Source organism: Indicator indicator, chromosome Z, assembly GCF_027791375.1.
Source record: "Indicator indicator isolate 239-I01 chromosome Z, UM_Iind_1.1, whole genome shotgun sequence".
Taxonomy (NCBI): Eukaryota; Metazoa; Chordata; class Aves; order Piciformes; family Indicatoridae; genus Indicator; species Indicator indicator.
The window spans coordinates 26,746,355-26,818,443 of NC_072053.1; the positions used below are offsets into that span (position 1 = coordinate 26,746,355).

General features: G+C 41.7%; 1 protein-coding gene across 1 annotated transcript; it reads left to right on the forward strand.

The window, feature by feature from the left end:
• Positions 1 to 2,268: 2,268 nt before the first annotated feature.
• Positions 2,269 to 22,046, forward strand: SNX18 (sorting nexin 18). The gene is made up of 2 exons (XM_054398002.1): positions 2,269 to 3,832; positions 21,793 to 22,046. Exons 1-2 carry the CDS (start codon positions 2,269 to 2,271, stop codon positions 22,044 to 22,046), a joined length of 1,818 nt encoding a protein of 605 aa, XP_054253977.1.
• Positions 22,047 to 72,089: the final 50,043 nt, after the last annotated feature.

Consider the following 72,089-nt stretch of genomic DNA (forward strand, 5'->3'; position numbering starts at 1 on the left):
TGAAAGAAAGCAATGAGTCTTGTAGCATTCCCCCTCTACTCAGCTCTGGTGAGACCCCACCTGGAGTACTGCGTCCAGTTCTGGAGCCCCTATTACAAGAGGGATATGGACATGCTGGAACGTGTCCAGAGAAGGGCCACCAGGATGATCAGAGGGCTGGAGCACCTCTCCTATGAGGACAGACTGAAAGAGTTGGGGCTGTTCAGTCTGGAGGAGAGAAGGCTCTGAGGTGATCTTATGGTGGCTTTCCAGTATCTGAAGGGGGCCTACAAGAAAGCTGGGGAGGGACTTTTTAGAATATCAGGTAGTGATAGGACTGGGGGGAATGGAATAAAGCTGGAAGTGGGGAGATTCAGGCTGGACATGAGGAAGAAGTTCTTCCCCATGAGAGTGGTGAGAGCTTGGAATGGGTTGTCCAGGGAGGTGGTTGAGGCCCCATCCCTGGAGGTGTTTAAGGCCAGGCTGGATGAGGCTCTGGCCAGCCTGATGTAGTGCGAGGTGTCCCTGCCCATGGCAGGGGGGTTGGAACTAGATGATCCTTGTGGTCCCTTCCAACCCTGACTGATTCTATGATTCTATTATTCCAGCGAATAGCCCCCAGATATAGAAAAATTATTTGAAACAAAGACCTTTGAGAAGTAGCAGATACTTTGAACTACATCTGAGAAATTAGCAAGAATTGTGTACCTGGCAGGATGATGATAGGAAAGTATGAAGAACTGGGGACAAACCAGACACATCTCCTCTAGTGAATTCTTTCTAATTGCTTGTAAACAGGTGAAAATCTTTGAAAGAAACTTGTATTCAGGGATCCAAAGAGACCTGAGAAATTATTAATAGGATGTGATTAGACACCACAGGACCAAGAGGAGGACCACTAGAAACTGTGCCACTCATTCATAGCATGTGTGACACAGCTCCTCCAGAGATGTTGAAACACTGACACTATCAGTTCACCCTGCTCACCATGCAGGAGCCCTGGGAAGAAAACCAAGCACCTGAGAAAATGTACAAGTTCTTGGCCAAATTCTGGAGAATCATAGGATTGCAAAATTATATAATGCCTGGGGTTGGAAAGGGCCTTTAAAGGTCATCTAGTCAAACCCCCAGCATTGAGCAGGGACATATTGGCCTAGATTAGGTTGCTCAGAGCCGTGTCCAACCTAACCTCAAATGCTTCCATACGGCATCCACCCTCTGCCTGGCTAAACCTGTTCCAGTGTTTCACCACTTTCATTGTAAAAAAATTGTTCCTTATATCTTGTCTTAATCTCCCTTCTTTTATTTTAAAACCATCACCTCTTGTCCTGTTGATACAGGCACTACTAAGATTGTCCCCATCATTTTATAGGCACCCTTCAATTATTGAAAGGTCTCCCCACAGCCTTCTCTTGGCAGAACAAACACAATTCTCTCAGCCTTTCCTCACAGCAGAAGTATTCCAGCCGTCTACTCATTTTAGTGGCCTTCCTCTGGACCCACTCCAACAGGTCCATGTGTTTTACTGCACTGAGGACTCCAAAGCTGGACACAGTACCCTAGGTGGGGTCTCACTGGAATGGAGTAGAGACTTGCTGGCCACACTTCTTTTGATGCAATGGGACTTGATGAGATGTATTCCAGAGTCCTGATGGAACTGGATGATCTAAATTTCCAAGCTACTCTCCACAATATTTGAAAAGTCATGGCAGCCAGGCCAAGTCCCCGATGACTGGAAAAAAAGGGAAATACTGCATCCGCTTTAAAAAAGTGTAGAAAGGAGGAACCCGAGTACTACCAGCTTCATCTCTTTGCTTGGGAAACATCCTGTAAAACCTCGTCTAGAGTACTCGGGATGAAGATCGGAACAACCCCCAGAGGGCCCTCCCGCGGTTGGTCGGACACCAGGGGGCGGGCGAGAAAGGGGGCGGGCGAGAGAGGGGCGGGCTGGGCCCATCGATGGGGGCGGCCGCTCTGCGCTCGGCTCCTCCGCCCTGCCTCTCGGCTCTGGATTAGTGAAACTGGCGACGTGGGACGGTCGCCGGGCCGGCCCCCGCGCCCTGCCTCGCCCGCCGGGGTGAAGCCGGGACTCGGAGCCGGCCGCGCCGCAGCGGAGGGGAGCATAGGGAGCCAGCTGCCGCAGTATCCCCGCTGGTGGGACGTGAAGGCAAAAGGTCAGCCGCGGCGCTCTTTTGCCGGAACCCCGCCGGCGCTGCGTGGTGAGAGGCGGCGGCACGCGGCGGCGGGGAGCAGCCCCTGGGGTCGGTCGGGCTGTCGGGCGGCGGGACCATGGCGCTGCGGGCCCGGGCGCTGTACGACTTCAGGTCGGAGAACCCGGGAGAGATCTCGCTGCGGGAGCACGAGGTGCTGAGCCTCTGCAGTGAGCAAGACATTGAGGGCTGGCTGGAGGGCGTCAACAGCCGCGGCGACCGCGGCCTCTTCCCAGCCTCCTATGTGCAGGTGATCCGCGCGCCCGCCGCCGAGCCGCCGCCGCCTGCCCGTTACGCCAACCTCCCCGCCGGTGGCTTTGAGCCGCTGCCGCCACCCGCCGCCTTCAAGCCTGCGGCGCAGCAGCCTCCGCCCGCGGCGGCGCCGGAGCCCTCCTCGCTCCCCCCTGCCGCCGGGTACCCCTTCCCGCCCGCGCCCTACGGCGGCACCTACCAGCCTAGCCAGGGCAGTGATGACGACTGGGACGATGACTGGGACGACAGCTCCACCGTGGCCGACGAACCGGGTGCTCTTGGTAGCTCCTACCCCGACTATGAGGCAGCGAGCGGTGGAGCGTCCAGCCGCTACCGCATGTCCACCCGGTCCGAGCTCTTCCTGGGCTCCCGCGGCGGCGGTCATCCGGCGAGCCACCCGCACCCGCCCGGCGGTAGCGGCGCCAAGAGCTCGGCCACGGTGAGCCGCAACCTCAACCGCTTCTCCACTTTCGTCAAGTCTGGCGGGGAGGCCTTCGTGTTAGGTGAGGCATCGGGCTTTGTGAAGGACGGGGACAAGCTGTGCGTAGTGCTGGGCCCCCGTGGCCCCGAGTGGCAGGAGAACCCCTATCCCTTCCAGTGCTCCATTGAGGACCCTACCAAGCAGACCAAGTTCAAGGGGATGAAGAGCTACATCGCCTACAAGCTAGTGCCCAGCCACACTGGGCAGCAAGTGCACCGCCGCTACAAGCACTTTGACTGGCTCTACGGGCGTCTGGCCGAGAAATTCCCTGTCATATCTGTGCCCCATTTGCCAGAGAAGCAGGCCACTGGCCGCTTTGAGGAGGACTTCATCTCCAAACGTCGCAAAGGCCTGGCCTGGTGGATGGACCACATGTGCAGTCACCCTGTGCTGGCTCAGTGTGATGCCTTTCAGCACTTCCTCACCTGTCCCAGCACAGATGAGAAGGCCTGGAAACAAGGCAAGCGCAAGGCTGAGAAGGATGAGATGGTGGGTGCCAACTTTTTCCTGACCATCAGCGTCCCCACAGGCACTGGAGCCAGCCTGGACTTGCAAGAGGTGGAAAGCCAGGTGGATGGCTTCAAAGCCTTCACAAAGAAGATGGATGAGAGTGCCCTGCAGCTTAATCACACAGCCAACGAGTTTGCCCGCAAACAAGTCACAGGTTTCAAGAAGGAATACCAGAAGGTGGGGCACTCCTTTAAGTGCCTCAGTCAGGCATTTGAGCTGGACCAGCAGGCATTTTCAGCTGGCCTGAACCAAGCGATAGCCTTCACAGCAGAAGCCTATGATGCCATCGGGGACCTCTTTGCAGATCAGCCCCGGCAGGACCTAGATCCTGTGATGGATTTGTTAGCTCTGTATCAGGGGCATTTGGCCAACTTTCCCGATATCATCCACGTTCAGAAAGGTAACACCTTTTGGTTTTTTTTTAAAGTTTCATGTACCAGTGGTGTGTGCAGAGATGTAGGGACCAGGGGCAGAATTTACCCTGTGTCTGGTTTCTTGGCCTTGAGTTAACTCTTTCAGTGGTTACTCAGGTAAGCTGTTGCTAAAAATACAGAACAGTGACAATATTCTTTCGGTGCTGAAGGCCTAGACTTAGTTGGAAATTTTACTAGTCCAAGAGTGCTCTGTGTTTGTCAGTGTGTCTCTGAAAGAAACCCCATCCACCTATACTGCTGATACATCAAAGATTAATGGCTTGTTTACAGACCCTGGAATTCAAGTGGTGTGAAAGTATCTATTAGTCTTTGATGTATGCTAGTTGTCTTGAGCCTCTGATATAGTAGATAATAAATACGAAGGCATGTGAAGATGCAGGCAGTCCTCAGATTGACCAATTGTTTGAGGCACCCTTGGTTGTGCGTGCATTTTTTGCAACATCAGACAATCAAATGGGATGTTGAAAGCTGCTGGAGTTTCTTTCTTCAGCTATGCTCTTGGTGCCTTTGGAAAAATAATGGCCTGCCATAGTGTTCCTAGTTGGAGTTGTTCATCCTTTGCTCTTATTGAGAAAAGGTGTTGCTCACCTGTTAACCATTCAGTACCCTTGTAGCTAAATACACTTCTGAGGTTCAAATTGCTATTTGTATGGTGATCTATTAGAGAGAAGGAAACTGCAAACATGGAAGAATCATCTGCTACGTAACTAGTGACAGTTCAGTTAAATAGAAGTTTTTGTGTGTGTATATATGTGTGTGTGTGTGTGTGGTTGTATAGTACCACTACATATGTATAGATTTCCTTGCTCTGAAATGAATGATATTCACGTATTCTGTGCCACAGTGAGAAGTGAAGTCCATTATGCATTCTTTTTGCTGTTGTATCACTTACCAGTGGTTTTCAGGGGTGAATGGAGATTAGAGCTGTGAAAGAGAGCAAGAAAGCATCATGTATGTTCTGCAGAAAGGGGGGTGTCTGAAAGTTACCTGAGAAAGTGCACGAGCTTTGTTGAAAACTATTTTGGAGATTAGTAAGTGGCATTCTACATCCCAAGAGACACGGTGAATCAGTCTTTTGTGCCTTTACTTGATGTTTCCAGAGTTTTTGCATCTGGAACCGTACCTTGAGTTTGGTGACATTAGTTGAAAGAGTTTGGTTTTTCAACAGATCAAAACAGCAGGCTTCTAGGAGGTATGAATTATTACTGATAGAATCTAGGGAAACAGAGTTGGTACAAAGTACACAGTTTGTTTTTATTTAATAAAGTAAGCTTTTCATAAAAATTGCATGTATCAGATTTTCATTATCCTTGAAAATTGTGAGTGGAAACTTACACTATCTTAGTACTGTTTTCAAGAGAAAAGGGAATTGTGCAGTTTAACCTCTAAGGGTTGTTCTGCTGGCTGTTGTGGCATTGTGTTCTGTTAACAACTTCAAACTATTTTAGATGTGGAGAGAAGGGTGGCCTTAGCAATGCCTCATGTTTGGAAGTTGAGCATTTTAAAGTGAGTTTTAAATTACAACAGGATTATTGATAAGGTTCTGGAAAAAATAAAGGGTAATTTTTTTTATTAGGTGGGAAACCTCATCAGATTATATGTACTATTTAAATAGTATGTCTTCAAGCTTTAAGGCTACATAGAGTTCTTCACTACAGTATATTTGGAGATGAAACTTTGAGGACAGAATTTGGAGTAATAAGGTATGCACCTGGCTCAGTCCCATTTCTTTTATAGTTCTGTTTGAATTTACACATACCGGTTAGGTTCACCTGGCTGAACTTGGGAAAGTTCGCCTAAATGTGCTTCCACAAAGAGCAGTGCAAGAGCATGACCAATGTAGAGTGGAATTTTGTGCCAGAGCACTATTCTGGAGCTGGCTGGAGAAATGCACAGCCAGTCTGGGTGGAGGTGTTCATGCTCCAGCACCTCTGGGCTAGCAGCACAATATTATCCCTGCCACATGTTTACCCTAAGAAATAGGCATGGGCTTGAGAGGTTTGTGTTTTAAGTGTCCACATTCATACTGTGAACAGAGATAGAACTGGGTTGTGTTTGTTGTTTTCCTTTCTGTTACAAAACAGACAAACTGAAGGAAAACTGAGAGGAAGAGGGTTTTTTACATCCGGTATATTGCAGTTGTATTACTCCTAAGAGTAATTTGAAGCAAGGTATAAATTCTCAATTCTGAATTGTAAATTTCAGATAAAAAGGTGAACTGTTTGGTGTTCTTACACCATAAGTGCTTTATTTTAAATTTGCAGTCTTGGATAGCTGCTTATGAGAATTACTGTTATCTGTGTAGGTTAAACAAATATCTATTGGTGATAATACATTATCTGGAAAATAGGCTCATCTTTCTTCAAGTATTTTGTTTTCTAGTGTACAACTTCTTCATGTGGTAAAACGACTCCATGTTGCCCATGGAAGGGATAGAAATAAGCCCCCTAATGATGCATTGTTTACATGGCTATGCCTTTCAAAGGATGAACTCTGAAGTTAGAAGTAGTTTTCATTGGTTTTTCTTCATAGTGCAATGATATTCTCTGCTTGTCATAAAAAAAATAAGGCCTTTTATAGACTCCCTTATCTGTAGTCTTCTTGACCTGGGAAGAAACAGAAAATAAGGGCAGATGTGCCTATATCTGTGGGTAGAATACTCAGCTGCATTATTCTGTTACGATTTTGTTGTACTGCAGATAGCAGAACAGCCTCTGAATGTGATTTGGAAGTGTGTTTTGTGGTATGGACTGAGAACTCTGCATGTCTGGGTTTTTTTTAATAATTTCTGCAACTTCTGCAAAAAAGGACAGCGAATTTGTAAGTCAGAGACTAAAATTTCCCTCTGTTTGGGCTTTGTCTTTTCTCCCACAATTATGAACCAAAGCCATGTAAGCCCCACTGTTTTGTTGTCTGCACATCAGCAGGAAAATGTGTTAACTGTTGTGCTTTTTATTGCTCTGGGATCCAGATCTTTCTGTCTTCTGTGCTGAGGACATCATACGTGATCTGAAGTATGCAGAAAGGGATTGTCATTTTGATCACTTGCGTCAAACATGAACCAGTGGACTGTGAGGTTATTTCCAAACTGTTTATTATCTTACTAATATTGTAAGTACTTAATTAAATGTCAATAACTTCAATAGCAGTGTTTAAAGAATTGTCTGCGAGAGAAGGAATAATTAAAACTTCCTTTCTGTAAGAGACAGAGGAAGGATTTAAACTTTTCTGTCCCACATGCCAGTTGAGGGTCAATGTGTCAGTGCTTTGTGAGAGACCTTACCTGGTTTTGTGTGCACTCCTGTCCAGGCTTGAAGGTTCAGTGGACTGAGCCCTACAGCAAAGAATGTGCTGAATTGGAAACTCTACGTTTCCAACAGGATATACCTGGTTTGAGTGTCCCACTGAGGCTGGCACAGATCATATTGGCCCTAAGGCACACATACTCTACAAACGACTTGTTGCTTTATAGAGTTTTATATGTAAAAATAAGCAATTAGGACAAAACTGGCACAGGCAGGTGTAGGTGATGGCAGAGTGGTGCCTCAACATCTAAGCACCCAAATACTTGTGTGAATGTAGCCCTCGACCTCCCATAGATAAATGCCTCTGAAGTGCTTTCATGAAAATATGTGTATACCTGTGTGTTTTGGAGTGGAAGGTCTGAATATGTTAGATATACTTGTATTTGGTTTTCTTTAGCCTCTGGGAAGACTTCTGTAGAAGAGGAATGTTAAGTTCAACAGGCTTAAAAACTACCCTGCGCTTTTGTGATTTTCTTCTGCAGAACTGGGGTATCTTTTCAAGAAAATGCTAGGCTCAGTTGCTTTGTTTTTGAGAAGAAAAAGAGCTTCTAAATTTAATTTGTGATGGTTGATACCTTTTTTTCAGCGTTTTTAAAGTCTGCTTGTAGAAATTCCCTAGGCATTCTTGGTGAAATAATTCCTGAATATTAATTGCTAGAGTTTCACTCAACTGACAAGATCTTCCAACTTCAACAGTGCTCAACGTAAATGCTCACTGCAGGCCCATACAAGTTCAATTTCAGAAAATTCATGCATGTGTGAGAATTTGAGATAGTGTATGTTAGTACTCTGGCTCATGCTTGTCTGGCTATCTTCATATTGCTTAGTGAGAGTAGAGAAGTCATAGGTTTTCTGCTTTCTTCAAGTGTTGTTTGAGGAATTACTAAAATTAGTCTTCTGTGATTCCTGAAAATGTAAGCAATATTGACAAATCTGCTGTTTTCTGTCTGCTTTCCAGATTTTTCCTTTCTCTTAACATTACAGTGTTAACATTGAACACATTTTTGGTTACGATTTTTGCAAAACAGATTTGAGAATGTAATCTCAAGTGGTTTCTAAGATACAGGCAGCAATTCTGTTTCTCCTACATGCCCATAGTTAAGATAGTTATTAAAAAGAATCCAATTGCCTTTTGTTTCTTGATCAGTATTTCTGAAATAAAAATAAAGTAAGGCAAAAGTTCTTATTTACCTGAAATAAACTTAATTCTAGATGTTGGCTTTAAAGAATATACTGGGTATGTTTTTAGAATATCTTACAAAATTATAGGTTAAAAAAAATCCATCTGGAAATTCATTGAAACTTAGAATTCTCTATAACATTTTCATAATTTATTTTTTTAATTTTTTTTCCAAAGGAAGAAGGTGGGGTGTATATGTTCACCAATAAATAAGACAGGTCAAATTCACACCTAAAATTTTTTATCACAGTGGAATAGCAGTGCTTTTCTCTCGTGTACTTTCTAACTTTCTAAGGTTTTCCAATCCTTTTTTTTTTTTTCTCTTTTAGACACTTTTTTTTTTTCTTCCCTCCCTGTCCCTCAGATACCTCCACTTTGCATGGATTTTAACTCAGGTAACTACTGGCTAGGAGCTAAGCATGTAATCCTAGCCAGATGACCCTTACAAGAGTAAAAAGAGATGGGTACCTACATTTCATCTGTTTAAAGACTTTGATGAGAAGGGATGGATTGCTGCAGGATGACTCGTATTTTTCACCTTGTCAGCCTCCCTAGCAATTCTCTTACAGTGATGATGTAGCATTGTCTGCTTGCTGATGAACGACCCAGTGTTACCTCTCAGTATTTGAAGGTAACCTAAGGGAGATTGAGATTTTTAGATGGATAAAATGTGAAAGAATATTCATGTTTGAAAGCTGGCTGAAAGTATTCTTTCCTTGGTGTGTGCAAGATCTGAAGACAACAATAAACAATACTAAAATTGATCAATAGTCTCACTTGAAAAAGATTAAACAGGGAAAAATAAAACACCATTTTTATGCCCCATCTGTCTAAAGATGCATGGGTCTTTTTAAATTATTATTTTTTTTTCTTATCCACTTCCCCCACAAACTCTTCTTACTTTTCCTTTCTAAAGGAGAAATATTCATAATATTAATGCAGTCATGATGTCTTTCCTTTTGAGACCTGCTAGCCTGATACCAATATGACAAGAAGCACTTCATAGCTGATAAAACCCCACTGATTTTTTTTTCAAAAAACGGCTAGTAGTAGAGTAAGAGTACTACCGTTTCTCATGTGGAAGAGACTACATGTACACCAGAAAATACATCCAGACTTCCCACTTATTCCCAGCAAGCTGGAGGACTTTCATCAGAACTCACACCTGCAGGTTTTGCTGCAGGCAGTGCACTATCACCTCCCTACTTGCTGACCATAGGCAGTAAGGCCCTGTCTATTGAGAAAACCTTGTGCACAGCTAGGGAGTAGCAGGACACTGTAGACTTTGAAGAATTTAAAATTCTATTGTAGAAAGAGAAAGTAATTTTATTTTGAAAAACTATGTAATAACTTTTCATGTTGAAGTTTATGAAGATTCTAGAGAGCAAGATGGTTCTCTTGCAACTGAGAGCTCCAGCTTGTGTTAAAAGAGCTTCCATCCAAACAAGGTAGACCAGAATTTGTGAACTGAAAATGGAAAGTAGCTCCTAGAGCTCCTCCAAATCTTTGTAAGCATTGTCAAAAACAAACAAGCTGGGCAATATTTTTTTGTTATTGTGTTGCAAGTCACCTTTGAAACAAGGACATGTTTCAGCCTTTCCACCATCCTTCTGTGATTTCATTGTTAGACTTTGTTTGCATAGTTAGCATGCCAGGTTAATGTGTGCAGACTGTATAAATTCATCTAGCTGGTACCTTATGTATTTCAAAGGGCCTGGTTCAAGTAGAAGAGAATTTGAAAATTCTAATTAAAAAATTAAAATCACATTTGACTTAGCCCCCCAAATATGAGTCTTATCAGCAGACTAGAGCAAACAAATGGTAAACTCTTTCTACACAGTATTGTTTATAGCTTTCATGAAGACCATGAGGATTTAAATAAAATAAATTTTAAAAAAGGCAAGTGAAAAGTTTGTTTTAAATTTTGGAGTGGAATCTCATTAAATCAGTGATAGAGTATACTTAAACAATCAGTTCAATTATTGTCAATGACTTTGGGTTGTTACTGTAGGAGAGCAGGAAGCAGTGTCATGGTTTCAGCCTTTGTTTTAGGTGGTGGACAACTTCTGTAATCAGAATGAACTAAACTACTTTTTGTATGCCTGCATGCAACTCTTTCATAACAACATGAAAAGCAAGTTCATGCTATGACTGGGAGTTCACATTGCTTTTGTGACCCACAGTAAAAAGCAGCCTGCTATTCTATTTTTTTCAGGCTTACAATTTTGAGTCTTTGTTTGCGTAAATATATATGCTAGCTGTGGCAGTATAATGGAGAAAGATATATTTTACCAAATACCACAATAATAAAACTGTATTTTCACCCTACTTACAGTTTTTGTAAGTCCAAACTGAAAGCAGATCTGTTCCTCTTAAAAAAAGGCAGACAATTGTCTTCTATCTTTGTAAAACTGCTGTATTCTCTCTGTATTTTAATACAACTATAATAATATATTAATTTAATATATATTTACAAATTAACATAATTTGACAATAAATAACGTATAGAATGCCTTTTATGTAATATGAATACAGCATTATATTATTAGAAAGTTCATATGTTCTGCTTTTGTATTGTATAATCTATTTTATTTGGTTATGTTAATAATGATTTACCTTGCATATTTTTTGTAACAGTCTGCTTCTTGTTGTCCTTACACAGATAGTACAGCATTCAGATTTCTGAGAGAGTATTTAAAGGTTAATGGGCAAAAGATGGAACTGTATCTGAATTTCATTTGGATGTTGGCTTTTTTTCATACAAATTTATGTTGAACTGCCTATCGCATGTTGTGTTTGCTCATCTTAGGACAGTCGTGGATCTAAGCAGATGATGATGGACAAACAAATACTGTAAACTGTGCTCTGTCTTTGCTTCCCTCAGCCTTTATGTCCAAAAGCAGGTCTTTCATAGTGTCCCAGTAAGGAAGGGATACAGGAGGTGGTGGAATCTGTGCTTATACTTGATTCCTTTGATAATGGTATATGGATGTCAATATGCAGTGTTTCCTGTCTTCTCCTTCTCTTGAATCTTAAGAAAATTTTGAACAAATTACTATTTAATATTTAGTATCTGCTTTTAGTGTGACTTATATTCATCTTCTATAGATCCAGAGGAGCCATTTCTGCTCATATACTGTTTAGCAGGTTGCCTGAAAATCGATTTACGTCATGCATGTGCAGCATCGTTTCTGATTTTTAGTTGTTGACTTTAAACTGGCATTATGAACAGGGTGTTTACAGAAACTGTTAAGAGACTGTAGCATGTTCTAGCAAAAAAATACCTTTTCTTAGCATCCTAATTGGGAGAAACTGGTGTTTAGAACCTATGACAACTGAACTGTAGTAGACCAGTTGTAGTAGGCTTTTATCTTAAAAGCCTGTTTGATGCCCCATTTGGATGTAAGCTAGTCAGCAGTAGTTAAAATTGCTGAAATGTTTCATCATAGCACTTCTGTAAGTTTGTAGTTGCTTATACTTTCAAGTGTGTCCATTGTGAAAAACATGATTGTCTTTCTAACGTGGTAGATCCACTGCGTTTATAGTGACCAGCCTAGTTTAAGTTTTACTTTGTTTGGTGCCCCTAGTCTGCAGAGCTGGCTGGAGCCATAGCAAAGAAAATTCCTTAAATAGTGCACGTGCATGCCTAAAGTTTTAGAACTGGGCAAAGGCAGAATTACCTAGTGTTTGCTTCTCACTGTGGTGCAAAAGACTGTGTTTGGGATAATGGACAGCAATTTACACAATCTAGTCAGGTTTCAAGATCAAATTTTTTGTGACAGGCAATCTTTCTCACATCAGTGTAGGTACCTGTAAAGTCAGAATTACTCATGAAAACAAATGTGCTTTAGGGGCTGAAATAATGAAATTTATTTGTGTAAAACACTGTTTGTGTACAATATATCTAAAGATACCTTAGTTTTAAAGGCCCTACTTCATTCAAGATTTGAATGGAAAATTTCCATTCAATTTTGCACAGTTTTTACATGTGGTTACCTGACACTATGCACGGGTTTTGTTTTGGTAATGGGGTTATACAATAAAGCTATAATTCCATGATGTTTCTTTTATTTTACCGTCTTGCTCTCACTTTCTTTTATCAACTGTTTCAAGGGCAAACTATGGCTTGTTTCTTACATAACATCGTTGTGTAGCAGGGCCCAGCAAAGCATTCTCACTGGAGGTGCTGCACACCAAAGTTTGCAGATTCCTCTGGAGGAGTCTGGAGTTGAACTGCACATTGCCAATGTGATAATTTAATTACTTTACAGTAGCATGAGCGTTTTGGAGCCTTTGAGGATGCAGCGATATAATTACAGTCCTTATAGAGTTGGATAAATTAATTGGCCATGTATGCTCTTTCTGGGTGAGTGTACTCTATCTGGCAGGTATATGAGTTTAATCAGGTCTTAAGTAACTTTTTTTTTTCTTTTAAGATTAGTTAGATATGTTTAGTATGATTAGCTCTACTAGCTCTTTAAAATTTAATGACATCTGACACTGTGCATTCTAGCACCATCATTAATTGCTTAGATATTAATTAATTCATAATATATGTTGAAATTGTCAGGTATGAGGTTAGAGTTAATTAAGTTTTTGAAATCTGAAGGCAAAGACTGTTCTATTCATGTGTCATCTGAGAGTTGTATAAATTAGATGCTGATTTCGTTTTGAAATGAAGAATGCATCTTTCTGTGACTGCTTTTGGCAAAGTAAAGAACAAATGATTCTGTCTAACATTAATAATCCTACAAGCAGGCAGCGTTAACCCAAATGTTAGCACAATACTGTAATTTAATGTGCCTTGATTTATAGCATGCTATTACTTTATTCTGGAGTTTTTTTGAGCAATGGGCATAATAACAAATAAACCACGCTTTTGGAGTCTGCATCTTAAAAATAGTTTAAAAAGCATTATAGCCATTTTCATGTGTCTATACTGAAAACCCCTGTTACACTGTGGTGGTTGCAATATGATATCTTTTATTTTTATGTCAAACTTTCACTATGGAAAAGAGAACATTGTTAAAGGAGAATAATATTGTCTATGAATCAGAAAGACTGGTCTTGAAAATTGCGATGCTAATACTTTCAAAAAGAACAAGTGACTTCATTTTGCCTTTGATATAGTAGATCACTTCCTCTTTTTTTGTGTTTAAAACCCAGATTTTAAAGTAGCTAGTCATTCAGACATTCATTTCTGCAATGGTACTTTTCTTTTAAGCAGTTCAGTTGCTATTGGAGAAGTCTTCTGGGTTTAATTTCAAGCAAATTTCCATTGTGCTGCTTTTAAAATGGAAAGGTTTTTGCTAAGTCTTGGTCAGAAAATGTAAAGAATTTACAGAGTCTTAGTGTAGGCTTCTTTTGTTAACCTGTGTGTAGAGCATTTTAAAGCAGTAATTTGTCCATGTGGGAAAATCTCTATGCTGCTACACTAATTTCTTTGTTTCACATTGAATTGAGAGGGGGAAGTTTGGGTTTTTTTTTTGGAGTAGGGTTTCATGTTATGTGTAATCTCATGTGGTGCTTCTGCAATTTCCCTTGTGTTGGAGCTCATGATCGTGTAGCTCTGGGCTGAGCTGGATCATGTAACTAAGTCATTGATAAAACTAAGCCACTCTCTCTCTCCCCTCCAGTCCAAATGTAGTCTTTTATTGGATTTGTCACTTGAGTCATCCCATAAAAACATCTTTGATAGGTCTGTCTTAAGTGGGATGGCCATGTAGACAGGCTTGTTCTGGCAGCAATTTGCTGGGTTACAGATAATCTTTCCTCCATAGTTGTTTCTTTCAGGAGGAAGATGAATCAAAACTGTGCGACATGCACATAAGCCACACAGGGTTTGCCTTTGCAAGTCTTTAAGCAAAGAGGTGTAGTTAAATAATCTTATCATTAGGTAAGGAATAAAACATTTCTAGTTACATTTTTCTGCGTTTTTGTCCTTTGATGAAAGCAGCATCATGAATATATTACTTTCTCCCTTCCTTTAATATTGCTTTCTCCTGTCCTTTCTCAGAACAGTGTCTTGAAGTAAAGATAGAGCAAAGAGATGTTGGACTAGTTCAAAACTCCCCCTTCAATATTATGCTTTGAAGGACACTTCATGCCTACTGTTAGACAATTTAATATGATGGGTAGCTGAATGATGTGGAAATGTAAGTTGTTTTACTTTCTAGTAACAATGCACCAAATTTTATGTTGTAGCTTGCTGATAGTAGAAAAATGAAAATTTTTTATTGCATAGTTAATTTTACTTGCACTGAGATACAACTGCTGAGAGATTGTGTCAAAACTGTTTCTTTGAGGATCACAGTGTTTTCTGACCTTAGCTGTCCATCTTCATGAGGGAGCCATCTCTCCTAGGAATCTTTGGACTTCAGCATAAAGTCTTGATGTCATAGAATCATGGAATCAGTCAGGGTTGGAAGGGACCCCAAGGATCATCTAGTTCCAACCCCCCTGCCATGGGCAGGGACGCCTCACACTAGATCAGGCTGGCCAGAGCCTCATCCAGCCTGGCCTTAAACACTTCCAGGGATGGGGCCTCAACCACCTCCCTGGACAACCCATTCCAGGCTCTCACCACTCTCATGGGGAAGAACTTCTTCCTCGCATCCAGCCTGAATCTCCCCACTTCCAGCTTTATTCCATTCCCCCTAGTCCTGTCACTACCTGATATTCTAAAAAGTCCCTCCCCAGCTTTCTTGTAGGCCCCCTTCAGATACTGGAAAGCCACCATAAGATCACCTCAGAGCCTTCTCTCCTCCAGACTGAACAGCCCCAACTCTTTCAGTCTGTCCTCATAGGAGAGGTGCTCCAGCCCTCTGATCATCCTGGTGGCCCTTCTCTGGACACGTTCCAGCATGTCCATATCCCTCTTGTAATAGGGGCTCCAGAACTGGACGCAGTACTCCAGGTGGGGTCTCACCAGAGCTGAGTAGAGGGAGAATGTCGCACTGAAGCTTGTTGGCTGGGTGATGAAGAACACCACGCTTTGGTTTTGCCCCAGTTATCACTGATGACAAGGCCAGAATGATCGTCTTCCTCAAGGCTTTTTCCATTCTGCCATTTATATGGCTGTTGTCCATTTACAAATAGGATCTACAAACAACAAAATGAACATTTGGGATTGGAAGAGTTGGTGGCCAGGTGAATCATTTCTGTCCCTGTGAACAGTTACTGCTGCAGACCTGCTGCTCAACCAGCATCCTTGGTGGTGTGCCAGCCTGTGCTCACCTCCCTCCTGGCAGTGTTGGAGCTGGCCAGATAAAGGCAAAGAGCCATTATGTGAGAAGCAGTACATACTGCTGGGCTGGCATCCAGCTCATAGCTTCAGTCTCCCTCCCTCGCCAAGCTCCATTAAAAACCGATTTCAGAAAACGTTCTTTGTAAGGTATCAAGGAGAACCACAGGACCCTCAGTTCAAAAAGGACAGGGAACTGCTTTAGAGAGTCCAGCACAGAGCCACAGAAGTGATTAAGGGAGTGGCACTTCTCTCTTAGGGCTGAGGGAGCTGTGTCTCTTTAGGTTGGAGGAGACTTAGAGGTGACCTAATTCATGTTTATAAATACGTGAAGGGTGAGTGTCAGGAGGACAGGGCCAGGCCCTTCTCAGTGATGTCCGATGATAGGGTGCAAGCTGGAGCATCAGAGGTTCTAGATGAACAGAAGGAAAAACTTTTTCACTGTGAGGGTGACAGTGCATTGGAACAGGCTGCCCAGAGATTTTATGGGGTCTCCTTCTCTGGAGACATTCAAAACCTACCTGGATGCCTTCCTGTGTGACCCACTCAAGATGATCCTGCTGTGGCAGGGGGGTTGGACTTAGATGATCTTTTGAGGTCCCTTCCTAACGTGCTACAATTCTGTGACTAATGTTTTGTCCCCTGCGTCTTTCATTCCCTTGGAGTTGTTTTGCCATCATTCTTTAACTCAAGGTGTAGAGGAGCAAGAACATAGGTACTTGATGAAAAGAAAGAGGTTTCTAATCATAACTAACATCTATGTAAACTGTTACTACTAGTGCAGGAAATCTATTTACATTCATTTAGCTATGTTCTTTGCTGAAGTGAAAGAAATCTTTTAATATCTGCAGTGAAAAATAATAACTGGAGGATCTGAAAAATTAACTTTTTAGGTCCTATAAGGTGGTTGAGTTTTTAAGTTCATTATTCTGGAGAAAGATGCTGAAGATACTAGTATATTGGTGACTCAGTAGATAATACATGTTGCTGACAGTGCTGTGAATTGCAGACCTCCCCTGCTAAGTGCTGTTTTCTAGCAGTGTTGAGCCAGTGCTTCTTTTTGTCTCATCCCATGTGCAGTGTTGGTGCATGCAGTTAAATCACTGCTGCTGCAGCAGAGATTTTTTTTCAAAAACAGCAGGGACTTTTTCAAAAACAATCAATCAATCTCATCTGTGTTGTCCACCATACTAAACACTGTACAAAAACAGAGCCAAAAAGGCTCCTGCCTTGAAGAAGTTCCATTCCTAGGCATACCTTTATTTGGATTAGTAGCTTCAGACACAGCTGATGTTTCACCACTGACTCCTGTATGCAACACTCAAAGGTTTATGTCCACTTAATTTGTGTAGAGGTGGAAATGGGGCAATGGGAAGATGGTACACCCTTAGCAGTTACTGCTGTTCTTTAACTTTTGAGTGTGTATACTAGCAGGCAGACCTGGCTTCATGTGAGACGAAGGAGTTGAGTGAAGAGCAGTCGTGATTTCAGTCTTCATGAGCTGAGCCCCAAAACTTTTGTCTTCTGGTCGTGTTGCAAGATGTAATTTGGACTTGTGTCATTTAGACCAAATGTAGAGCTGGCTGCTGGGAGGCAAATCATACTTTGCAAGTGGAGAGCTTAGAGACACACATGCATCAGCCTGGGTCTATACATATATATGCAGGCTTACAATGAGGAGGGAGAATGAGTACAATTCCAAGTACAAATTCAAAAACACCCTTATCTGACTCTTCACACAGTCTCAAAGCATTTATTAGTGTAGTTAAACTGGAAGTGATGTGAAAACGCATTGATTGATCCGAATCTGAGTGCTTTCTGGTTCAGGAATTTTGTTTTTCTGTTTGCTTGATTTTTCTGAATGTATGACTCTTCCTGCCTCATTGCGACTTTATATTTGCATGTCCATCTTCCTGACTCAACACACATCTTTGTTCTTTTTTTCCCAGTATCTCCTCAGCACCTGTTTAAGTTACTGTTTGTATTGTGTGTTTGGCAGCTTGGAAGTATTTATTTCTGTCAGGAATTTGTCTCTGTGTTCTTGACTACTAGCACATTACTGTAAATGTCTCTTGTTAAGTGTGTTTATATTGTCTTGTGTTTAATCTCATAGTTCAGAACAAGTACTGAAACCTGCAAGTTTCTGTTAACTCTTAGCCTCATTCATTGGGCACCACTGTCTAATGTCAGGCTTTGGGCAATGAAAGACATCATTTTTTCCATATCTGCCTTTCCTGACCTTTAAGATCAGTAATAGATGTAGCACAGCTTCCTGCAGTGTCTTTGATCCACTTCCGCTTTGCTGTTTGAGAGCTAGTCCTGATTACTGGAACATGATCTCACAGAAGGTCTTTTCACTGGACCAGAAGCTTTAAATGCAAGGGCAAGACTTTACACAATGTGTAGAGCTGGAGCTAAAAAAACCACAAGAATTTATTTTTATGTATGCCATCCCTCTGGGAACAGGACAGATATTTATACCAGACATGAATTCAGCAGGAGGTTTTCTTCAGTTAATATGCTTTAGGAAGTGGCTCCTGTTTCCTTTGCCTAAAATGTGTGTCAGCCTTTACTGGGGCTTCCATAATTCTGCACCTGTTTTTTAAATACATCTTGCTTTTTTGGGGTTGTCCAAACCAATACTAGATGTTCACATCAAGGTGTCTGCAGGTGAACTTATAGTGTAGGGGGATTGCTCGGCCTCAACAGTTTGCAAGGACAGCAGCAGGAGCTGGCAGGTGCTGGATTAGGTGCTGAGGGTGATGGATAGATTAGTGAGGGAATTAATAGTTTACAGCCTGGGACGAGGTGCATTAGGAGTTGCAGGCTGAGAGGTGCTAGAGATTACCATGGGACCTGTCCTGTACTTGGTCATCTCTGCACAAGGCCTATATTTTCAAGCAGATCTGCACAGAAGGGACTTCTCTCTGCTCCCCAATTCCCTCAATCTGTCCTTCTTCCCCTTTTCACCATGAGAGTCATGCGTGGATGATTGCACCCTTGACATCAATGAATTGCTGCACTTGCTCAAAGTCTTGCTCAGGCAGATTAACATACAGGGCCTTTGGGCAGTGGAGAAGTGTCTGGAGAAAATTTGGGATGAAATGTGGTATGTTATTGTTCATAAAGCTGCTTACAAATGCATGTAAACTGACAACGCTTTTCCCCTAAGATTTACTAAGCTAAGTCTTGTAAATTGCAATAGATCCTTAACAAATTGAAAATGGACTTTTCATTCTGCATATTTGGGGAAGGTTTTTTGATTATCTTAAAATAAACTAAAATTTTCCTTCTTTTAACTTATTTTAGGAGCAGTTGTTTAACCAATAAATTATCATATCATCTAAAGGCACTCCAAAAAAAGTAGTAGTTTATTTTTAAGTTATGTATAAGCTTTTGTCATATATTGCTGACCTTCAGTTGTAATCTAAGTCTTAAAAGAAATTCCACCATAGGACTAGTGCAAATCTATATGCATTAAGAGGGCAGTATCAATGGCTGTAATTTCCCCCCTTGGATTCTTTTCCCCAATTACAAATCTTCCTTTTTTTTACCTTGAGAAAGGAAAAAAAAAAAAGGCATACTATGTCTAGTCTGGAAGACTTCAGTGTTTGGTAATGTATGTTTTTTACTGATGTAAAATAATATGAAGATTATATGTGCTTCAGAACTTATTTGTTCTTTTAGCTGCTGATGCTGTAAATTTTAGTGTTTTTCTTCCAGTTTGGTCATTCTAGAAATAACATATGAAGCTACTTCCCACATCACAGCTGAAGAGTTGTCATGTTTGTTTAGCCAGCTGCATCTGGCTTTCAGTAAGTCCCAAATTTCAGGTTTTCACAGTCGCGCATGGGTTGCTGCTATGCAGAGAAGGCTTTTTCTGAGCAAGCTTGTCTTGTTTGTTGAAAGAAGCATCCTTTTTGCAAAGAGGGCATTCAGTATCTTTCAGATCATGCTCTACCTTGCAGCTTCCTCACTCCTTAGTGCAGAAAATAGAGATCTTCTGGAACAATCTTACTGCTGGCACCACTGCATGTGGAAAAAGATTTTTCAGTGATGTTGTTTTTGGGCCAGGCTGGAGATGATGAGGTCAGTCTGCTGAAGCAGCCAATTGCCAAGCTTTTAGCCACCACACTATAATGCCATAGGGGCCCGGAAGGTGTGGAGCTCTGCCACTACCTTGCAGCCCCTGGGAGATCTGTGCCATTGGCATTTGGGTAGCTCTTTGGTGCACCAGGTTCAGAGCATGGCCTTTACCACTTGAATATCAGCCTCCTCGACCATGCAGCCTGCTCTCTCTGCTTACCTTACTAATAACCTCTCTGGCACAGTTTAGAAAAAGAAAAGGAAAATACTTGGTGTGGTCTTCCTGTAAATACATCACAGTGGAGGGAAATTCCTTATGCTTGTGACTGATAGCTCATACCAGGGCTGCAGAAAGGAGATGTCATATACAGCACAGCCTAAATGCAAAATAAGCAGAAAAAAAACAATTTTAAGAGTAGAGAAGTACTGATAACAGAGAAAGTATTTTATGAGTGTTTACAATTTAAAAAATCCCCTGCAGCAGCTAGAAAGTTGTTGTTAGAACTTGAATAGAGAAAAGTCATATGTGCTTCTTTGAGTTGAGAAATTCCTAGTTTATTTATAATGTAAGACACATGCCCCATTCCATTTCAAAAATGCAATGAAGTGGTTTTCCCTAAATCTTCCAAATCATCTGATATTTTAACTTACTTCTAGTAAGAGCATACCTCACCTCCTGTTAGACCTGACTACCTGGTGAGGGATTGGGGTGAGCAGGGGATGACCCACAGCAGGCAGGGGAACATGAGAAGCACCTGAACAAAATTCAGTGAGTAGTGGCCATGCTCCCCAGTTGGCTTCCAATCTGCTGTGTGTGCAGTGAACCTAGACAAGTCCATGCACAAGGTCATGGCCCAGATCTGAATTGCAGAGACTGGTCAGGGCAGTGGGAGGAGGCACATTTGAAATGGCTTGTGAAACAGGTAGAGGGAGGTCTGAAGGTGGTGAACCGCTGCTGGTGAACTGTTTTAGTGGTTAATGGTTTTTAGTACATGTGTAGATTCAGGCTGAGTACAAGACAAACTTGCTTCCCCAGCAGACAGAGTGGAGCTTGCTGGCTAGGATCCCTATAGTGAGTACAGAAAATCATTTTATCAAGGCAGGGTACATGAAGTCCTGTCATTGAACTGTAATCATGTGTATGGTAGGAAATGCCCTCTGAAAGGAAAGAGAATTAAGACACTGCAGATAGTTGAAGGAACAAGTAACTTATGCATGACCGTAAAGGATATGAAAAATGTCCTATCACTAACATCTTGTGAGAAGATAAAAGCTGTATTGGTCTGATTGGTTGTAGTTAAATAAATGAAATACATATGCAATATTTAAGGCAAAGAAATTGCCCTAAAGGAAGTAAGTCCAAGAAAATTAATGTCTTAAGACATAGCTAGGGGCTCTGCCATTATATGAGTCAGCTTTGGGTAGCTCTGTTCTGGGTGGTATTTAGTTTTTTGTGGGATGTGTGTGCTTCAGTTACCTGTTTAGAGGTAAGGTTTTTTTGCTCTGTTTTTCTTCTGTCTCTTACAAGACTGAGTTAGGTCTGCATGGACTTCAGAGACTTTAAAATATCTTTTTAGATTATCAATCAATAATTAATTTTGGGGCACTTGTAAAAGCAGAATGGTGTATTGACACAGTTTTGTGTGTTCATATTTTATTTGGTATTTCACGAGGACTGGGAAAAAGTGATGTTTTGAAAGTCCAGTTGTTTAATGTTGTTTTTCTGATGTTTGTGTAGACTTAAATTGATCTGATTAGTTTTCTAGTGCTTTATTTTTTTCCCAATATTGGTATGTTTATCAGTTAGTCTCTGAAGGACACAATCTGAATTTTAAGATTCTGAAATAGTCATGTTTCACTAACTTTTGCAAGCTAAAGCCTTCAAAAAGTGGGGTTTCAACAAGTTTTTACTGTTCAGTGATTTTTTTTTTTTAAATATATATATATGAAAAAGCTTTTTTAATTTGTTTTAATTAATTTTTAATTCATATCTATATGCATACAGATAGATACATTTAAAATGTGACTTTTTGTTCTATCACTTGATAAAGTACAGCAGTTGAGTCTACGTTTTCCTTACAGTTCAACTGTTTTGTTTTGTTCTTTATACAGGAGCCCTTACCAAAGTAAAGGAGAGTAAGCGGCATGTGGAAGAAGGGAAGATGGAGCTCCAAAAAGCTGAGGGCATTCAGGAACGCTGTAACATTATTTCTTTTGCGACCCTAGCGGAGATTAATCATTTCCACAAAATTCGTGTGAGGGACTTTAAATCACAGATGCAGCATTTCTTGCAACAGCAAATACTCTTTTTTCAAAAAGTTACACAAAAGCTAGAAGAAGCTCTTCACAAGTATGACAGTGTGTAATCTCTTGAGCTTTGGTTTGTGAACTTCCCTCAGCATGAGCATGACCCAGGCAGCAAAGCAAATGCTGCTGTTCCCGAGGAACTGTTGCCAGTGGTAGACGGTGGTACAAGTTTGGCTTTGTGTTCACCTGGAACCCCAGTTTAATCTCCGATTATATAGAAAGGAAACAGTTATAGGGCTATGTAGACGAAACAGTACCACGCATTATAACTAAGTTATACTGTGTATGCCTACACTACCATTGTAACTTTTTTGAAATAATGAGTATACTATTTGCCTTACTGCTTCTTGAAATACGGTATTTTAGTGCATACTTTTTAGACCTCAAAACTCTTTGGGTCTTTAAGGAAGCCGGTTAGATAAAAGCCTGCTTCAGATGCCTTTTACTTTCCTACATTTGGATTTCCTAAATTCAAATGATTCTCTGTTTACAGACTCCTACTAGAGCAGCTATGTGATTCTGTGCCTTTAGAATCTATTTTTCCTTTTCTAGTAAGTCACATTTTTATGATTGAATGAATGAAGGGTTGATGCCTGTAACAGGAACTGATTATGAAACCTCATGTTGACTGGAAAAAAATCAGCTGCCATCCAGTTTGCACAGCGAGTAACGTCTTACGACAGATGTTGGCTCAAAAAGGAGAACTTAAATCTCTTCATGCTTTCCCTGAAGTGGAAGCTACATGTTATGTGTTCGAGGATGTTAAGCACATATACAAAAATACACCACTTAATTCCTTTTCCAAAATCAGTCACAGAGTGAGGATTTTGTTTTTCAGTATATGGCATTTCTGTGACTGAAAATTTGGAGACCTAGCCTAATAAGAACTATGTATATCAAGGGGATATGAATACAAGCTGTGTGGCTTGGAATATTGTTTCAAATTTGAAATGATCTGCTCTTTTTTCAGTTACTGATTCAGTTTAAATTAGATTTGCTTCTACGTTGCCATTTCGTTGAGTTGAAACTCCACTGTGATTCATTAGTTTACTAAGTTGCACGTTTTCAGGGATGTTCAGTATTATAAGTGACCTGAAATAAGTCATGGCTGAACTGACTTGCAAAACAGGCAGCATTTTTATGTTTGTAACACTTTAAGAATTAACAATTGTCTTAATTTTTGTATAAATATTTTCGACAAGCAGGGTGCATTTATATATATGTAAACACTATCTTTTGAAGAGTTTTCTGGATTATTTCTCTTGAATTAAGTCTGAAGTTTGTGTTTCTTACCTATTAGTTTCCTTCTTAAGGTCAATATGAAAGGGGATTTATATTTATCCTATCTTTTTTTCTCTGAAATGAAAATAACAAAATCTTCCAAGTAAGCAAAACATTTACTTTTTTTTAGTTTTAATTAAATTAATCAAAGATAGCTTAAATAGATGAAAGCCTGGGAAATGGAGCTAAGCAGCTGTTACATTTAAGTACAAATCATTCCTTACCTATACAACAGAAATGTGCAATTCTTTCACTCAGTTGTGTGAGTTTCTGTAGCTTAACCCCACACCTCTGTTTTAAAGGAATAAATGTAAGAATGTAGTTTTGGCTTTAAGATTCATCCTAAAATGTTTGGAGATTACTGTTCTGTGTAAGTTGTGTTTGGCAATGCTTCTAGTACATATCTAAAGAAGTAAAATACAGAATAATGAACAGGAAAAAAACCCAGTACTCTTAAAATAAAGGGCAGACTGCAAACAACAAAGTTGGCCATAAATTAAGGACCATAGTCACAGGACTGACTTGGTCTTTATCTTCCTTCTGGAATCTCGTTCTACGTTTAAAACTCACCGCTTCCCCTGACAGCTCTTCCCAGCAGTATTCCAGCTTCCCATATGTCATTTAATTATATGAGATAGTAATAGCTAAGTTTCAACTAAGTTCCATGGCTTATGTTTGCTTAAGCCAAATACTGGGTTTTTTAAATGTCTTTGCAGTAATTAGGTCTGACTACAATTAAATAATTCTATGTTGAGGTATTAAGACTGTTCATAATTTGATTTTGGTCCAGCTGCAGTATTTCTGGGAGGTCAGTGTTAATGACATGTACGTGTCTGGGAGGAAATTAAGCTGTGATATGTATACATGCAAGTTTATCAGACAGGTACAGTTTTTCCCAAATAAACTGTCATGGCCTTCACCTTGTTTTCTCTTTTGTGAATTTTTGTGGTAGGGGAAGGTAGGGGTACTAACTGGTCAAAGTTGATCTACCAGAAAAGCTTGGCTGGAATCTGGAGTCTGAATTGTTGCAGAATTTAGAAAGGTTCAAATGTTCATCCTTACTAGCACCTTCTTCTTTTCCTCACTCAGTACAGAGTTGGAGTTAAACTCATGTAAGGAGCCTGAACTCAATACTCACTGCACTATGTGATAACTACGGTTTTAGTTTTACTTGGAAGTTTGACTTTGGCCACTCAAGACTGATGGACTACTGGATGGTGAGGTCAGAGATCCAAATGTACTCCACAGTAAAGTGAATGTATTTTGTGGGGGACTTTGGAAGCATCAAAAGAAATCTAACAGAATCCTTTTAAGTAAATAAATGTGGAGGAAAGAAAATTAGCTTTGTAGCATAATGTTAAACACCTGTATTTTATTCCAATCCTTTAATTTCTTTTTGATGCATCACAGTTTTTTTCATTGACAAGTTGTATACTTGTTAGGGGTCAGAAAGATTGAATTGAAAGCTGCAAGATTATTTTCCAATCAATCCAATGAAAACTTATGGAATGAACCCATCAGGAGAATATACCTACTTAGAATCACCAGCAAGTGGAGAATGAATAATTTTTCTATTCAAATTGTAGAATATATATAGAACAACTTGCTAAAATTATTACATCAGTTTGCGTCCATCCCTTTTTTTGTCTGACACTTGCTGAGGAGATAGTTGCCTCTGTTCATGAATCATGCATATTCTCTAGATTCTCTCTGTCAGTCTCAGGATTCAATGGCATGATACGCTTGATTGAGAAGTGTTGTCCAGATTAGAGAAAGCATTAGAAAAAATAGGAGGTGGTGAAATATTCAAGATAAGCACCAACAAAATGTGGAAAATAAAATAATTCTAAATAGGAAAAAATCTGTATGTTTTCATAAAATGTTAATCATCTGCCTGCATTGAAAATATTAATATTCTTTGATGAGGCACAGGCGGTTTTGGTGAAGTACAAGACTTTATTTGTGATTATTTTATTTATTTTGCCAAACCTTCACTGCTCCAGTTAACGTCTTCCACGCTGGTTGTCAACTCCAGCCTGAATTTTTCCTGGGAACTTAAAGTTGTTTAGCTATTTCTCATGAGGAGATCAGTTTGGAGGAAAATTTTAGTTTTTTCATACTTTGGAACAAGGATTTGAAATTTGGCAGATTTGTTACCTTTTGCATCCTTATATATGCCTTCTGCACTGCCTGCGAAAATTTGTCGAGGCAGCATCCTGGAATACGGATTTGAAGCTGGGTCTGGCAGCTAAAGCAAGGTGGAGGTTGGAGATGGTTGGGGTAGAACACACGGGAACAAAAATCAGAAAAGGTCAAGGACAGAAAGCCCTGTGACTACAAAAGCCTGTTCCTCCAGTCCTTGATTATAACTTGGACTTTCAAAGCACCCGTGTCCTTTTGCTGTTACCAAATAGCTGTAATGAGAAGGCACAAAATGGGTAACTTAAGTTCTTTCAGTGGTGAGGTGGCAATGTGTTGTTTCTCTCATTTGAGATTACTTTATTTGCTTGATGATCAAAAATCACATATGGCAATAATTCTGTTGATGAACAGTAGATTTCAGGGCTGAAGGAGATGCCTTAACAAAGGCTCTGTGAGGTGGTGCTCTGGGTGTTAGTATGGCTTTGTGTGTTCTGTTACCTGGGTTTTTGGGGGTAGGAAAGAGGGAATCAATTTATAAACTGCACAAACAGACAGAAAACCTGTACTAAATAATGCTAAAATTGATAACTAATTTTTAAAAGTTAGAAAATTTCTGAATTAAAAGTTGCCTGTCAATAATCTCTTTTGTAATTTTAATAAAAATCCACTCCTGTTTTGGGGAATATGACATTGTTTGAAATAAGAATCAGAAGGAATGTGGTTTTTTTACTGTTTATAGTTTTAAAAGGCATCTCCAAGGAGCCTAAAAACATTCTGATAAGACAAAATCAGGCATTTTGAATTCCAGTTTCTCTTTTGATCCCTGTAATATACAGTAACAGCTAAGTTTTTATTGGCAAAATGATGTGACACATGAGGAGCATAATACAAATACATGCAAAGAGCTAGACAAGGCAGTACAAAGTTTTGTTTGTAGTGAGTTAGGGTGGCTGGATTTCTTACAGCTGGTACTGATTTACCTTGTGATATTTTCAAAGATTTTCCTTATGAAAAAAAAAAAGAAAAAAAAAAAATCAGGAGTCAAATCTTTCACGTAAAGTTAAGGCAGTGAGAAAATAAGAGTGTACCCCACTCCATTTTCCCATTTATGATCACTAGCTCTCAGGTAAAAGTTGTAGGAGACATTCAGTTCCTTCTGTGACCATAATGGGTACTCAGCTGGCTCTGTCTTTCACGAGGGTCCTACATCCACCGACTCTACCCCACTGTGTCTTAAGATGAAGTTCAGGAGTGTTGGGAATGCAAATGATGGTTGTTTGCATTCTTGTTCCAAGACCTGTGAATCAAGCTGTATCAGAAGGAGTGTGCCCACTGTCAGTGTTGTACCAGTTCTGTGGTGTGCCTATGTGTAGGCAGAGTGTTGAAACATTGTCCAGTAGATTAGTGCAAACACAACTGCTGACGTTTAATGTACTAATGAAGGATTGTAAGACAGTAAATAATTGCAATGAAAAAACCCCAGTGTATACTTCAAAAAGAATCAACAAGTTAAGGGGCTCTGAGGTACCCACCCACCAGCCAGCCAGAATCACAAGAGGTATGCTGCCTTCTGGGAGCTAAGGTCTGAGACTTAGCTGAGAGGGTGCTACAGCTTGTCCCAAGCACAGACTGCTGTCCGTTGCTGCTTTTCACATGGGTATGAATGGCACCACAAACCAGACTAAAGGGCAGTCACAGGGTCATGATCTTGTCGCAAATAGAGAGACTGGGTGGGGTGGCTTGCATGACTGGAGTGCTGTCAGGGACGGCTACATACTTTTTGGGAAAGAACAGACCAGCAAAGTGAGGTTGCAGAGTTGCTCTTTATGTGAAAGAGCAACTGGAATGTATCAAGCTTTGCAAAGACAGGGATGAAGAACAGTAGTGCCATTCAGTGAGACCTGAACAGGCTGGAGAGTTGAGTGGAAAGGAACCTAATGAAGCTCAACATGTGCAAGTGTAAGGTCTCGTGCCTCAGCAGGAATAATACCATGCACCAAGGGCTGGGCTACTGGAAAGCAACTCTGTTGAGAAGGACCTGAGAGTTCTGGTGGACAGCAAGTAAACCACAAGCCGGAAATGTGCCTTTATGACCAAGAAGGCCATGGTATCTTGGGGTGCATTAAGAGGAGTGTGGCCAGCAGGTTGAGGGAGGTTCTCCTCCTCCTCCACTCTGCTCTAGTGAGGCCACATCTGAAATGTTGTGTCCAGTTCTGGACTCTCGAATCACAAGAGACAAGGAGCTAATACAGAGAGTTCACTGAAAGGCTACGAAGATGATGAGGGGAGCCTAGAGCAGCTGGGAGATCTGGAACTGTTTAGCCCGGAGAAGACAGAAGGAATTTCTCAATGCTAGTAAGTATCTAATGGGTGACTGTCAATTGGATGGGGCCAGGCTCTTTTAAGTGGTGTCCTGCAACCGAATAAAGAGCCCACTGCCTCTGAGGGACTCACTTGTGAATACGCACAGGCAGTTGCTCTTCAAAAGAGCTTGGGCTTTTCTATAAGTAACATCCATTCACAGGCAGTGTGCTGAAAAGCAGCTTTGATTAAGGTGAACAATATGTCAGAGTGCCTTTAAGCTGAATTTTGAATGTCATGAAAGATGGAAAATTTGGTTTATGATGATACATATTAAACCCTGAATAAAAATGTGGCTGATACGTACCTGTGCTATACTCTGCATAGGTAAGCAACTGGAGCTGTTGTCCTATTCTGCCTGTCTTTTCCTCCTGGTCATTGAATGCAATGACACTTCAGTCTTGCAGTGTCTCATATAGGTAGTTTTCCAGGCTTAGCTGTAAGTACACACATACATGAAGAAGCATGCGGTAGTTCAAGAACTGATTGGTTATACTTTAAGCCATAGCTAAGGAATGCATTCAGCCAAAATAATAGTTGGTCAATGTATGCCCATGTCTGGATGTGGAGAGGAAAGAAAATTAACTGCTCACAGTAATAACCAGGTAAAGAGAAGACTCTACACCTTGAAGCACTTCTTGGTATACCAATGTGATGAGAAAAGTCTGTCTGGAACTTGTTAGGGCAGGAGGACTGGAAGTAAGGAGGAAGGAATTATCTCTTTCTTTGCAATATAAGCGCAGACTGGGGAGCCACATGTTGAGAGCCAGAGAAGGAAGATGGAGGTAGATGTGGAATACATGCAGCTGAACTGCTGAGGCTGAAGGAGCTGGGATTCCTCTACATGGGTGAAGATGCTGCACTGCTACTCAGTGCAATGCGCAGAAGCCAGTGGCAGTCCCATCAGTATCAGTCAGGGTTGAGCTTTACCCTGTTCTTCAAGAGGACACACTGAAGGTGGCCACGTACCAAAGAGGGCTCTGGGTTGTAGGTCCCCAGTTACAAAAAAGTTCATCTGGAGCTGTGTAGGAAGGACATAGGTTCCCAAGGAGTCTGTGTTACCCGTGACCCCAGTGCTCATTCCTTCACCAGCTATTTCTAGATGTTTGCTTATCTTCCTGGGAACTGTACATGCAAACTGTGCATGGAACCAAGTCATCCAGTGCAAAGGTCCAGATCCTGTGAGCCAGGCACCTCAAACTAGGCATATAGGATCTGCATTTTTTAATAGGCTCCAGCCTTAAACAGTTGTCTGCTTGGAATGTCAAGAAAATTTGTCCAAATTAGATCTAATGTAGATTAGCTAAACCATATTAAAGCCTTGTGTTCACATACTCATTCAGGATTCATGATGTTTCCATTAGCTTAATTTATTTAGTTAATGAATTAAAGCAAATACAACTAATTTTAATTATTAACAAGGATGCCCAGTGTTGACATAAGGAGTTATGGAGCTCTAACCTCAATTCCTGTTTCTGGGTGATTCTTGAAAACTAGCCTGAAATTCCTGCACAGAAAGTTTGCTGTATATTCTGTGATGTGTACAAAATCTGAACACCTTTTCTTACTCTTAATGTCTTTTCTAAGATGGGATTAGAGGCTAATTTTCCTCTAGTCTAGGTCAGATTCCTAACAGGACCTGTAGATGCATGTCTCCAGGGATTCCAAAACCAGAAAAGGCAGGGGCAGAAAAAAAATGTGGCTATCACTCAGTACATGCCCTTCAAGCTTTCACGGTTCTCAGCATTGCTGTGAATACACTGCTTCATGTGTGAGGCATGACTTGCCTTCTGCCCTTCCCACCATACCATGCCAAACTTCTGCTAGCAGCCCTCCAAATGAACCACATTCTCCCAGAGCAGTTACCACCCCTGCTGCCTGGAGGAGGAACAAGGTTAACAAAGAAAAACAGGCAAAAACAGGTTAGTAGAATTAAACTGGCATGTGGAGTCTGTGATCTGTAGCAACTGGCAAAGTTCTCTCAGTGTTTGTGGGTAGGGGTGAGTATAGTTTTTCCTTATTACTGGTGTGTCAGGCATGTTCTGTCTTAAGCAACTTTTTTTTTTTAATAAATGTATCATATGTATATGTTTTCTACATTGACTTTTTGCTCCAGTTTGGCAGACTATATTCTTAGAACTTGGATTAAACATTCACAAAATCTTTTTTCAAGATTTTACCTGTCAGATACTTCTTTGTCTCTTGTGAATAGCTGTCACTGAGATACTGTTTCAGTGGTGAATTGGAATTCTTTCTTGGCTCATTTTTTATTCCTACTGGCAACTTGAAAGTAGTCTGACAATGAGTAGAACCCAATCTCTATCAGTAAGAAGGGAAACAGCCTGGCTGGATGTTTTTTTTCAATCTCATGGCCCTGAAGAATGTCATGCAGCCTAGAGCAGAGGTTGTGTCCCACACTGCAGTGAAGCCAATATACAGGCTGCTGCAGTGAGCTGCAGAACAAGAATGTTTGGGACTACTTTCAAGGAGGCAATTAGGCACCTAATTCCCAAATTATGTATTTAAAATACCTTCCTCAGCCACCGCTCAATCCTGGAGCACCTTATTCTTTAACCACCTGCCCATTCAGGTTTACATTCTTGGGGCTGTTTCAGGTGCACTTTGCACCTCCATTAAGGTTGCTCACCTCTTTGTAAGGTCAAGCAGCTCATGACTTAATGTGCATCTAAAACTCACCAGGACAGATTAACTAAGTATTTCTCTGCATGAGTTTCTTAGAGATGTGATGGTTGGGCTACAGACCTTCTAAAGGAAAACAAAGTCTAGATCTCAGTGTTTGTAAAGTGAACTCTGAACACTTGTTTTATAAACATGTGGCCCTTGAAGTGCTCAAAAACGGAAACCCTAAAGTGTGTTTAATTTCCTATAAATAATATTGCAGGCATTCCTCTGGGAGAAGACTTCATGGCTTCAGAGACGTGAGTCCCAAGACTGATATGCCAAGGGTGAGACTTAAGATGTACTAGCTAAACCTAGAGCTCTAGGAAATTCAAAATACAAGGTGCATTTTAACTCACACTCAGCTAGAAATGCTCATTATTTATTTTGCTTTAAACTGACTTTGAACTGAAGTTAGAAATATCCTGAAAAAAGTTGAGCCCCACGTTGGGCGCCAAAAATAAAAAGTGTGTTGGTGTGAGCTGAAATTCCCCCCCCACCGACAATAACCAGGCTAGCCCAGTCTGGAAGCAAATGAAAAGCTGTATTTACAAGCAGAGTCTAAAATCTACAATGAAATGCAATGAATATGTACAAATATACAAAATTCACGACATTCACAAATATATACAATCAACAGAAAAAGCACAACCGATCTCCCTTTGCTTCCCCCCAAGGGGATCCTCCCAAAGGGGCCTCTCTCTCCCAGGAGCTTCCCCCCCAGACCCCCCTGGACAGAGAAGCAGAGTTAGTTAAGCAGAAAGTTGTTAACTTAGCTGCCAAGGTCAGTACGTGTTATCTTCAGCCAGAAGAGAAGAAGAAACAGCAGCCAGACAGCCCAGCAACTGCCCCCACTGCCGAATGCAGAATGTGCAGAGTGCCTACTTTGGTTTGGGTAATAGTTCTTAAACATTTCTATCTATCCAATGGAAGTGTTTAGAACAATCGTTATTTTGCTTTCTTACACCCAATAGTGACTTATTTACATTCTTTCACTTTCTCTGTTTTGAACTTTGCAAGGAAAAATTAAAAAGACAGTTTCAAACCATCACAGTAAATAGCAAGACTACTTTCTTCTTGTGAAGCAACTCAATCAAGAGAGTGTAAATGATGGCATGTCAGAATGTGTGAGCTGTACAGACCAGGGAAAGCTCATCCTGCTTCATGGGTGCCAGCTGGATTCAAAGAGAGTCTGGGAACTTGCAGGCTGAAGGAAGACTGGTTTTACATGCTGTTGAGGTTGACTACCCCCTGAGCAAAGAAGAGTTTTAATCTCATTTTCAGGTCACCTACCTTATCTGCCCAAATTGTATTTTATTTCTAGCTATGGAAATCACAGGGAGCTGCTGGTGGAAGAAATAGCCCATTATATTTTAGGTTCCTACCTCAGCTACTTTTTGGTCCTGAGTGATGGCTGAAGGGATGGTCAGGGAGCACCCGACCCACTGTGCATGGTACAGACCTTTGCAGTGTCTGAAGCACTGCATTTCTTTGTAGACTGATTCTTCACAGGTGCTTGTATTCAGCAAACAGAAAAACAAAACATAACCAACCGAAAAACCAAAAAAACAAAGCAAATACACCAAATAGCTTTTTTTTTTTCTTTCCCAGAATTTGGCATTTTTAATGGATGAAATCTCAGGTCAGCTCCCACTCTGTGAGTTGTGAGAAAGCAAACACATGTATCAAATTTTTTTTCCTTCCCAGTTCATCTTCTTGAAGATAAGGTTTGGGCTAAAACTTTTTAAAATAGTCTTTTAGACTGCAGGGAAAATGTCTGTAAAACTGAATCATTAGTATCAAAACTGCCAAGCACAGCATGATAGCAACAAAATACCCAGTGTTCCACATATGACGTGATGAGCTTGCGTTGTGCTACTCAGACAGTAAGGGTTTCTGAAACCAGTGATCAAAGTTTCAAATGTTTACAGCAGAGAATCTCCTCTAAATGGGAGGGTTCCAGTGTGTCCAAGGGTTAGTTTTTGTGTTTGAAATGTTCGTACTGAAGCAGCAAATTCAGATGCATTATTTCCCTGCTGGGTCACTGATGTTAGGAAAAAACCTGATGAACATGCAACAGAACATTCTCTGTAGACTTTTCCTTCTGTTGCCACCACTCATTGGGGTGGAAAGAAAATTCATAGACTGAACAAATCTGTAGGTCATTAAATGGTTTATTGGGCAGCAGGCCACAACCATCCGGAAATGAGACTAGATCCCAATAAAATATAGACTGCAACTTGCTAAGCCTTCTTTTTTGAAAAAGGTTTGTTGTTCTTCTCAGAAGCAAGTGGCATCTTTATTTTAAGACTGGGGGGAGCAGGGGGAATTATAGGGGAACACTTACTGAGCACTTAAGCATGTTTATTTAGCAACATGTTTGGAAATCAGCATCCTTCACTAAAATAAAAATATTCAGTTCATGTTGAGAGCAGGATCCGCCAGCTGTGGTTTGTTGGATGTTTATTGCCCACACTGACTGTAGGCAGCAGAAGCCTATGTTTCTATTACTGACAATTTTGGAGCATGGATGGGAAGGGAAGGGGGGAGAAACAAACAGATTCACAGAATGAACCAGGTTGGAAAAGACCTTCATCCAGTCCAACCTATCACCCAACACCATCTAATCAACTAAACCATGGCACTAAGTGCCACATCCAGTCTTATTTTAAACACCTCAAGGGACAGTGACTCCACCACCTCCCTGGGCAGCCCATTCCAATGGCCAATCACTCTTTCTGTGAAGAATTTCTTCCTAACATCCAGCCTAAACTTCCCCTGGCACAGCTTTAGACTGCATCCTCTCATTCTGTCACTGGTTTTCTGGGAGAAGAGCCCAATCCCCACCTGGCTACAACCTCCCTTCAGGTAGTTGTAGACAGCAATAAGGTCTCCCCTGAGCCTCCTCTTCTCCAGCCTAAACAACCCCAGCTCCCTCAGTCGCTTCTCATAGGGCTTGTGCTCAAGACCCCTCACCAGTTTTGTTGCCCTTCTCTGGACACGTTCAAGTATCTCAATGTCCTTCTGAAACTGCAGGGCTCAAAACTGGACACAGGACTCAAGGTGTGGTCTAACCAGTGCTGAGTCCAGGGGCAGAATGACTACCCTGCTCCTGCTGGCCATGCTATTCCTGATCTAGGCCAGGATGCCACTGGCCAAACAAACAAAAGAAACACACCACACAAAACTAAAAAGCCTTAAATAGGATGATAATAAGCTGAAGCATCTCTTCAGTCAGGGGGTAATTTCCTGTCTTAACCAGAATTCTAAACCTAAGACAACTTGTCAGTATACCTATAGCCGCCAGTTCAGTGCTGAATTTTTAGGTCAGTTTATTATTCTTTTCTGCTAATTGGTTTGTGACTGACAGACATTGAAGTAGTGTATTTTTTTCTTTTATCATACAGGCTGGAAAAGTGCCCAAAGCATATTAGTTCATCAGCCAGCCACTTGTACCTGCTGCTCACTGTCTGCTACTGCTAAAAGTATGCTAATGATGCTATCTGAATCTTAGAAGAACTGGGATGAATTTGTAAGTTATGATCATGCCAGAATAATCAATGCCACTTACAAAGATGACAAAGTAAGCAGCTGCTTTTAGATGAGATGAATCACCACATTGCCCTTTACTCTGGGGTAATAAATTATATTTTCTCTTTTGAATTAATTTTTTGGAAGCATGTAGTTATATGGCAACTATAGTATGTGAGAAACCTTTGAAAACCTTCTGAAACATAGTAGAGAGACACTATAAAGTTTATTAATTTTTAATAGATTTATATTTGAATGCTCCTCAGTTCAAGAGAGATGTTGAGGTACTGGAACGTGTCCAGAGAAGGGCAACGAAGCTGGTGAGGGGCCTGGAACACAAACCCTATGAGGAGAGGCTGAGGGAGCTGGGGGTGTTTAACCTGGAGCAGAGGAGGCTCAGGGGGGACCTCATTGCTGTTTACAACTACCTGAGGGGAGGTTGTAGCCTGATGGGCGTTGGTCTCTTCTCCCAGGCAAGAGTTTTCTCCTTTCTTTTAGTTATGAATTACAAGGGTCTCTTCAGCAACAGTGAGCAATGTTCAGCACATCTGAAATGGCTATGTATAAAATATATCCAGAGCAATGGAATAATATGAGAGCAAATCAAGCCAATTTGAAATTCCAATGTGGTGTAAAATAGTGCAGCCTCTGTTAAAGATGTTTGATACAAAAGAATGGTTTGAAGTAATTGTAAATACAGATGGAGTTTGAATTTGTCGTAACATTTTTGAAAGATGATTAAGACACAGAAACAACTGCCTGAAAACTTAGGTAAGGCTTTTGTTAAAGATATAAGTGGAGCTAGACAGGGAAGTGGGGATTTTATTGGAAAGCACTGCAGGTCTACTTTCTTCAGTATTTCTGTGGTGCCAGGGCAGGCAATACCCTTCCAAAGTACTTTTTCCTACATTGTCCTATCCCACCAGAATAAAACAGGAACAGAAAAGGAGAAGAGAGTCGATCAGAGCCACAGAGTAGGTATATGGCCATCCCCCACTTGCCCCTCCTCCCCTTTGCCCTGTGTGGTTGGTGATGGGCATCCCAGGGCCCTTGGTATCGGACACCTGGCTTAGCACCTCCCAGTGCCTGGCAGTGCCACAGGCTGGGCTGGGAAGCAGAGTGCCATCTGAAAGGGCTCCTGTGGCAGTCTGCAAAACGGACCGTGTGCAGGCCCAGAGCTGGTGATTCGCCATGAGCTGGGCTGGTGCTGGGGAGAGGGATGTTGACTCATGGGGAGGCCAGCAAACACAACTCTAGTTTTCAAACCCTGATCCTGTGAAATGTCCAAAACATGCTGAATCAGGCAAAGTGATCAGACAATCCTGTAAAATCCTTTTCTCCAAAGCCTTCATACTTTCTGAATAAGTCATACACTTTTCTTTCATATGATAAACCACTGGAATTAGAAACTTTTTATTTGTCCTTGCTAGGGATGAAACAACATGCAAGGACTTGAAAATATTTATATTTAGCCACAAGGAAAAAAAATAAAAGAAAATAAAAAGGAATAAAAGCTTTTCCAAAAGCAATGGCCTAAATTATGTGCAGGAGATGAGAATGAGAAATGCAAAGAACATCTAAAGGTGTAATTTTAGGCTACCACATTCTGTAGTGGGTACTGCAGCCCCCTAAACATCCCAGACCTCGAGAGTGCCATGGCAGCTTGCAATCATCTTAGTCCACAGTCATTCTGGCTACAGGAGCTGTGCTTAACCTTTTAGACAGTGCACCAACATTCACTGCATGTTTTTTTTTTTTACTTTCCCAGACCCTGGATGTGCATGTGCCACTGGAAAATCCACTCTGTGAAATGTTTCACATGATGGGTGAATTTATCGCTATTAGAGAGTGATTTTTGAAGCACAAGTATATGCAGAGACAATATTTTGCTGTGTAACCCTGTAGCCCTGTCTGTCAGCACAAAGCTATGAGCTCTGCCGTGACTGTGCAAGGCCTCATGACTGAGGCTTCTCAGGTGTGCTCTCTCTGAACTTCTCTTGACCTGCCCACAGCTCTGTTACTTTGTGTTACTTTGTATAGCAGTGATAGCCATTTCTTTAATTGACCACACCTTTAAAGCTAATTTCTTCTACCTTTGTTTATCCTTGAGGGGTACAACCATCATCTCACATAGCTGGCAGTAGCAAGCGGTGACCCAGTGTTCAAAACCCTGATGCAATGATGCCCAGCAGAAAAAACAGTGGCCTAGTATGGCAGCAGAGGATTTGAGAAGCAGGGACGCAGAGTGTGTCACTGGGGCATAGAGGGATGAAGTGATAAGAGGTAGGGAAGGTGCTTGTCACTGGAAAGAGTTCATTAGGAATCAGTTTTACGAATATGGGCCAAAGCTGGACAAAACTGATTTTAGGGATAATAAAGAGGGCATTTAACATACATAAATTATATAATATAAATGTATATTACAGTCTTTTGTAACATGGAGCTGTAGACTAGTGATAAAGAAAAAGGTGATTCATTACTGTATTAGTAAACATTAAAAGAATGATCCCAAGTGCATCTCAGGGGAGGAAGAAGAATACAACACCACAAACAAATTGAGGGACTCCAAGGGCTGGTGATTGACACTGTTGTCCTCTCCAGCAGTCCAAAGCTCCTGGAGGAGCAGAGGAGCAGTGGAGGGGTGAGCATAAATCCCAGGACAGGGACAGAAACTAATAAATATATGCATTACCATTTCATTATTGCTGTTATTGAGACTTTTTCCTTAAAGGAGTAATGTAACTGCATTGTTAATTTCCCTTCTTCCTGAAATAATAACATCCAGAATAATAATGATTTTTTATTTAGAATGTTAAAATTTACATTATAGTAACAGTAAATTCTTGGCTTTATTTATATATATGTATGACATGCTACCTCTTTTCCACAAAGATTTTGAGCATAATGGTGTCCTATTTCCCACACAGAAGGAAAGGAAATATATATTGGCATTTTAGGAGTGCCTAAGCCAAGGTAGACAAGCCCACCAAGCATGTTGCCCCAGTATTGACTGCATGGCTACACTGGAGCTGACATCCTTTAAAAGCGTTTGTCGGGTCACTTTTTTCATAAATTCTTTTGCAGACATGTTTTTTTCCTGGAAACAATATGTTTCCAGTAATGAGCCTCCAGGGAAAGCCGTGAGTATTAATCTGTTTAGGGGCCTTGTGGTGAATGCCTGCCCCTAGCCGAGTCCTGCCGGTCCCACCCCTGGCCCAGGTCTATGTCTCTGATCTCTCTGGGTTATCCCTACTGCTGGCCCATACCAGAATAAAAGTTCCAGTGGAAAAAATATGTTGTTCTTCAACCATGTGGGCTAGGGAGCAGGAGGTAAGCAGGCATGAAATAACCATGTTAATGTCTGTCTACAGGAATGGGAGGACAGGGATTTAATAGCCATGGGAGCCAACAGGCCTTGACCTTAGAAGACTATGTGTTTTGTCTCTTTCCTGGTTCTGCCTCAAAAGTTTTTATCCATGTCAGTATCTCATGGTAAAAATATTACTTTCTTACCAGTAAAGACATGATTACTTGTGTCAGGGTCAGCAAAAGGAAATTTTTTTCTGTGTCTGTGCAGTGGTTTGAACTACATAATATTCCCCACTATCAGATTCATGAATTTACGACTACTGCACTTAGAGCTGTGCCGTTAGGGCCCTGGAAAGGAGGGACCGATCACCCTTTGATTCTTCCGGTCCTTGAGCAGGCAGCTACGTTTTTCCCTGTTATGGGGTTCTAACAGGTATTCCTTCCCCTTTTCCTTCTGTTCTCTATAGATACTGGTGTAATCTGATACCTTTGTAGCCGGGAAGTAAAATATTCTGTGTAAATCAACTGAAAACTCTCTGCCTTCCGCACCCCCCCCCACCCCCCCGACCCCTCCCCGCCTTTCTTATCTCCTGGTAAGGAGAGAGAAGACGGGAGAGGGACTGGGATCAGTGAGGGAGTTTAGCCCTTGCACCAAAACATTACAGTTTGAAAGACTTGGACTTCCATTTGAGAAGTTACGTGTTTACATATGAAACTGAGTTTAGCTGTGAAAAACACTGCTGTGCAGTCATAAACATCAGAGGGCTAGAGCCCTGTTTGAAACGTCAGGGAACAGTGGAAAAATCACTACAGCTTTGATTGAAGGAGATGGTTGTGGGAAGAGAGTATTTTGTTACAAATACTGTCTTATCATAGTTTTACCAGGAAATTACTGTGTTTATATTTTTAAAGACAGATTTCCAGTCTAATAATGCTACTGCTGCTGTCTGTTGAGAGTGGCTGTGCCTGTGAGAGTGTGACATTGTAACAGTGTGAGAGCTGAAATCCGCACCCCCCCTCCCCAACTCAGTAACCAGGCTAGCTAGGTCTGGAAGTAAATGAAAGCTGTATTTACAAGCAAATCTACAATCTATGATGAAATGCAATGAAGATGTACAAATATACACTATTCACAACATTTACAAATATGTACAATCAACAGAAAAGCACAACCAAGTCCCCTTTGCTTCCCCCAGGGGGCCTCTCCCCCCTCCAGCCAGAAGGCATCTCCCCAGACTCCCCTGGCAGAAGGCAAAGAGTTAAGCAGCGGAGAGGCTGTTAGCTCAATAAGGTCAGTGTGTTATCTTCAGCCGGAAAAGAAGCAGCAGCAGCCAGACAGAAGCCCAGCAAGCTGCGAACTGCCCAACTCCCCAACCTTGTTTTGAGTAGTGGTTCTTAAACATTTCTATCTCTCCAATGGAAGTGTTTAAAGCAATCATTATTTTGCTTTCTTACATCCAATAGTGACTTATTTACATTCTTTAGCTTTCTCTGCTTGAACTATGTGAAGAAAAAAAATAATAAAAAGACAGTTTTAAACCATCACACACATGCTGAGCAACTTGTCATAAAGGAAGAACTCTGCTACTGTGCGAAGTGAGGGCATTGCTCAAACAGATCAGATCAGCTTTCTGTAGGTGTGTGGGTGCAAGCATGCATATGTATAGCGGGTGCAGAATAAGCTTGCAGCGAAATAAGCCTTTATCTTTTTATTGAAGGTTTTGTTGCCTCTGAATTATGAGGACCATGACTGCAAGTAATGAATGACTATATAGTTACAGACATCTATACATTCACATCCATTCTTTGTACTTTGAAAATAGCTGCTCACGCACTGTAAATTCTTGTGCATAATCCTCCTCACCAGCAGATGTGCCCCATTCTAACTACTGACTGCTCCCAGAGAAATACCTTGCTGGGTACCCACTGAAAAAAGTCAAGTTGCTTTTTGTTTTCCTCCAAATGCATGCATAGTTCAAGATTTGTACTGATTTGCAGTTTCCTAGATTCAGAAGTTAGTTCTACCAACCTATACACTTGGCATATGTTCTTTTCACAGTGCTTTGAGAAAATACCAGAATTAATTACAATAGTTTCAGTTAGTGTAGTGGGTTTTGATGTAGTTCTCAAAAAAATTCCTTTCCCGTAGGAATTTATGCTAGAATCCATGCCATCAAGCCTCAAATGTGTAATTTGCATCTATATTTACTTTAGAAAGATTTACCCTCTGAATTGTTTTTCTCTGAGACAAAGGAGAATTCAAGTCTGAATCAACATTAATTGCATTGTAAAATGCAGTAATAAATGTAGTATTATCCTCGTTTGTGATTTAAATGATGAGGTTAATAATAAAATATGATATTTCCCAGCATTATTCCTAATATAACATTTTTTTCCTGTTATGGCTGATATCAATTTTTTTTTTTCCTTGCCAAAACAGCTCCCCAAATCTGCCTTTACTTTGGTGCTATTAGTGACTTCCTAATATAGATGGCTGGTAAAGTTATCATTAAGATGAAATTAATGTTTTAACTAACCAAGACAAAAACGCTATTCTCTGACCTTCTTATCAACCTAGTTCAAGGCAACTGATGTGAATGGCTTCCATATACTTCTATTACATTTGAAAGACTCCAGCCCACACCCTAAGTTTTAAAGCCCTACTGCAGTTATCAGGAGATAGTCTAAGACTGTAGGAGAAACAGTATTCATAAATGTAGCAACTAATACTTGGGGGGGAAAAAACCCCAAACCAATAAAAATTAATACTTCATCAGTTTGGGGATAAGTGAAGTATTTCAGAGGACATAATGGGAGGAGTTGCATATCCAAAAGTGCATGTGTTTTTCCCTTGTTGTGTTACTTTGATAAAAGAGTTTACCTCTCCCTTACTTGTATTTCACAGATGGTTGCAGACCTGGTGATTATTTCTAAGATGTTTATTTAAAAGTTATCTCCCATAAGAAAATTCTATATTCTTATTTAGTGAAAAAATAAGTGTTTTAATCTCAGCTGAAATGGAACAGAATTTGGTCTGAACAAAATACAGGCCTGGGAGTACAGCAAGTACAACTAAATCACATGTGAAAGAGAATGATGCATTGGTATGGTAATATACCAACCCATAAAGCCACAACTGATATGTACAAGGGTATCACACAATCACAGAAACATTCAGGTTGGAAAAGACCCTCAGGATCACCAAGTCCAGCTGATAAACCTACTCTACAAGGTTCATTCCAAAAGAAGAATTGTGTGATTAAAACAGATAATGCCTTATCATTCCACTTCATTGCACTGCTGAGTTAGCATGATTTTTCAATCTGTAAGTCCGTAGTTACTGTGGAAGTCAAGGAGATAAGGCTTCAGTAGTGACCTCAGTGTGCACATATGCACAGTTTCTTTGAAAACGACAACTTTCCAGGGCCAGATACAAAACTGAATTGTATTTTCTTCTCTCAGAAGAAGTCCAAATGAATTAGGATGTCTCTTCAACATTGCAGAAATCTCAGGCTCTGCTCAGTGAGCTTGATTTGGCCTGCCTTTGAGTTGCTGCAAGAAGGGAGCAAGTTTGCTCCTGGTAAGGAGTTTGGGGTCAGACTCATGTTTGCTGACTTCAGCTCCAGCAGAGTAGCTCTAGATGAAGGACAGCATTATAACTGGTGGAAAAATGCAAATAATAATCTGTAATTGTAATGCGCTTTGGACTGCACAAGCCTTATTGCAGTCTCACAGCAGCACAGAATGGTAGGGGTTGGAAGAAACGTTTGGAAATTGTCTAGTCCAACCCCCCACTACTAACAGAGGAATGCCTAGATCAGGTTGCACAGGAACGTGTCGAAGTGAGTTTTGAAAGCCTCCAGAGAAGGAAACTCCACAGCCTCTCCAGGCAGCCTGTTTTGCTGCTCTGTCACCCTTAAATTAAAGAATCTTCCCCTTATATTCAAGTGAAAACTCCTGTGTTCTGGTTTGTACCTATTGCCCTTTGTCCTATCACTGGGCACCATTGAAAAGAGCCCAGCCCCATCCTCATGATTTCCACCCTTCAGATATTCACAACTATTGATAAGATCCTCTCTCAGTCTACTCTTCTGCATGCTAAAACACTCCAGTTCTCTCAGCCTCTCCACCTAAGAGAGATGATCCAGTCTCCTAATCATCATGACCTTCTGTTAGACTCTCTCCAGTAGTTCCCTCTTGAGCTGGGAAGCCCAGAATTTACACAATACTTTAGATGCAGTCTCAGCAGGGCAGAGTAGAAGGAAGGAGAACCTCCCTTGACCTGCTGACCTCACATTATTGTTAAAATTATTAATAGACATCTTAATAGACAAAGTGAAGGTTGACATTTGGGGCAAGAGAGAGAGGCCCCATTGGAGGCTTAGCTGACAATTGCATTGCCTTAATCTCCACCTCCTCACCAGAGCAAGTATAAGAAAGCTGCCAGATGTATTTACTTGCTAATTTACTAAGTGAAATGTTTTATTATTGATACTTGCCTCAAGAATTTTCACGTTTTGCCCCTCTCAAAGTAACTGTTTTTTCGAGATAATCTGTAATTGCTGTACATAGAACAAATGCACCAGGACAACAAGGTCATAACAGATCTAAGGCAGAGCCTGAAGTATGTGATGCTCTTAGCATAAGCTGCACTGATAACTAAAATGCGTTGTTTTTCATGACTAAACAAGTCATCATGGGGTCTTCTGTAGTATTGCAGTTAATTTACTAGAAATATTTTAGTGGAGCTTGAATCTTGCAGGGTCTAGCAAATATTCTGTTCAAGCTGACCAGTTTCCTGCATTAACAGACTGGCTGCTGTCCAAACCTAGACACTTCTGTAAAAATAGACACAGTTTTAAATAGATTACTCAGCAAATTCTTGATTTTTTTAACAAAGAAATAAACAATATAGTCAAGAAACATCTTCCCAAATCTTCACAGTATTCACATTATGATAGCAGGCAAGAATTTTCAACAGAAAATAATATTGGCAGACACCGGTAATATATAAGCTGAATTCTTGAAAACTATGGTTATCTCTGGGGACTTTATATTTTGCATGTTGGACACTAATAATGCTCTACCTTATAGCCCCAAAATGAAAGAAAATCCAGAAGATTTTTGTTGCTTGGAACATGGATTTTTTTTTATATCCTGGACTCAGAATCTATGCACAGTTTGGAAAGGAACTGCAGGGATGGAGGGGGAAAGCAAGGAAAGAAATGGATAAAAAAGTTTCAGAGAGAGACATTACTACAAACCACATTCTAGTACCCAGGCATAGTGTATCTCTTGATAGAAACTGCCTGATGGATAAGTTCACAGAATCACAGAATCAACCAGGTTTGAAAAGACCTCAGAGATCAAGTCCAACCTATTACCTAATACCTAACACCACCTGACAACTAAACCATGGCTCCAAGTGCCACATCCAATCTTTTTTTAAACACCTCCAGGGACAGTGACTGCATCACCTCCCTGGGCAGCACATTCCAGTGGCCAATCACTCTTTCTGTGAAGAACTTTCTCCTCACCTCAAGCTTAAACCTCCCCTGGTGCAGCTTGAGACTGTGTCCTCTTGTTCTGTCACTGGTTTTCTGGGAGAAGAGACCAACCCCCACCTGGCTACAACCTCCCTTCAGGTAGTTGTAGAGAGAAATAACATCTCCCCTGAGCCTCTTCTCCAGCCTAAACAACCACAGTTTCCTCAGCTGCTCCTCACAGGGCTTGTGCTCCAGACCCCTCACCAGTTTTGTTGCCCTTCTCTGGACACGTTCAAGTATCTCAATGTCCTTCTGAAATTGAGGAGCCCAGAACTGGACACAGGACTCAAGGTGTGGTCTAACCAGTGCTGAGTCCAGGGGCAGAATGACTTTCCTGCTCCTGCTGGCCACACTATTCCTGATTCAGGCCAGGATGCCATTGGCCTTCTTGGACACTTGGTCACACTGCTGGCTCATGTTCAGCCTACTGTCAACCAGTACTCCCAGGTCCCTCTCTGCCTGGCTGCTCTCCAGCCACTCTGTCCCCAGCCTGTAGCACTGCATGGGGTTGTTGTGGCCAAAGTGCAGAACCCAGCACTCAGACTTGTTAAATCTCATGTCGTTGGACTCTGCCCATCTGACCAGCCTGTCAAGGTCCCTCTGCAGAGCCCTCCTACTCTCTAACAGATCAACACCCTCACCCAACTTGGTGCCATCTGCAAACTTACTGATGATGGACTCAATCCCCTCATCTGATCATCAATAAAGATATTGAACAGGATGGGGCCCAACACTGATCCCTGGGGGACACCACTAGTGACTTGCTGCCAGCTGGCAGTGGCACCATTCACCACCACTCTCCGGGCTCAGCCCTCCAGCCAGTTCCTAACCCAGCACAGAGTGCTCCTGTCCAAGCTGTGGGCTGCCAGCCTGGCCAGGAGTTTGCTGTGGGGGATGGTGTCAAAGGCCTTGCTGAAGTCCAGGTAGACTACATCCACAGCCTGCCCCACATCCACCAGGCAGTCACCTGGTCATAGAAGGAGATCAGGTTGGTCAGGCAGGACCTGCCTCTCCTAAATCTGTGTTGGCTAAGCCTGACCCCTTGGCCATCTTGTAGGTGCTGTGTTGATTGCTTCATAGTCTTGCCTGGCACTGAGGTCAGGCTTACAGGCCTGTAGCTTCCAGGTTCCTCCATGTAGCCCTTCTAACAGGCATCCATAGTGCCTGTTAAGAAATCACATTTTATTCCTGCCAGAAGGTACTTTCTTCTATCAAAAATACTTTTACTTGAAGTTTTTCATCACTTTATAAACCACTGAAGTAAGAAGAGATTAAAGAAGTAAAAACCTTCCTTGGTTGAGGTTGGCTACCATTATATCTGAAACAAAACAAAAGCAAAATAGAAACCACCAGCAACAACAAAAAGGTTAAATGCCCAGAAACCTTGGGCAAAATGAGAATCTGAACCTTAATTTATCACATGAATGTTCCCTAATAAAAACCCAAAACTGAATGTTTCTTAAATTTTGCACACTTGAAAACCAACTTTGAATCTTTAATAATATGACTGAGCATCACTTCAAGTTAGATTTTCAGAAATACCATGGTGCTTGGCTGTGCTGTGCATTAAACAAGGTGCTAGAGGGATTAATTTTCTATAATGGGGGATAGATTTCCATATGTCTTATGTTAGGCGATTTTATTCTTTTTCTCCCTCATTCACAAATCTGAATTTTGCTTTACAGAGTGAATCAATGCCTGCTCAACAGATAGCTGGATCATTCTGGGTATACTTGTGCTCTTAACTTGAAAGATAAAAGTTATAGAAGTGACCTAATGCTTACAGCTTATTGCAAATGCATTCATTAGGTCTTAAGGCCTCGTATTTGCTCTACAAACTTGTAGTGCCAATGCTGAAGTTATTACTGGAAAACTAGATACTTTGGCATGTATACGTAAGAGACATTACTAAATCAAAACAGCTCTGGCCAAATTTGGACTCCGCATTACACAGCATTTTGATATGCTCAAGTTGGCATAAGAAGACATTATTTTGGCTGCTTCCAGTGTCAGCTGGAGAAAATGAAAGCTATATGCTAAATACAAAAATCCCTGCCCTTGCAGGCAGAATATTCTCTTAACTCTTCTTGCCGTGCTCCTTTCACCTTATCAAACAGCCACACGTCAGAGGGAGCACAAGATGCTCCCCCATCACATGACAGTGATCTCTTCACCAAGGGAATTGTTGGATAACTTTATTATGAGCTGAAATGTTTTGTGTCACAGGGTAATGTGCATAACTGTGCAGCTGAAAGGGCACACAGGGCGATTGCAGGGTGCCAGGATGTGCAGCAAGGAAGAAGGGTGACCACTCCTTCAGGTTGGGTGACAGGCAGAAAAGAAATAGGTCGGTCTGGCTCACCAGTGACAACCTGGTTTCAAATCATGTAAGTTGCAGTCCAGCAGATTTGCAGGTCAGAATGTAATTTGCCCAGTTTACAGGAACCACCGTTCAAAACGGTGCCAGACAGGCCAATTTTTCCCTGCTGACAGCAGCATTCCTCTCGCCACAGGCAGCGCCAGCTGGAATGGGAATGCTGGCCGGGACAGGCAGAGCTGAGAGGCAGCACTGTGCCGTGGAGACGGCTGGTGGGTGCCTTTTGACACATGCGCTGGCATGACCCAGCTGCTGGGTGTTGAAGTGTTCCTGAACTGTGTGCAGAGGTGGTCTAAGCTGTCTGAAGACAAGCAGGGTGAGGCTTCACTCCCTGCACAGACCTAGCACAGCTGTCTGTTTCTTTAGCATAGAACTAATAAATACTGGGAATTGACAGCGGAAATGGACTTGCAGTAAAGACTGACTACAATTTTCCAGCTCCAAAACTCTCATACTCCAGCAAGCCACCTACCAGAGCAGAAAAAGCTAAAGATGTCTTTAGAATCTTCAATCAAAGACAGAATATACTTTTATAAACAGTAAACGCACTCAAAGTTAAGTATGTTAGTATGTAGTAGATAAAGGTCCTTCAATTTGGACTCATCAGGGAGGTTAGTCCTACAGGGAAGAGTTAATATCTATGTTCTATTGCTGTGGTTATAGTTTAATCAAAGCTGCAAATTACAGGAATTTGAGTATATTTCTTTACATCTACTGTACATGTTTGGGAACAGGAAGGGTCAAATTGACCATCTAGAAAATTATACTGCAATAATTTAAGAGACAGATAGGGTAGATAGATTTCCAAGTATAGATGTTTCAAGCTTATGATTGAACAAAGTAACAGAAAAAAACCCCAAATGACAACTCAACCCACAGCACATTAAAGTCAAAGGGGGTCTTTTATGGAACACAAGATTAGGGGGTCACCTCTGGTGTGGACCTGGGAAAGGAGATTAGCAGAAACAAGCTTTAACATCTGCAAGACTCTTCAACTGTCTCAGGAGCCAGAGCAATCCTGCTCAGGTTTATACTACAGAGTCAGTCATGTTGATCCTTACACTTAAGTACTTGTATCATGCCAATTAACAAATGGCTCACAGCTTGAACCATGCCTAGTTACAGATACAGATAATCCAGATTTAGATAACAAGATGCTGCAAAACTAGCATATGTGTTTTGCACTTGAATCTCTCCACTACTTCTTATGATTTCCTTTTGGCCATGAACCTCAGTGAGAAAACTCCTCTACTCAGAACTGCATTCTCCCAGCACCAGAGAAGGAAAAGAAAGGAAACAACAAAATTTAGCTTCTGTTTTTTGCTTCTTGTGTTCCCATGACCAAGTCAAGCAACCTCAACCTTTAAGCATGCGATTTATTTATTATCTCTTCTACTATACCTTGGTGAGACCACACCTGGAATACAGTGTCCAGTTTTGGGGTCACCAGTTCAAGAGAGACAGGTATCTGCTGGAGAGAGTCCAACAGTTCACTACGAGGATGACTCTGGCACTCTTTAGCAAACTCCTGGCCAGGCTGGCAGCCCACGGCTTGGACAGGAGCACTCTGTGCTAGGTTAAGAACTGGCTGGAGGGCTGGGCCCAGAGAGTGGTGGTGAATGGTGCCACTGCCAGCTGGCAGCCAGTCACTAGTGGTGTCCCCCAGGGATCAGTGTTGGGCCCCTTCCTGTTCTATATCTTTACTGATGATCTGAATGAGGGGATGGATTCCACCATCAGTAAGATTGGAGATGACACCAAGTTTGGAACAGGTATTGATCTGTTAGAAGGTAGGAGGACTTTGCAGAGGGACCTTGCCAGGCTGGATAGTTGGACAGAGTCCAACAGCATGAGATTTAACATGTCCAAGCTGGGTGCTACACACTGGCCACAAGAACCTCATGCAGTGCTACAGGCTGGGGTTAGAGTGGCTGGAGAGCAGCCAGGCAGAAAGGGACCTGGGAGTACTGGTTGACAGTAGACTGAACATGAGCCAGCAGTGTGCCCAGGTGTCAAAGAAGGCCAATGGCATCCTGGCCTGAATCAGGAATAGTGTGGCCAGCAGGAGCAGGGAAGTCATTCTGCCCCTGGACTCAGCACTGGTTAGACCACACCTTGAGTCCTGTGTCCAGTTCTGGACTCCTCAATTTCAGAAGGACATTGAGATACTTGAACGTGTCCAGAGAAGGGCAACAAAACTGGTGAGGGGTCTGGAGCACAAGCCCTGTGAGGAGCAGCTGAGGAAACTGTGGTTGTTTAGGCTGGAGAAGAGGCTCAGGGGAGACCTTATTGCTGTCTACAACTACCTGAAGGGAGGATGTAGCCAGGTGGGGGTTGGTCTCTTCTCCCAGAAAACCAGTGACAGAATGAGAGGATGCAGTCTAAAGCTGTGCCAGGGAAGGTTTAGGCTGGATGTTAGGAAGAAATTCTTCACAGAAAGAGTGATTGGCCATTGGAATGGGCTGCCCAGGGAGGTGGTGGAGTCACTGTCCCTAGAAGTGTTTAAAATAAGACTGGATGTGGCACTTAGTGCCATGGTTTAGTTGATTAGATGATGTTGGGTGATAGGTTGGACTGGATGATCTTGAAGGTCTTTTCCAACCTGGTTAATTCTGCGATTCTGTGATTCTGGTAAAGAAAGGCTGAGAACTAGGGCTGTTTAGTCTTGAGAAGAGGAGGCTTAAAACAGATCTTATAAATGTCCATAAATATCTGAGGTGTGGGTGTCAAAATGATGGTGACAGTCTCTTTTTGCTGGTGCCCAGTGATAGGACAAGGAGGAATGGGTGCAAGCTAGAACATAGGAAGTTCCACCTCAACACAAGGAGATAGTTCTTTATGGTGAGGGTGATGGAACACTGGAACAGGCTGCCCAGAGATATTGTGGAGTCTCCTTCTGTGGAGACTTTCAAAACCCACCTGGATGTATTCTTACATGGCCTGCCCTAGGTAAACCTGATTTGGCAGTGGGGGTTGGACTCAGTGATCTCTGGAGGTCCCTTCAAACCTCTAGTTCTGTGATTCTGTGATTCTCTATCTGGAACACCTCATTTGGCATAAGCAGAGTGAATAGCTTCAGGCTTGGTTATTGAGCTAAGTCAGCAACCTGATGGATCATAGGAAACCCTTCATTGACCTGAAGAAGGTAGCACACGGGTGAAAAATTCTCTCAAACATCTCTCCTAAACAAACTACATAGTTTTCACAGCCTCAGGCAGCCAGGAAGTTATTGTTCTTGCTCTCTGGATTGTTACTTCAGTCTTTGGCTCACTGATGCGTAACAACATTCTGCCAGGCACCTGAAATTTCCGCCATAACCAGTTCTTTTAAAGATTACCATTATGTTTCAGATTGGTTTATGTATCTATATCTTATCCCTAGAACTCTGCTCAGTACCTCCAGAGAACTATGACATGTTAAGTGCTAAACTTGGCCAAGAGATATGTTTACTCCAAGTGACATCAATATAGATGAAGCATAGTCAAAAACCTATGTCCACCCTTGTCTAGATGAGGAATATTTAGAACTCCTTTGCAAGACTAGAAGATCCCAGCTATTCAGAAATACTTGATTCCTTGAAAATAAGAATTTGAAACAAAGAATACCCTGGAAATTAATGCTTTCAGAAATGTCTGTGGTTTAGTGGTGGACTTGGCAGGTTTAAGTTAACAATTGGACTTTGTTATCTTAAACATTGTTTCCAATCTAAATTTCTATTCTATTCTATTCTATTCTATTCTATTCTGTGCTATGCTATGCTATGCTATGCTGTGCTATTCTACTCTACTCAATTCTGTTCTCTTCTGTTCTCTTCTGTTCTAAATTCCATTTAAACACACTTTAATGTGTTGAGGACATCTGTGGCCAGAGACTCAAAAAATGGAAAGAGTCTTTACACAAACACTTCTGCCAGCGATGAGCAGTGGAAGAAATGAGGAAGCTCATTATATTGGCAGAAGTTCATTTATTTCCAGGCATGGAATAAACTGGAGGTTGACATTTTTGTGAGTAGCTGGCTGTTGACAACCAGCATCAAGAGTGCCCTAGGATCAAATCCCATGTACAAATGCTGTCTCATTAAAGCAGCTCAGTAGACCTGTATTGCGTTTGTGTGGCAAGTTTTAGTAGCAGGAGTCATATCGTATTGTACCCGTAGAGCAAGAATGTGTGGGTACTATTTCCTTGGCTCTTCACTAGTGTCTTCAAAGCTGATTAAATCCTGCCTATGGTAGGCAGGCTCAACTGAGCAAAGAACTCTGAAACCACTAATTTTTTTCCAGCAAGCCATCCTTGCTAGCATCTGGCGTGAGAAAGGATCCATCATGCAAGCGAAGATCAAGCCTGCCACAGCTCAGAGACAGATGGGATCCATCCCCCTGCAGAATATCAAAGTCCTTTTTTGACAATAATTGGTTGAGATGAGATCTTTTAGCTGACAGTGCATCAGATGAAATGAATTATATCACCTCATCAGGTGCAGATGCAGCAAGACAACTTTAAGGAAGGGCAACACATCTGGAGCCCAAGGGCCCAGCTGCAGGGCTGTAGAAAACATATTGGTAGGCTGCAGGGCTGCTCACTTCCCCTATGTCCAGGCAGAGAGCGGGATGCTGCTAACTCAGGGATCCACAAGCTGCTCTGGATGGCTTAGCTAGGTTTTAATAATCTAAATCTCAATGCGTTTGTTTTTGCCTACTCAGCAAGGCAGCAACAAATAACCATAGCAAAAATGATAGTCCATGAAGCCATCCTGTTACTGTATTCTATCTCACAAGGTGGGGCAAGAAAATGCATGGTCACAGGCATGCAGCTGGCTTGGCAAGGTTACAGAGAGCAAACACATTAACCAGTGTACACCGAGGCTGTCCCAGTAATGGGGAGAGCCAGCTGGTAACAACACTGCTCACAGGGTATACTGAGTTAGTCAAGGATCAAACAAAACCCTGATGTTCCATCTAATTCATACTCATTTAAATAATGTTTCTGTGTGGTTTTGGCAATGAATGCAATAAATTGAATTTTGAGTAAGGACACTATAAAATGACTCTTTTAAAGGACTTTTTTTGGTCAGGTTTTAATAATAGCACCCAGAAGAGATATTAAATATAGAATTAAATGCAGATTATTCAAAAGAAGTTTGGACAGTGATCAATAAAGACTATCAGCTAACATTAAACAAAGGCTGATTTATGTAATTGTTAGCATGGCTTATGCATTGCTCCAAACAAATGAATAGAAGTCAGAATACAGCTGCCTTTTAAATCCATGCCCTAGATAGAAGACAGACACAGGGGATTTTGTGATTTGGCCATGCAGAATAGTCATATTTTGGCAGTTGAATGATATGTTGTTGATGTGCACAATTTGTCAAATGTTGGTGGTGTCCAAGGAAGGGAGATTTTCTCAGTCATTTAGAATATATATTGAACTGGTATTAGAAAAGAAAATACACAAGTGAAGCAAGATGAGCAAAAGGGGCACAAACAAGAAAATATTCTGATGAAGAATTTGGAATTTCTGTTTCAGAGTAGATTAAATGTGCTTGTGCCCCATAAAATTAGAGTCTGTAGAGAGAAATTTTAAAAGATGTGGAACAGAGATTGTTTATCCAGGGAGCCACCTCTGGCACATGAAAGTCCTGTGGGGTGTAACTTCACCCTCACAAAATCAGACACAGTACCCCACTGTTATTATAAACACAGGTGTGCAGTATAGTGGCACTCTTCCCCTTGCCAAGGCATCTCTGTTCATCTTGGATAACCCATCTCTACACAGCTAAGTATCTCTGAAGTCAGCTACTCTTTGGGAATGCTACAATCTACCATATCTGCGAAAAGCCGCCAGGAAGGCTGCTGCAACAGAGACTTGTTAGATGCCTCCAGAAGCTATACACCCAGCTATCCTCCCCTGAGCAAGGGGATGGTGTGTGAGGACGAGGAGTGGGAAAGAGGTTTCTGTGTCAGTTACAGCACTGCTACTGCAGCAGCCTGGTAGCAGCAGTGGGGTGGTGCACAGCTGCCCAAAAGCAAAGCTGGAAACCTAGGCAGAAAAAGACAAGAAAATGCTTGGGCACTTGCAATGTGGTGGGTTGAAAATTCCCCCCCAACACTGAATTTGCCAGACCAGCTCAGGTGGAAGCATATGGAAGCTGTATTTACAAGCAAAACTACAATCTACAATGGAATGCAATTAATATGTACAAGATACACAGTATTTACAATATTTACAGGTATTTGCAATTAATAAACAGCACAAGAACCCCCCTTTGCCAAAGACCAGGGGAAGATAATAGCTCCTCCCTCCCTGCTCCTCCTTACCACCTTGTACACAAAAGGGACAAGAGAAAGGAGCAGAGAGCTATTTTGTTAGACTTAGCCAAACAATGCAACCAAGGTCAAGCAGAAGCCAGTTAATCTCTCCCAGAGTGATGGAGCAGGGAAAAGAGAGAAAGATTGTTTTGCGAACCAAATCTTATGGTAGATATCTCTCAAATGGGATTGCTTAGAACTACTGTTGTTTTCCTTTTTACACCCAATGGTGATTTATTTACATGTTACCACTCTCAAGATCTGTGAAAAAACTTTAAAGCATAGCCTAAAACTACCACAGCACTAAATTAAAGACATAAGGAGTTGTGGCTTCTCCAAAAAGTCTGCCTTGATTATTGTAAGGAATTAGGGCACTGCACATATTCGTTTTTCCTTTTTTTCCCCGGTTGTTGTTGTTACAGTGGCTGATGTACTCAGTAGTAGGCTGACAAGGGAGATAGTAAAACAGATACAAATATAGGTGTGCTTTGAATCATACCTTATCATGCAGTGCTATCTGATAAGTCAGAGTAATATTTGTTTCCAAATGCTTCAGCTACAGAGTATTTGAGCAAAGAACCCTCACAAAGAATATTTCAGAAAGGGAAAAATGTAGGGTGCATCTCTATGACATTTCTTATCAAAATTTAAGTGACATTGTATTACAAGGCTGGGGCCACACAATGTACAAATCTGAAAAATTTCATCCAGAAGGAAGATCAGTCGAACTTCTGTTGTCCTTCATAATCCCTCATGGAAATTCTCATCATTTTGGAAGAATAGAGCTTGAGTCAGAGTTTATAAAAAATTGTACTCTTCCCTGACATGTGTAATACTGACAAGACACTTTTTTTTGTTAATCTGACATTAGTTTCCCATTCTGACTTTCCTTCTTTACATATTTAAGTGGAATTTCCTTCCCAGCAGGAAATCAGTAGAAAATCAGCTGGAGAAACAAACAAACAAACAACAAACAAAAAAAAATGAGGACTGGAAAATCTGAATATATGCAAGAGTAAACTTTCCTTGAATCTGACTGCTAGTCTTATAGCTTAAGTGGGAAGTGGACGACACAACAATGGTCATAGGAAGAATGGAAATTCTAGTTCAGAAAAATGTTTCATGTTTTGAAGTTTGACTTTGTTTTAAGGTGGATAATAGCTCCAAAATTCAGATTTCTCCCTAGCACATTTCCAAAACATTTTCTAGGCTGTTTCTTTTCAATATAATGTAATTTTTAAAAAGTTATTCCAAGAGACAATGAAAACATTACGTTGGGGTTTTTTCCTGCACACTTTGTTCCCTTTGAAAACCAATTTGTTGTGAACACACATTTTAGAACAATATTATTCCATAATGCCCTTCCAGTGAGCTAAAAGCAGATCTTCTACCTCACTACATCTGTTCTCTTTGCTCTAGAGTACCACAAACTGTAGCTCACTGCAATTAGAGGGAGTGAAAGACTCCGTCTAAGACTTCCTTACAATAATTTTAATACATGTTTAAGAAGTGTCTTTTCTTACTAAATCTCAATGTGGTATTTTGAATATTCAGGATGGCTGAAACATAAACACATAATTTATTTTTCTACCATGCAAAGAAGCTGCTGCCTTGGCAGCCCCACAGACAGGAAAATAAGAATCAGAGCTGCTACTGAAAGCTCCCAGTTGGGCTGCAGCATGCCCGTTTCACATCCAGCAACAAAAGATCAAATCCTGGCTGTGACCATGGGAGCCCTGCACAGCACAGAGGCTTCCAGACCCTCTCCATTCCACAGCAGACAGCAGCTCCATAGATAATGAGGTGTCATGCTGAGTAGTGTGCAACTGGTAGGAATTATTTATGGACAATTTAGCAAATTAGGCTAATGATTCACAAGAATTTGCTCACAGTGGTTGGTGCAGCAGGAGGGCCAGGACAGGGTTTTCCCCACCAAAGCAGGAGTTCAGGTCGACAGCTGTCTAAGCAGGCTTGCAATGGGCTCTACTGTCTTCAAAGGATTTGCAAGGGCAAGTAGAGATATCTGAACACCTGAGTTTGGCAGAACTTGCACCTGTGATCATAATACTCTTTGCTAATACAGTCTTGACAGATTTCCATTTGCCAGTGGCGTTGGATTCACAGTTGTTCCATCACACATACCTCTGAGATTTTGACTTACGTTGACAGAAGGGTAGGAAAATTGTTAAACCCTTAAAGCATTTCAAAATAATAAAACTAAAATGTATGTCCATAAAAACAAAATAGGAATATCTAATTTATTTTTAAAATGTGCTTGGAATTTAGACAGGAAATGCTCTAAATGTCAGAAGGATGCAGGGTCCAGTATCACATCCCAGAAGCAGACGCCCACACCTGGGCAGGAGCAGGGATGCTTGCCTGCTCCCAGCAGTGCGACTGAATCTGAGATGAGAGCAGCTGACTGCTGGATACAAATCTTTTGTTGCTGACAAATTTTCCCACATTACAATGGTAAGTATGGCATCTACTTAGAGATTTCAGTGGGCTCATACAGGATTTTAAATTGGATGGGCTGTAAGAAGACTATAATTCAACAAAGTGTTTGCTTTAGCCCATTTGATGAGTTGCACACCCCTGTGAAGTAATCCAGACGAAGTCAAATCCAGCTGGCTCAAACCTGCCTTCCTTTAATGAATTCAGTTAATATGTAAAATGAGTAAGGTGAAATGGAATAATGTTAGCAAACCCCCCCAAAAAACCCAAAACCCCACAAACCAACAAAACAGAGGTTCAACACTGAGGGTAACAGAATTAGCTAAATAACACTGGACCATAACAGGTTTTATAATGTTTGTAGAAATCATTATCTAAAGCATTTTTTTCATCACTTGCTTTTACAAATTTGCGTAAACTGTTAATAAATATTCTTCACAAGGACTTGGGTTTTGAGAGGAAAGTGGTCGTAGCCTCTTTCCCACAGCTTGGGAAATTGAATAAAATAAGGTAGTCTGCAGTCTTCATTCCCCAGAGAGCATCCAAGATTTGGTGGCTGGCTGGTACTGAGGGTGCACAGAAGAAAGCCCAGGTGCTATTCTTGGCTTTGCTCTGCATGGTCAGTTTTGTCCACCCATCCTAGTGAGCTGCGTAGGAACCTTATGGTGAGTCCCATACCATCATGCTGCTGTCTGTCTCTCACTGATCTGGTATTTCCCACATCAGTCTCCAAATCAAATATGATAATAATTTTGTATAATTATTTGTCCCAAAGAAAGACCTATGCTGGGAATAAAGTAATTTTCACAAATATTACGTCTGGAACTTCAGTTGCAAACCCACCCCTTTTCAAACCCAGGTTCACTTCCTCAAACAAGCAATTTCACAATGCAGATTGCCTAGCTGGGAGCTGCCTGAAATTACTGCCCTGAAACTGCTGAGCATAACAATATACCTGAACTTCCATCCTTCTTCCAGGGCTTAGGTGTTTGCTCTAGGATTCATTTTTAATGCCACTACCCGTAAAGAAATGAGAAGTCTTCTGGGGTAAGGCATCTAATGCAGAACTAGTTATTTAGGTGAGGAGATTTGTTCCTAAGCAGTATATAGAGTGGAAACCAGTCCTTGTCTAGGAAAGTTTGCCCTTCGAACAAAGAAACCCATAGGAGGTAGGAAAAGGTGTTTTGGTATTCTTCCTCTTGAGGTTGTTGAATACTTTTCTCTTTGAAAAGAAGCCATTTACAAAAGGAGGACTGTATGTATACCACTACGTAGAACAACATGTACACACATTCTATACTGAATGACTGAGAAATGACAGCACGGACAGCTGTTTCTGTAAATTTACTTGACAATGCTTATCCACAGCCCTTACTCAGTCAGCTGTCTTACTGACTTCTAAAAAGGAAATCCTACACCTCATCCCCTCCTGACAGAGCAAGAACCATGACCAGAAGTGAAGGATAAGCATATGAATCAGGTCACTGCTGCTGCTATGCATATGTCCATCTGGGGCTGCTGATAGTTCATGGACCTTTCAGCAGGAGACATCACTGAATTGGACTGACCAGAGGCAGAAACCAACAGCCACCTAGCACTGGCACATCCTTACACACAGCTAATGAGATCTACAGGGAAGTGGATGCTTCCAGAAAAAAAAGGATCTTTGTCATAAGCAGAAGTTACAAGATCTGGCCAATGTGTAAGTGAGAAAGGGTATATAGTCTGCTAGTAATTGGATTTTCAGAAGTGTACTTTCAAAAATTTCCACCTTAACTATGCCAGCTGGTTGCTATGATTTTTTTTATTAGGTCTGCCAGCAGAAGTGATGGAAACATCTAAGATTAGTCTGACTGCCAAGAAAGATTGCCTCTTTAGGTTATGGAGCACAGAATGATGAGGGGTTAACATCCGATCTGATTAGCATGAATCTGATACATATTTTCTGGGTAATAATGACCAAGATAGCATTTGCTGATGAGGGTAAGATAACATCATTTCTCTCTTTAAACTCCATGCTCACTGTAATTTCCACAAAAATCCATAAACAAACAAAACCTAATTCTGTTTCAGAAAAATACTTGACTTGAAATAAGATGGGTTGGGCCCGAGAAATGTAATAAAAAGTACCTTTTGCAACCCAGCCAAACCCCAGTCTTCTCAGATTTACAAAAGACAATATTCACAGTATCACAGTATATCAGAGGTTGGAAGGGATCTCAAGAGATCATCGAGTCCAACCCCCCTGCCAGAGCAGGATCACTTAGGATAGTCTTCACTGGAATGCATCCAGGTGGGTTTTGAAAGTCTCCAGAGAAGGAGACTCCACAACCCCCCTGAGCAGCCTATTCCAGGGCTCTGTCACCCTCACTGTAAAGAAGTTTCTCCTCATGTTGAGGCGAAATCTTCTATGTTCTAGTTTGAACCCATTGTTCCTTGTCCTATCACTGTGTACCACTGAAAAGAGCCTGGCCCCCTGCACTTGACACCCACCCCTCAGATATTTATAGACGTTGATCAGACTCCTTCTCAGTCTTCTCTTCTCAAGACTAATCAGCCCCAGGGATCTCAGTCTCTCTTCATAGGGGAGATGCTCAGGTCCCCTAATCATCCTTGTGGCTCTCTGTTGGATTCTCTCCAGCAGGTCTCTGTCTCTCTTGAACTGGGGAGCCCAAAACTGGACACAGTATTCCAGGTGTGATCTCACCAGGGCAGAGTAGAGAGGTAGAAGAACTTCCCTACACCTGCTGGACACACCTTTCTTGATACATCCCAGGATCCCTTTGGCTCTCTTGGCCACAAGAGCACATTGCTGTTTCGTGGAGAGCTTGCTGTCCCCCAGCACTCCAAGGTCTTTCTCTGTGGAGCTGCTTTCCAGCAGGGCAGCCCCTAACCTGTACTGGTGCCTGTTGTTATTTCTCCCCAGATGTAGGACCTTGCACTTGTCCTTACTAAACTTTTTGCCTGCACCCAGCTCTCCAGCCTGTCCAGGTCAGGTTGGATGGCTGCACAGCCTGACAGGTGTCAGCCAACCCCCCCAGTTTTGTATCATCAGTGAACTTGCTGAGGGTACTCTCAATGCCCTCATCCAGGTCGTTGATAAAGATACTGAACAAAACTGGACCCAGTACTGATCCCTGGGGGACACCACTTGTCACAGGCTTCCAAGTTGACTTTGTGCCATTGATGACAACCTTCTGAACTCTGTTGTGGAGCCAGTTTTCAATCCACCTCACTGACCAATCATCTCTACCACATCTCCTCAGCTTTTCTATGAGGATGTTATGGGAGACAGTATCCAAAGCTTTACTGAAGTCAAAATATATCACATCCACTCAAAACAGTATGACATCCATTCAAAACAGCATGTGATAAATAATGAGGTTTACCAAAGAAGAACATGCTAAAAAAGAGAATAGTCACATAGCCTGATTATTTCATTAAGGAAGAACTATTAACCTATGCAAAAACATATTATTTTTAAAGTGTTTTCAGAGAATCACAGAACTGTCAGTGTTGGAATGGACCTCAAGGATCATCTAGTTCCAACCCCCCTGCCATGGGCAGGGACACCTCACACTAGATCAGGTTGCCCAGAGCCACATCCAGCCTGGGACTTCCAGGGATGGGGCTTCTACCACCTCCCTAGGCAACCTGTTCCAGTGTCTCACCACCCACATGATGAAAAATTGCTTCCTAACATCCAATCTGAATCTACCCTCCTCTAGCTTGGATCCATTCCCCCTAGTCCTATCACTACCTGACACCCTAAAAAGTCCCTCAGCAACTTTCATGTAGGTCCCCTTCAGATACTGGAAGGCCACAACATGGTCTGCTTGGAGCCTTCTCTTCTTCAAACTGAACAACCCCAACTCTCTCAGTCTGTCCTCATAGGAGAGGTGCTGCCCTCTGATCATCCTCATGGCCCTTCTCTTGGCATGTTCCAACACGTCCAGATCCCTCTTGTAATAGGGGCTCCAGAACCAGATGCAGTACTCCAGGTGGGCTCTCACCAGAGCGGAGTAGAAGGGGAGAATCACCTCCTTCAACTAGCTGGCCATACTTCTCTTGATGCAGCCCAGGATACAGTTGTTTTTTTTGGGCTGCAAGTGCACACTGAGAGCTTCTTGTCCACCAGCACCCCCAAGTCCTTTTCTTCACGATGCTGTCAAGCCAGTCACTGCCCAGCCTATATGAGTGCTTTGGAGTACTGCTACCCAGATGCAGGACCTTGCACTTGGTCTTTTTGAACTTCAAGAGGCTGGCTTGGGCTGAGAACATGGTCATGAACAAAACAGCAGCAGGAGTTTGGAAACCCATCAATAAGCAAGACAAAAGCAACCAAATAGAACCATTTCCTGCTTTGATGCTTTATTACATTGCGTTTATATCTTTCCCAAAAAACCCGGGTCTTGGATTTGTTACACAGGATGCTTGCCCTTGACAGCCAAGCTGAGAAGGCTCTGCCCTCAATTTAGAGATCATGGGAGTGAGGGTAGTAAGGGTCTTTGATTGTCCACTTATTCTTTTTTTTTTAATCTATGTTTTAACTAGAGATAGATGGAAATCAAAATACAGCTAGGGGATTGTCTTAAGCTCTGCTAGTCTACAAAGACTGGGTAAGAAAAACTGTACCAGGAGTGCCACCACATGTGCTGTGAGAGTTAACATATGGCCATGTTTTTTCTGCTTTTGGAATTACCATGTTGTACTGTAAATTCCAAAATAAGAAGTTTAGCAAGAGGGTATAGGATGTCCTAATAATAGCTAATAGTACTTAAGACGTATGTGAATGCAGCTGAAAACACAGATAATTTTTTTATTTAAGTACAGATGAAATAGGCTTGAAATTAAAATTTTACAGCCCTCAAGCCTAGTTCTTTAGAATAGGGTCCTGTGAAAACTCCAAGCTAAACAGTCCTTGTAACAGTTCCTTTTATTTGGACATAGGATTGCTAGTAATAATATGAAATATCAAAAAGCATGATGAGCAGAGATCCAAGAAGCCTGAAATGAAAAAATCTCTGCCACATGGTAGCTAAATCCATGACTTTTTTTTTGCCAAGATATGGTATATTATAAAATTTTGCTTCTATGTCCAGTAGTAAACAGTGAGAATCATGATGCTTACTCACACCCACAAAGTTAGTTATTATACAGTATTATGGAAAATGTTTTGGTGCATCTGCTAAGACTTTCATTTACTGCACTACTTGGTAGCATTTTTCAAGATGTAATGTAACTCATCTACTTCAATATGAATATGAGAAATTCATTACAGAACTTCACAGATTTCAAAGACTTAAGAAGAAAACTTGGATTTTGAAGAAGTTATCTTAAAGAAGGCAGCAGAACCTGGTGTATATTATCAACTATAAGAATTCTATCATTTAACAAGCTAACACTATAGAAAGATTAAAAGATTGATCTGAAATACAATAGATCTCATATCAAAGTCATACCACTAGTTCAGTATTATGAAAATGACTGGCATCCTCAGTAGATTCACATTCAAACAAGCAATAGCAGCACATTGGGTCATGTCCCTTTAGCAGCAGCCTCACTACTCTCTTCACCAGTTGATTGCACAGAGCAGCCCTCAGATCTGTGAAAAAAAAAACTGCTCCCATCTTCAGTAATGTTTCTGCAGGACAAGCAAAGTCTTTCATATCTAAAGACAGGCATTTTGTTTGTAAAAGCACTGGGGTTTTTTTTCTGTCCTAGTTCTGGGTAAGTTTTGACCTAACGCATCAAATATATGATCATTTTTATTACAGAAGCAAATACTAAGTCCTTGTTTACCTTCTCAACTATATTTACTAAACCTTCAGGAATAATAGGCTGTTTGGTAAAAATTTGTGTTCATGTGTATGACTAACTTGGCTGAAAGCACCCATATAGTACTCTTACTGAAAATATTAAAAGGTTTAGCTAATTGTAAAGTTGACTTGAGATCCAGAAATCAAAAATTACTCATAGATTTATGAAAATAAATTCCATCACCCTCGGGAAATACACAGGAAAAGCTCATGATCGTCATTTAAAAAGGATTTTTATTCCTGTGTCTGTCTTACGCAAGTGTTAGGGCTAGTCTTCCTAGGTTCTATACCTTGCTTTTCTACCTGAATATCATTCACTATTTTCATTGTGAACATCTCTTTGAGTCTGACAGCTCCTGGTTTTGCTTTGTCCTTCGTTCCTATGTACATTGTATCTATACCAGTTCTTTGGTTTAAAACCTTCTGTCATGACCTTGCAGGCAGCCTCAAGTCAGCTTCCCTTTCCAAGACATTATCTTTTCTAAATATATGCTTTCATGTTAAATCCCTCACAACCTTCTGGATATTTAAGTGGACAAAATTCAGAGGAGAGTAGCAGCAGGAGAGCTAGCCTCTGCTTCCAGCTAAAAGAGCTAGAAAGCCGTAGCTGGAAAGCTACAAGAGCTTTACAAAGCCGTCCCTTTCATTTGTGAACACAGCTTTTTGCTGATGACCACAGAATCAGAGTCCAGGCTGGGATGTGGAAGTGATGCAGAGCTGCTTGCACCACTATGTCAGGACAGATGTGGCTCTTCGCCCCTAAAGGACCTGGTGTTTACAATAATGATTTCTGACTTCTTGAGCACTGTAATAGTAGCTGCTGCAAAGTAGCTGTCACAAGGAGAGAGAAGGATTAAGAAATCTGCATAAATTTACAGGTAACACCAGTTTAAACAACAAGAAAATGCATACAATATTGGTATGAAAGTAATTTTTTTAAGCACAACAAAATTGGGTTTTTCTCCACTGAAACACCTAACAGGCTTATGTATAGAAAAGCAGTACCTACATTGTTAAATAGGTTAAAAAAACCTGTAGGACTTACTTTCTTGAGAATATCTTCTCTCAGAAACAATAATAAGGACCCCTTTTGGCATTGTTCTCCATTCACAATATCATAGAGCAGACTAGAGACTAGAAGGCACCTTTGGAAATCATCCATCCCAACCCCTTGTGCAAAGCAGAGTCACATAGAGCAGACTGCCCAGGGCCATGTCCTGTCAGGCTTTGAGCATCTTCAAAGATGGAGACACAACAACTTGTATGAGGAACTTGTTACAATGTTTGACAAACTTCAGATTGAAAAAGCTATTTTCCAATGTTTAAGTACAATTTCCTGCTTTTCAGTTTGTGCTTCGTGTCTGTTGTCCTTTCCCTTGGCATCACCGTGAAGAGCCTGGCTCTCTCATCTTTATTCTCCCATCAAGTTTTTATATACATTAAAAAAAAAAACCCTATTGTCTTCTGCATGCTGAGCAGCCCTAGCTCTGCTAGTCTTCCCTAATTCTTTAATCAAATGCTCTAATTCTTTCAGCATCTTTACAGCCTTTTGCTGGACTCTGTCTCGCCGGTGCATGCCTGTCTTCTGCTCAGGAGCCCTAAGCTGCCCTAAGCAGCAATATCGGTGTCTTACAGCACTGTCCTACAACAACTTTTCATATACAATTCCATGTATCACAAGGAGGTCAGTGTTGATGGTAGGATACAGATTTTGTTACTAAACTGATTTTAACCATCAGAGCTGCAGAAACAAACCACATATGCCTCGGGGCATTAGAAGATGAGTCAAAGGCTATGCCTGTCTGCCAAATACAAGAGTGCCAGGACTGAGTCTGAGCATTGCCAACATGATTGCCTACTCTAATTAACTGCTGGCTCTACTCAGGGCTCCTCCAGCCACCTCTCTCCAAACCGATAACCTGGACATGTGTAGTGAGAAGACTGACCGCAAGAACCACTCCCAAAAGACAAGAAAATTGTTATTTAGGAACACTAAACAATTGTGTTAGCTCTTCAGCAGGGGACTGCCAGGTTCAAGTACCATTGGCAGCACAACTCATAGTGTTTCTCAGATAGTTCACATCCAGTCTTTGCTACTTAAAAGTTGGAAGCAGAGGGGGAAACTCAGAAACTGGCAAATTGATGCTATAAAATCTGAAATGGGCTGTCAAACACACCTGACAGGGAAGGAGTAGAGAAGTTCTTCTGAATTCAGCCCAGACATGATTAGCACGACTCACACTTAATTTCTTAGCACCTACTTTAGAAGATTACGTTTTAATTAATTACTGCTTTATAACTAATGTGTGTTCTCAAGGGAAATAAGCAACAGCCAGACTCATCAGTATTCATTTTTACATGCCCATGAATTTACCTAGATGTCCAGAATAAAATTATGTAGGAGTAAACGTCTGGGTTGTTTTAGAACAATGTATCTTAAGAATACAATACAGGCATGACTTTGGAAACATCCTGCACCTAGCTTTTGATTTTCCAAGATGTTGTTTAAAACTGAGAAGCTGTAATTAAAATTATGATGCTGTAACTCTACTGACAAGAGGCAACATTTACAGATTCCATTTTCTAAACACACTTTGCAATAGTAGCTCAGTTCTGGTTATCACATACCAAAGAAAACAATTGCTCTCTACCATTTAGAAAGGGTGGACGAGTTGTTAGCAGCATCAAGACTCTGCAAAAGCAGCAGATGTGAACTAAATTAAACAGGAAACATTCTGGTTAACATGAATTTTGATGGGAAAGGGAAGAGAGAATGGGAATAAAAAAAATCATTTCCTGATCCCTGTGAGATCCTCAAGCAGGGATCCAGGAGGGGCAGTGCTGCAGATTCATAACATGATGGTTCGTAACAAGTATGTTCTAAGTAGAGATCTTCATTATTAAATATTGCACCTACATCTATATAAACAACTACTTTCTTCCTTAGCAGACAGTTGATTGATTGCATCAGTATTTCTGCATTGTACCTCCTCCCTTTCACAGGAGACAGCAGGACAGAATACAGGCTTGCACTATTTCTCTTTCCCTTTTTGTTGTTTATGTCTCTGAGCACAACTGCAAGCTCCTGCTTTAAATATGTTCAATTCAAGCACCAACTGCTATCATCCTGTGGACTGGCAACCAAAACCATTCACTCATCAAATAATGCTCTTGAAGCCTTTAATCATCTCAAATCAAAGAGCCATGAAAAGGAAAAGGCCTTCCAGTGAAGTGAAAAGTCACTCTTTGACACTGTGCCTGTTGCATCACTTGGGCCTCAAGGACTAAAAATGTGCATAGGTCAGGATTTCAAAAGTTCAGTTTGCATTCAGGACATAAAAGCTCTGAATGGCTTGCATTCATAAGCAACAGTATTTTAGAAATGGCCTAAACCCCAATAAAACATCTAGTATATGAAGATGGGCATTGCAAAATGTTATAAATGCACAGTGAGCTAGGTCTGGGAGCTGAGCAAACATTTACTTTTTCAGTGAGTCTTTGCCAGTAAAATGTACTCAGCTACTAAAAAGGCCTTAATGACTTTATTTGAAACAGAACACAGACACCCCAACCACCACATTTGCAAAATTTCAGAAGCAGATCCTCTCAAGAGCAGCAAATGCCAAGGAAATGGAGAATTTGAAACAAACTTCTATGATCCAGCAAGGAAGAATGAGTTTTAGGAAGTAGCAATAGGAAATGGAAAATAAAAATGAAGAGGTAGAGTGAAGATGAAGAAAGTTTGCAAGAATGAGAGATGAAATTCTGCCAATCCTGCAGGCCAGAAGACTGAGGTCATCGGCTTCCACTGAGTCAAGGAGTTCACCAAAGGAACACTGGACTGTTGGGAGTCCAGACAAGATTGCTTTGTGGAAGAAAAGATTTGGAGTAAAACCAAAGGACTTAGTTTGTTAAAAGCCCCAAGCAGAAGAAATAATTTTGAGCCAGAGCAAAGTTTAGCTCTGCTAAGGTTTTTAGGACTATGAATAAAACAAACAAGCAAACAAACCAAACCAAACAAATGAAACAAAGCAAAACCAAAACCAAAACCAGCCAAACAAACGAACAAACAAACAAAACCCCAAACCCAACCAAACAAGTAAAAACTGAAAAAACCCAATTACATCGCTGGCTTCATTTTTATGACATAGTTGACGCACTATAGGGAGCTAAGGAAGAAGATCCCTGGAAACTTTTGTTTTCCTGGGAGCTACAAGTATCCAGAGTAGGCTAACATATTTCTATCTAAAATAAATACTTGGAAGGGCTAGGACTTGAGAATACTTCTGAAGAGCAGGTCAGCAATTTTGTTAGTGAGATACATCTTGGGAAAGATCTTAACTCTGGAAAATGGAGCAGTTGTGCCCAAGTGGTGGTTGGCAATGCACGGTTCTGGGACGTTCAGACAAACAAATATGCAGAGATGAACTGAGGGATTTGACAGAGGGAAAGACTGCCATGATGCCTGCCATGGAAGTATCACCACTGACACTGCTGAGGAGCCTGACCATCACAAACTAGAGTAGCTGATGAGTTTAACTTTTGGACAGTGAAGAGCACTTGCACATTTTTGAATAGTCACCAATTTGCAGAGGAAGGAAAGACATCTGAGAAGAATTTTATACCAAGTTATAAATGTACTTTATAGATTTACAAACCACAAAAAAGGGGGAAAAAAAAGAAAAGAAACAAAACTATTGCAAAGCCTGGGTGGCTTGGCAGCCTCCTCATGTGAGCATTTTAGAATTTTCTTTTACCATAAAACAGGATTTCTGCTGAATCTTTGCCCATTTTTGGTATGCCAGTTTGCCCAGAAGACAAAACAGAGTTTACCTCTATTCTGTAAATCAGTCATTGTGGATTTTGAAAATATTCCTAGAAAATTGTAATTATTTTTTCCCTTTTCTTTTTCCTCCTTATTAGGGAGGAGGAAATGCAAATACAACAATCCCCTTTCCCCCCAGCTGAGCATGCTCAAGTCTCAGAGCACACATTACTTCCTCCCCATGGTTTTATTTGGCTTCCTGAGGTCAGGACAAATGCAGCAGATGCCCTGCATCTCAGGAACTAAAATCCTTACTGAAAATTAAATACTTATGGGAGACATTGGACCCAGCATGACCTTCCTATGTTCCCTCCCTTGCGTTAAAAGGGTTAACACGTCTTCCCTCCCTGTACCTTTATCTACTTAGTTAATGTAACCAAATACAAATAAAAACAGTCCTGCAGAGCTTGCATTTATCCTGGGTATCTATGTAGCTCTAAAGCCTTTCTGTTTCCTGCCTGTCCATTTAAAGCCACGGGTCTGCAAGCAGCAGAGCCAATCTGACAGGTTGCTGCTCCAAGGGAAGGGCAACCTGCTTCTGGCCTGGAGCTCTGACACTGTCATACACAGATCAAACCAAGCTGAGGGTTTGGAGGGGTTAGTTGATGAATTTAATTGCCTGGGGAGAAGTTGGTACAAAGTAATAGGAGAAACAAAGCATTGCTTTTTGGGCCAGTGAGCTATTGAGTTGCCTGGCCCCCCTTCACAGTAGGTTACCATTAACCTCCCAGTCAGATGAAGGATATTGTCTCACTACATTGAGACTACTTTATTGACTACACTTGGGACAGAATGGCTGGAAAACCTGAGCATGCTGGTTGACAGCCATCTGAACATGCCACAGCAGTGTGCTCAGGTGGCCAAGAAGGCCAACAACATCCTGGCCTGTATCAGGAATAGTGTGGCCAGCAGGAGTATGGAAGTGATTGCACTCAGGTACTCAGCACGGGTGCGGCCACACCTCGAATACTGTTTTCAGTTTGGGGCCCCACGCTACAGGAAAGACATTGAATTGCTGAAGCATGTCCAGAGAAAAGCAACAAAGCTGATCAAGGATCTAGAGAACGAGTTTTATGAGGAATTGCTGAGGGAACTGAGATTGTTTAATTTGGAGGAGGCTGAGGAGAGCCCTCATTGCCCTCTACAGCTACCTGAAAGGAAGTTCAGGTGAGGTGGGGTATCAGGTGGGGCCAAAAGGAAATGGCCAGAAATTGTGCCGGGAGAGAGCTTTAGATTGGATATTAGTAAAAAATTCTTTACTGAAGGGATAGTCAAGCATTGGAATTAGGTTGCCCTGGGAGATGGTGGAGTCACTGTCCCTGGATGTGTTCACAAAATCTGTGGACATGACACTTTGGCACATGGTTTAATGGTCATGGTGGTCTTGGTTGATGGTTGGACTCAATGGAAGCCTTTTCCAACAGAAACAATTATCTGATTCTGTGACTCTATGATTCTTTGATACAAAGACTTTGGAGGAGGGGCAAGGGTGATCAACATGCTGTACAGAACACTGCCAAGCTAAGTGGTGATCTGGAATCCCCAAATAAAGAACAAAATAGCCAGAAGATGCTCCTCAGACAAAGTTGACTTTAACAGACAAGCATTCTGTGGCATGCAAGAGGGCAAACTATGAGGACCTTATGGTCCCTTCTGGCCCTTAAAAGTACATTCTGCCCTAAAAAAAATTTAAAAAAGAGAGAGAGAGAAAAAGAGAGCAAATAAAGAAATAACTTGAAAACAGCCCATTACCTAGGATTCAGGATTTTGGTTGGGATTTACATCTAATTTCAAAGTGTCCTTCCTGTCCCTGGCAAGTCTTTAAGACTGGAAAGCACTGAAAAATTGATCCAGAAGTATGGGCTTCTAGAAAAAGAAAAATAAACCTTTACTAAAACAACCTAGATGAGACAGATCCTGAAGTGCCTTAAACGATGCTTCAATCAGAAGTTGCTCTACTAGCTCTGTTTTTTTCCTTCCCATCCAACCTGAATGACTATTGGAAAACTTTCGAGTTTAGATATTGCATAAACAGTGGTTAAACGGAGCTGTTCTTGGATCTTGGCATGAGACCAGGATGAGATCAGAATTGCTACAGTAACAAAAACTGTCACAATTTAGAAAATGATTTAACAGTGGCAACTGTATAACCACAACACTGACTGACTGCATGCAAAGGCAGCTGTACCACAAGAGTCAGGGCATTTATTTTCTTACTCTTTCTTCAACTCTTTATGCACCACCATTGCTATGGGAATGAACAGACACCCTGGGCTGGAACTAACCATGTGACTGAAGTTACCCCATTCAAGGTTTAACTGAAAAATACTTTCTACTGTAAGGATGATGTGAAATCAGTCTTCAAATTGTCTTCTGCCCAGAAACACACAGTGAAAAGAATTCTTCAGCATTAGGTTCTTTCCTTCATCTTTCTCTGGCTGATACTGCTCTAGCTGCTTTCTAGGATCCAAATCTAAATACACCATTCGCAATTTCTGTAAAACCTTCCACTGTGACTAGGAAAGAATTCACTTACATCTCCCTATCTGTCCAACAGGCATGCATGGTGCCAACATTGCACTTTGCACTTCCTATCAGCCTTGTGATTTCAAGTTGTTGTGGGTTTTGTTTGGTTGGTTTGTTATTGTTTTGTTAGTTTTGGTTGGTTGGTTGGGGCTTTTTTGTTGGTTTGGGTTGGGTTTGTTTTTTTCCTATTTTTGTTTGTTTGTTTGTTTAATCATCTGTGATGCTTCAGTCCCTCCCAACCCCCAATTTCTGGATGAACATGGTGTCATTAGGTATGTATGGGCCTCCAGATGTTTTCATTCAAGGTACTAGCACATCATTGAGCCTTAAAGCTGAAAGCAGGCAGAATAGTGTGAGTCACTGTGAAAGGCCAGGAGCACGAGGGCAGCTTAAAATAGTTTCTTTCCCCCTAGAGTGGTTCTTTCCCAAGGCCAGCTGCTGTGTCAACCTGAAAAAGGCAGCAAGAAGTTCTCTTTCAGTTTGGGCTTTGTGTCTTCATACTCCGTATATCTTTGGTGCTCTTTTCCCCTGCCCTGGCTTTAGTTTTTAGTATTCTTTTCCTGAATTTTACCTTTTCCTTCATTCTTTATGGTCTTATGGCAGTGTTGTGACAATGGGAGTTTTTTTATGCCAGGAGACATGCCCAAGCCTGTACCTGGATGATAGGCAAATGTGCTCACCCTGTGCTGTGTTTTCTTAGGTGAACACATGGAGACTCCAGCAAGGATGAGGACTATAAGGTCCTTTTTGGTCAAAATACCTGCTGATTGCAGAAAGAATTGGTTGCTGTGTGAATCATTGTGGTTCTTTGTTCTGAAATATTTTTCCATAGAGGCAATGGTTGGTAGTCCAGCTGTGCTTGAATTAAATGTTACATTCATCTGATTAATTAACTGGGGGGGAAAAAATCCTCTGTAAAGAAGGTGGAGAAACAGCACCTTAAAAATTTTCCTGTACTTACAGAGGTCAATCAAGCATGGAGTGGCAAAGTAAGAACTCATATTACTCTGTACATAATTTCCTTGTTTTGGATTACCTCAGTTCTTATCCATATACAAATAATGAACCTGACACACCACAGCTAATGCTCTGCCAAATGCTGAATTCATCCAGACTCAGATATGTGTGCTATACCCATGCAATTTCAAACATCTATCTGTGTGACATTTCAGGGTGGTTTAACTTCAAATTGTTCAAACTGCAATGTGATCAGGATGACTGCTTTCCATGATGGATAGTGTAAAACCAGCTTACTCTGCAACAGAGAATCACAGAATCACAGAATTAAGCAGGTTGGAAAAGGTCTTCAAGATCATCCAGTCCAACCTATCACCCAACACCATCTAATCAACTAAACCATGGCACTAAGTTCCTCATCCAGTCTTATTTTAAACACCTCCAGGGACGGTGACTCCACCACGTCCCTGGGCAGCCCACTCCAATGGCCAATCACTCTTTCTGTGAAGAATTTCTTGCTAACACCCAGCCTAAACCTCTCCTGGTGCAGCCTGAGACTGTGTCCTCTCATTCTATCACTGGTTGCCTGGGAAAAGAGACCAACCCCCACCTGGCTACAACCTCCCTTCAGGCAGTTGTAGATGGCAATAAGGTCTCCCCTGAGCCTCCTCTTGTATTTTAGCTTCTTCCAGGCAAAAATACAGCTGGCTCTAACCCAGAAAAAGTTTTCAGGAATCGTACACAGGCAGCACAAACACTGAAGCTGGAATTATGTCTCCCAGGGCTCTATCCTTGGGCTTCTTGGGGCTTGACTTCCTGTATCAGCACTCTTCCTGTTCTGGTGGGAGGGCTATGGGATTAAAAAAAACAACCACACAAACAAACAAAAAGCAACCAACCAAAAACATCATCATCATCATCATCACCAGAATAATAAGAATAACAAATCAATAAACACAATGAAACAATAAACACAACAAAAGAAAAAAGAAACAAACAAAAAACCCCAAACAAAACAAAACCCAAACAAACAACAGGTCCTTTATTTCCCTTACCTTTTTATTGCAAGACCTTCTGCCCTGCTTGGCATTGCTCTGCACAGCACTATTTGCTGATGGACATACCCTCTTAGGAGAAGAGAAGGACTTTTCTTATAGGGCCCGGCGCATCATGAGTCTCTAGCCACTGTGCTCTCTGCCAAAAGGGATACCTGAATCTGTAGGAGAGCCAGGCCAGCAGGAAAGCAGCACTGGGCTGAGAGTGCCTCCCCCTGAGGTGCTGAACTGCGGCCTTATGGGTGCTGAGCAGAGGGAATCACCCTTGTTCCTTCTAGCTAGGAGAGATGGACAGGAGAAAATCTCTAAGAGTGAGCCACGTAGCACGTGTGTACACCCATAGGAGGAATCAGGAGAGCCCAGAGGGCCAGCCAGCAGTGTTGCAGGTTGTCCTGCAGGCTCGCAGGGAGATACGAAGTATTATCCAGTTCACCCTCTTGCTATATGTGTCTGGAGACACCTGCCATGGCCAGAGAGACCTGACCAGGGCCCTGGGAAGACACAGCTTGGGCCTTGGTGACTGGCAGGAAACACTGATGACAGTCACAAGGCAAGAGATGGGGGGATGGGAGGATGGAGTGGGCAGCAGTGATGTAGTGGTAACCCCAGATGTAGGTATTGGTTCCACAGCTCTGTTGGGGCATGCGCCATGGCTACGGATGGTCTGTCATAACATCTTCAAGCAATGGGCTCTGATGTCACTGAGTTCCCCCAAGGAAGGGTTTCCAGTAGAACCACCAGGGGTGGACTCTGATGTCACCTAGTGACCAGGCATTCCTCTCTGCCTATGCTCAGATGCTGAGTCTTACCCAGCCAGCTCATGTCCACGCTCCAGCTGAGAGAGTTTGTGAGGTTTGGAGTGCTGAGTGACAGCTTTGATAGTGGTGGCTGTGCTCAGGGAGTTGCCAAAGCCCAGAGACATTGGACAATTTTCTCTGACCCTGCAAGGTTCAGGCAGCCAGGGCACCCAGGAGGAATGTGTGAAGAAACAGAGGTGAGTTTGGCAGGGAAACTTCACCCTGGGGTGCTTTTTTCCTTTTTGAGGGACCCTGGCATTTCTTCCACCTCTCCTCAGACCAGATAATGATCATGGCCTCCCTTTATTTTCTAGCATGGCACCTTATGCTGCAGCCCCAGTGAGAAGGAGGTGCTCGACATCCCTAGCTCCTCCCAGCCCACTGCAGTAAGTGGAGACCATGACCACAGAACTGGACAACTGCTGTCCAATATGCCTGGTCAGCTGGGAGGAGGCCAGTTATGTGATGCCATGCTTCCACAAGTTCTGCATCAAGACCATATGCCTACTCTGCAAAAGGAGGATCATCATTATGCATGCAGTGCAGGCAGATAACAGCTTTGAGGAGCATGTTGTCACACCATGTGCAACATCACCCACCAGCAGCTGCCAGGCAGGAGGAGCTCCTGCCCATCCAGCTGCCCCCAGACCTGCAGCAACACAACCACAGCCTGTGGGGATGGTATTATCTTGCTTCCCTCTTTCCTGTCATTCACATTCTACAGGACACAAGTGGAGAGAGATGGGCATGCCACTACCCTCGAGCTGCTCTCCCAGGTCTGGCCTTGGCACTGGCATTTCTTCTCTGTTTGGAAAGGACCCATCCTTAACAGATGGGTGCCAACAGCTACCCATTCTTGGACCATCCTTCTATGCGGTAAACTTTTCGACACATAATTCAGGTCCTCAGACTCTTGTGGAACTGTATTAGGTACTTAAATTTTAATTTGTGCTGAAGTGATTTTTTGAAGAGTAAGGAGATCACATTTATTTGAAATAAAGCATTGGAGGTCTTGCCTGAGTCCACCAGTGAAATTGGTGGCTCCAGTGTCACTGAAAACAGAGAGAAGGCAGAGAAGACCTAGGCCCTTCCCCTTCTATCTGGATCTGTTAATGCCAACAAAATCTGGGGTACTTAAAAAAAAAAAAAGCCACAATTATGTCAACATTATTTATGGGATAAGAGAAACCAGGACAGTAGGCAAGTTAAGAAAATGCCTTTCTTAAAAGACTACATAAAAAGGTAGACTATGAAATTGATTCTGGTTTTCTTCTCCTATCACTTCAAAATTGTTCTAAGTGCTCCATGAGGCAAGAGAAAAGAGAATTAAGACAGATTGCTATGATCATCTAGTTTGAGCAACTCATGTTTTTGATCACAGGAGCATCACAATATTATGTTTTATTTATGAATAAAAAAAGCCTTTTCCAGCTTGCTTCCTGGTAAAAAGGCAGCATTCAAGACATAGAAATCCTTTGTATCATGTGTAGTTCTCCTTGTTCTGGGAAACTTTGACTGATGCCTACTATATACTGAATGCTTTGTTTCAAGCTTGCAGAAGTCTTTCTTAGATGCTTCCCAACAATGTTTCTGCAGTTATGTTTAACAAGCACTTAAAACTCAGAGCACGTATTTGTAGCAAAACCAAGAATATATGACTGTATGTCAAGTGTTACTGAACATCATAGCCTCCCCAGTGCTGGGAGGAGAGAATTTCTTCAATTATCGACAGAAGCCTGAAATAGAGGAATAACAGAAATCTGACCATGATTTAGGGATGTAAATACTTTTCCATCCCGGTATTGAGTATCTGTAAATAGTTTTGTTTCAGAGGTTTTTTCACAAGTTCCAGAAATTGCTCATATATATTTCATAGCTGCTTGCAAGCAATAGTCAAAACACCTCTTGCTCTGGTGTGATGCAAGATTTTGCCCATTTACTTAAATTGCAAGATTATTATTATGAAAGTGAAGCCAGGCAGCTTGAGAAAATCTCACTTAAAGCCCACTGTGTATATCATAGGCACCAGCAGTTCATGAAAATTTCTACTCTTAGCTGTATCATACACTCAGCAGTCAGCATGGAAACCATTGAGCCCTAGGTATGTCCTTTGGCTCTGTCTTCGGACAGTATGT

Coding starts and splice junctions, on each gene's coding strand:
- SNX18 (XM_054398002.1), top strand. CDS start 2,269: ATGGCGCTGCGGGCCCGGGCGCTGTACGACTTCAGGTCGGAGAACCCG. Junction 3,833..21,792: donor TATCATCCACGTTCAGAAAG/GTAACACCTTTT, acceptor TTCTTTATACAG/GAGCCCTTACCAAAGTAAAG.